This window comes from Lepisma saccharinum, chromosome 6 (assembly GCF_977018435.1).
Source record: "Lepisma saccharinum chromosome 6, izLepSacc3.1, whole genome shotgun sequence".
Taxonomy (NCBI): domain Eukaryota; kingdom Metazoa; phylum Arthropoda; class Insecta; order Zygentoma; family Lepismatidae; genus Lepisma; species Lepisma saccharinum.
Window position 1 is genome coordinate 63,899,191 of NC_139234.1, and position 72,089 is coordinate 63,971,279.

General features: G+C 37.8%; 1 long non-coding RNA gene across 1 annotated transcript; it reads left to right on the top strand.

The window, feature by feature from the left end:
• The first annotated feature begins 20,442 nt into the window (after nt 1-20,442).
• LOC145989430 (uncharacterized) lies at nt 20,443-43,728 on the top strand. The gene is made up of 2 exons (XR_014441844.1): nt 20,443-20,755; nt 43,357-43,728. It is a non-coding gene; the product is annotated as an uncharacterized LOC145989430 (long non-coding RNA).
• Nucleotides 43,729-72,089: the final 28,361 nt, after the last annotated feature.

Here is a 72,089-nt window from a genome sequence, read left to right on the forward strand (position 1 = left end):
AGCGGAGCCAAGCAGTACACGCTGCTGCAAAGACTATGTATGCGCTTGTACGTCATAAAGATCAATTCCTCGAGGAATAAAACAACAGCTTTCATTTCCCAGGAATAAAGACAGAGGGCCTCTTGGTAGCATAGGAGGAGAGTGATGACCTGAACAGCTAGGTACGTGCATCCGTACCTGCAAGTCCCGTGACGTCACTCCTCCACTCCACTCAAATCCTCTACTACCAGGACGTATTCTCTCTTTACTCCTGGGAAACGAAAAATTTTGTTTTGTTTCTCGAGGAATTGATCTTTGTGACGTACAAGCGACTACAACTAATAGCTGCAGTCGCTACTCCCCTTCACGCAATCCCGTTCCCTCGCACATGTTGATTGGTGAAGCCTTCTCGAGTGACTACCTGCGCAGAGACTCGCTCCAGAGATATAGTGGCAACTGTAAACCTGTCCAGCGTGGTTGCATACATTCGATGGTACATTATGAGTGTGCGTTTGTGGAGCAACAGTGAATTGCGGGTATTCCTTGAACTCGAGTTTATATTACGCTGCGTTAGTTGTAACTTCCTCGGTTGAGCTTAAGTAACCTGCGATCTCGGAACCACTTTTATTACTTTTTTTTTTGCGGTCCGCCACTCCCCACTACTTTCCCCCCCGATCTCTTTCCGGCAACTGCTCCGGTTCGCATCGTCTATTAAGAGAGCGTCCGGAAACCTCCGGGAACAGAAGTCCTCCAGACAAGTCGCCATTAAATCCTCGCCGTGGATTGGCAGCCGAGCCGGGGTCACGTGAATCACCGGCCTCCCGCTGTCGATGAGAAGGACCCAAATTGCCCGACATAAATCCGCGAGGCTCGTTCTAAATCTTCGGGAGGGCGAAGGGTCGACTGACGAAGATCGCGACGGAGTTTCCGAAACGGAGAAACTTTCACCCCTTTCTACATTTCTCTTCATCAGAGGGAGCCGATAGCCACGGCATTCGCGAGGATCGAACGGTGAAAAGGAAACCTGAACGCTTTGACAGGAGCGTGCCGCCGCGGGTGTCAATGCTTTTTCTTGTTGCTTTTTTTTTGTACCTATCTTACCATAAATACTGTCACAAAGTTTTAAGTAAATTGACAGAAAATGCTGAGAGATATTGTAATATCCTAATAACATTACTGAAATGGATGCATGACAAATCAAAATCACAAATCATTATTCAAAATGGCCACCATTAGCACGCACACATTCCATAAGTCTTTGTGGCCACGCATCAATTGAATTACGCAACACATCGACTGGAAAATGAGCAACTGCCTTCAGAAGAGACCACTTTAAACTTTCAATATTGGGATGTCTCTTCTTGCAAGCCATCTCCTGAAGCTTGGACCACAATTTGTAGTCAAAAGGGTATAGGTCCGGACTTGCAGAAGGCCAATCTGAAGTGGAAATTAAGCCTGGTACATTTGCCTCCAGCCACTGCTGTGTTCTTCGGGCCCCATATGTTGGGGCTGAATCCTGCTAGAAGATCCAGTTCTGACCATGGAAGAGAGTGTTGTTGACATTCTTGACTAGTCTCTCAAGCACTGTCTGCTGGTACACTTTGGCTGATGTTTTTACCCCCTTTTCACAGAAATGGAGCGTGCCCTCATAGCAAATGTTCCAGACTTAATTTCCACTTCAGATTGGCCTTCTGCAAGTCCGGACCTATACCCTTTGGACTACAAATTGTGGTCCAAGCTTCAGGAGATGGCTCGCAAGAAGAGACATCCCAATATTGAAAGTTTAAAGCGGTCGGTCTCTTCTGAAGGCAGTTGCTCATTTTCCAGTCGATGTGTTTCGTAATTCAATTGATGCGTGGCCACAAAGACTTACGGAATGTGTGCATGCTAAGGGCGGCCATTATGAATATTGATTTGTGATTTTGATTTGTCATGCATCCATTTCAGTAATGTTATTAGGATATTAAAATATCTCTCAGCATTTTGTGTCAATTTACTTAAAACTTTGTGACAGTATTTATGGTAAGACTAGGTACTCTCATGTAAAAAATGCAAATTTTCAGTCACGGTACTGTGTTCTAGAATCCCGAATAATTGCTCGGGTCGGATGAACTTCCCGGTTTTCACAGGCAAAGGAGAAATACTACGACACAGTGCTCTTTGAAGAAAGTCTTGAAGCTTTCCTGGCGATGAATGATGAAAAGATTCTCTCGGGCTATCGACCAGGTTACCCTGTGACGTTAGCTCTCGAAAGTTCGCAATCCCTTCCACAACTCACCTGGTCGATAGCCCAAGAGAATCTTTTCAACTGTGCTCTTTGATTGTTTAATTTTGAAGTTAAAGCCACTCCATGTAAAACGATCAAAGTTGCTCAGTTTATGAGAACACCAGGGTTGTACCTTCGTTGTTGAATAATATATTTTCTCTATCAAGACAATGATATATCGACGACTTCATCGACTTAAGCTTAGTATACTCTTTCTATCTATCTCTCTCTCTCTCTCTCGCTTGCTCTTTCTGTTCTCCTACATATATATCAGGAGCGTATATTCTAGGCTAGCTAGGCTATCTGCGAAGCCTGAAATCTAGCTAATAAATTACAGGAGGAAAATCGAGTTGGCAACCTGATTTGTTGTAAGTTGGCAACCTGATTTTCTATGAGTTGGCAACATGATTTCCCATGAGTTGGCAACCTGATTTCCTATGAGTTGGCAACCTGATTTCTTAGGAGATAGTGAGATAGCCCAGATCTTGGACTCAGTATACGCCACTGATATATATATATATATATATATATATATATATATATATATATATATATATATATATAATCTCCCTCTCTACCCTCTTTCTGTGTTTCTCTTCTACTGTCTTGTTTTCTTTCTCCCCGTCTCTCTCACCCTCTTTGATTTTCTCTCCATTTCTCTTCCTCTCGGTTCTTTCCAGTTCTTTGTCTTTATCTGCCCCTTTCTTATCCTCTCTTTCCCTCTCTCTCCCCCTCTCCCCCATTCTCCACATTTCTCTCTATCTATCTCCCTCTGTTCCTCTAAAAAGAAATGAAAAAAGAAACGGCAGACAGAAATATGTAACAAAGAAAGGGAAGAAGAAGCAAGGGCTGTGTAGAGAAGGAAAAATGTAGAGGCTCTACATATTTCCTTCCCTCCACACCCCCTGCTTCTTCTTCCCTTTGTTACATATTTCTCTCTGCCGTTTCTTTATTCATTTCTTTTTCTCCCTCTTTCTCCGTCTCTCTCTTTTCTTCATATTTCTCCCTCTCTCTCACTTTCGTATCTCCTGGGAAGAAGGCCTCAGTCAATGTGGACGAATGGAAGGAACAGATTGAACATGTATTTCAGACATGTGTCCAGTTGTTAACAATGAAAAAGAGAAAAGCTGGTTCGTTAAATTAGTTGTTCTCGTTCTTTTCTTTTTATGAGGCCAAATGTTTTAGTAGCATACTTTTTTTTTTACGAATAAGTAATGAAATCCTCAATTTTCAACTGAAGGATTACTAATTTTCATATTTAAAGGCAATGTCGTAAATTATTGCCTTCTCATTGTAGTAATCCTTTTCTATTTATAACAGGAATTAATTACAGCTTTTTATATTTTTCATTGACAATACAGGGTGCTCCAAAAAAGATGTTACCACTTATATGGGAGGTTGAGTTATTATGTTTATTTTGTTGTCATTATGTTGGACATTATGTTTGATTTGTGAAATACATTTTTGATGTTTTTTTATGTTTTGGCTCAGCTCCATCATTCAATCAGTGAACACCATCAACATAGGCGCCACCATTCTTGATGCACACATGCATCCATTCAATCGTACTCTCGATTATTCTGTGACACACTGCGACAGGTACAAACTGTATCACATTGGTGATTCGCTGACGAAGGTCTTGCAGGTCCCTTACCAAAAATAAGTGGTAACATCAATAAATATCAATAACTCAACTCCCATATAAGTGGTAACATCTTTTTGAACCACCCAATGCAGATTTTGGATTTAAACTTTACAGTGTATGAAATTACGGTGTCCTCTTTTAACTGATGGTAGGATAGAAATTTTTTTAAAAAATACAAAAGTAAAATTTTGAACAGATTCTCCCGGCCTATCGACCAGGTGAGTTCTGGAACGTTTTCCGAGCTTCTCGAGAGCTAACGTCACCCGTTTTTTCCCCCTGAAGATGAGAGTGGGGTTAGATCTCAAAAGCTCGGAAAACTTTCCACAACTAACCTGGCCGATGGTCAGAGAGAATGTGTTCATTTGTGGCCAGGAAAGCTTCAAAACCTACTCCGAGTAAACATCGTCGTCTCGCCTTATACAGTAATCAAGGGGTCCAGGGCTTGATACCCGGTGGAGGCACATTGCACAGAGGTTTGCATCCTTCTTTAGGATGCAATGTAGGTCCAGTTCCGATTAGCCTATCCGTGCATAAAGTCGACTTAAAAACAACGATTCAAACAAACTTCGAGTAAAATTTTATTTCTGAATACAAATTTCCCTAATTTATCTCCAGCGAGGCACCAAACGAATTATTTTGCGTATAACAATTGAAAAGGTCAAGTTAGTTGCGATATAATATAAATAAATAAAAATGCGTCCCTCGTAGAAAATGTTACTAAGCCACCGGGAAAATATAAAGGCTGAACAGGGTAGCCAGTGCCTACAAGTTAATTTTTGGACACGGTACTAAATCTCGCGGCCGTACAATGTACTATACTACTGTACGTGATCCAATGAATGAAAAATAAATTCGCCACGAGTTACGTTCCAAGCGAGTGGATAAACATTCTCCTCCCTTTAAAGGGAGCCCTTTACTTTACTACCTTACTGAGTAGCGACGGGGAAGGGGGAGGATTTACTGCTATATTTCGAGGCGAACCTTGATCAATGAAGCACCCTGCAACGGACATGCCAGCCAGAAGAAGGAAAAGGGGGCGCGTTTCGATAGATAACTGAAATGGGGTTACCTAAGTCAGTCGCAGACAGGCAGCGCGGAACGATGCGATATCGCGCCCCGATCGCTACATCCCTATTACACAGCGATTCCAGATAAAGTTCCGAACTTCATTTCGGATTGCCAACTAGCCATTTTTTGATGGTTGGTCCAAGTAGAAGTTGTGTTGGGGGGGGGGGGGAGGGGAGAGAGATGCCGAAGGACGTCTGAGAAGAAGAAGGACGCGACGTGGAAGACGCTGAGGGACGACAGGGCGGGAGGGCAAAATGGCACACATAAAACGTGAAAAGTTTTCTGGCTTTCCGGAAATCAGTGTTGCCATAAGTGCAAGAATATGCCCAGATATTTCTTGAGAAAAGATTTTTTTTATGACACAGCTCAATGCTGCTGGAAGAAAATAGGTTGGTTGCTTGCAATTAAAAGCGGTGATATATCAACACACCCCCAACACCCCACAAAAGTTTTCACAAACGCCCAATTTATGGTCATTTCTGCTCTAACTTTACACTTACGAACTTACACCCTCAGATGCAAATTTCTGGATAAACCTCTGATTAAAAGTCTAGATTTGTCAACACTGAGGCTATCTGCACCTGTGACTCAATTCGGGGACAAGCCCATTATCAACAACAAATCTATCACAGGTTGCAAGTTCAAGTCCTGGCCTGGCATCAATTTCATCTTATCATCATTCACCCTCATCAACGTGATCAGCTAAAAGGCAGAAAATCAATATAAAAATACAATATACAATATATATATATATACATATATATGTACATACGTACACAGGGATTTGTAACAAACTGAAAATGCTACTGACTCTAAACTTTCATAACTACCAAAACGAAAAATATGCATCATATATACGTAATACTTTATGTTGTTACATAAGACTTTGGCTCTGTTGCAAATAGCAATATTCTAAAATTTGAGGCATCAAAATTTCACTAGTTTTTTTTTTTTAAAAAAAAAAAAGAAAACAGCAACATATTACCTGCCTTAATTTCACAATAAAATGTGTAGTTCTACCATTTCCTCAATAGATGGCGTTGTTTAGGTGGTAGTAAAATACAGAATATTGGTTTTCTACAATAGAATTCCTACAATTGTGAACTGTAAATGCACAGAGAATTGTAAGCCTTTAATCCACCTTCTGTCTTCACAAAACACATTGGTATGAAAATTTAAAAACTTTGATTACGTAAGTTCCATTTTTGAAATCCCTCATAAAAATGTCCAAAACACAATGTTATAATATAGTGGGTTGATTGAACTTATTGACGTGGAGAAAAATTCTGATCTAGGGAAAAAATCCTGACGTGATAGGAAGGAATTGATGTCATTTCCGTGATCAGCATTCAAAATACTTCCAGAATCACCTACTGATTTGTAAACAACCGAAATTTCCCTTGCTTAAATTTATTTTGTTGCATTCTATAACAGGTGTAATGTAATGGCGAATATGAGAATTTTGATTGTGAAATTGTGAAACATTCTGACGTGATGGGAAAATAAAGGATACCATTTCCGTGATCAGCATTCAAAATACTTCCAGAATCACCTATTGCTTTAAAATCATCCGATCCCCCCCCCCCAAATGCAGGGCTGTGTATCTACCTTAATGGATGAAAAATTATTAAATTTTAATAAAACGGTTGTATCCCATTTTGCTAAATTAACAGGCAGACTGGTAAATTATTACGGTAGATTATTGTAAATTTTGCTGTGACTTTCAAACAGTACAGGGGAGTATGTTTAATGCATTAGGATTAAATGCATTAAACCTAGATTAATGCAAGAGGTGCCTAGTTGTCAAGATATAGATTGGAACACTGCGAACCAAGAGATGCTACTTGTCCCGTTCTCAGTGTGAATCCTGGATATCATTGGAGGGTATTACCCTTATCTAGTGTTTCCTCTGCCATTAATATTTTAGATGACATTTAATGAATAGGATTACATGCAAAATATTTATAATGACGGGAGTCTCCTGAAATGTTTCTAAGGGTGTCAGCCCGTTTTTATAAATTTGAATAGCGGAAATAACAATACAATAATAGTTATATACTAATAGTAATGAAAATAAATTACTCTTATTGCTAATTATTATTGTTATTATTATATCCTGCAATCTCAAACTTCTTTCTTTTACGTACAATTGGAGATATTTTTGTATACAGGTGATGGCAACACTGCATGAAAGAGTAAGTTCCGCCAACAAAGTATCAACACGCTGATTCGGCTTTCTGCTGGGGGTCTGAGAGGTTCAGGTGAAATGCCGTATCGGAAGATATATAGAAATGGAGGAACTAGAAAATTGTTTTTTGCAGTTTGTCTATCTGGGAAGAAGCAAATCCTTTTCATAACAGTTACCATACCTCGCCTACCACACGTGTGATCCCCTTTAAGAGAAAGACCAATTGACGATATGCTTACAAAGAACAAAGTAATACAAGTTAAATTGATTGGGACGCTGCATGACCGATGACACATGCTGCATGACACAATAATTTAGAATTATTATTTGATTGTGTAAGTTTTCAGTTTGCTAATTTTACACAAAAAATTAAACACATACAATTAGATATTAATTCATGGCTTGAAAGTGTGAACGAATATCCAGTTCAAGATATATGGAAGTTTTAATGTTTCACAAGAAATCGAAATATAAAATACTAGCCACCACCCAACAGCTTCACCTGCGTTGAATTATATGTATTTTATACATAGGCGTGTTCATTAGTCCGTTTACATAGGTATCCGTAAAACAAAACCATATCGAAATGTATAATAAACAAAACGCCATGTGTTACAGGACTCTTGTTTATAATATAAAAAGGTAAAAAAGGTAAAGTGCTCCCCTGTGCATAGCACCACGCCATGAAGGCGTATAAGGGGTGAGGGAGTAACGCCCCACACTTTCTTGATCCGGTCGTGAGTGGGGGTGATGTGATCAGCATCACGTCCCTGACCGCCTTTACACCCCAGGTACCCATGTTATTCGACGCTGGGTGGGCGCTGGAGCCGCTTCCAACGTTAGAAAAGTTCCCGGATTTGAACCGGCCGGGGATCGAACCCGGGACCTTTAGCATAGTAGTCAGACGCGTTACCGACTTTTTTTTTTTTTTAATAAGGAAAGCCCCTAAGTGGAAGCTTCCCCCAATTTCAGGACTTTTCAGGACAGACAAACATCCATGTCCGACTCGGGATTTGAACCCGGGACCGCTGGCGTCGTAGCGCGATGTGCTAACCACTCCGCCACGGGAGCAGACGACTGAGCCACCTATGAGTTGAGTTTCAAGTCCACTTTTATGCGCAAATAGGCTAATTGGAACTGGACCTACAGTTTAAAGTGGGATCCGAACCAATGTGTAATATGCCTCTACTGAGTATCGAACGCTGAAACCCTTGATATAAACATTTTCATGTTTCTAAGTACAGTACAAGGGTTTAGGTTGTATACGTATCAAAGTAAAAAAAAAAATTAATACACCGTTTTCACCCTTTAGGGGTTACATTTTGGATAATTGCTTCTTAGTGAGTGCTTACGTCATTGGACGAAGACACTCTACCTTTCAGATTTCTAGGTCCAAGAGTTTGAGCTGTAAATGTATCGAGATGTTAAAGAAGGTTTACCCTTTTTTTAAGGGCTGAATTTAAGAAAATCTCTTCTTAGTGACTGCTTACGTCAACTTTATTTCTGCGAGTGGACGGTAAACGGCTAGTAGATCCAGCCGCATTTTCCCCTCCACGCACTCATTTCCCCTCTTACGCGTTCGTTGTTCGAGCCCTCTCGAGTCACTACTTGCGCAGATACTTGTTCTCGTTCGCTCACTCCAGAGATTCCCTGGACAGAGTGTAGGTTGTTACGCGCCAAGCAAGTTTACTGGGACTTCAAAAAGTGTACGTCCATATCTGGCAGTGTTCCACTTCAGGAGAAGAATTATATCACTTGATCCTTAGCAGGGGTGCCCACAGGGGGCGCACCTGCGTCATGGGAAATTTTATTGAGGGGGGATTTTATAGTTTAGCTACCAATTTGTTTGATTGACTCGTTATTGATTTTTAGTTATGGTCATTATGTACAGTTCTAACCTGTGGGTGATCGCGGCGATGGGGTTGAAATGAGACACCACGTCTTATGCCTTTAGAATCAGTTTCGAAGTGTAGGGACGTACTGCTAACATTATTCATCTTGAGTGCGATATTTTAAAAGTGGTGCAAAATGAAGAAATTAACAATACGTTTGCTGCAACAACTTTACAATGCCTAAGTTATCATCATTTACGTAAAGTGTTATTTCAATCAATGTCAAATATGCACGTGAATGTCCATATTGTAAACAAATCCTAAAGTAACCATGTATTGTCTAAACATACGTATCTGTATTATCTGACCAAAATAACTGAAGTATATAATTCGGCATTAAGGGGGCGGGGGGAATGTTTTACCTTTGTGGGGGGAGGGATGGGCACCCCTGATCCTTAGTGTAATATAGTGCATTAGTATTACTATTTCCAATAGCCTTGGCCAGATTTACTTTCAAGTGCTTCACCTTGAAGCTTTTGAAGTCTGGTGCTGCCATCTCTCTTCATTTATTTAAGTTCGCTGTTCTTGTGGCTTAAAACATGTTATTACATTTATTTTTATAACATTTGGATCTCATAGGTCCCCATTGGGCTTTTAAGGGTTAACGAAACAAATATTATTATCATTTGCACGTCCGTGTGTGGACATAAAACAATGGAAAGTCAACATCGACACATTTTAAATGTTTCGGTATCTCCAAAACCATTCGTACTATAAATGTGAAATCTGGTGGGATGAAAGAATTGCGAACGTTTCTACATGAAACTGTAAATTTACATCTATCCATTTCACAGAAACTACACCCTCCGCCACCTAACCCAAATTCAATATTTGGTATTTTTGTCCAGAATCTACACGTGCAATAGAGAATACTAGTGATCTATTAGCTATTGGGCCTGATGGAAGACTTATTGCCAAGTGGAAAATAGGGCGAATGTGCCTATAAGAAATACCACAGAAATGTTTTCTGCAAGTAATGGTCTTTACACAATACATAACTTTCTCAAGGAAAAGATAATTCATATACATGAACCAAAGCCATAGCATCAACCAGGCGAGAATGTACTAATATTTGACATTTCTGGTCATAGGTGTTCTTTGTGAGTGCCCTTTCTATTAATGTTATTCATCATCAGCCTCATCGTTGCGATTAGCGAATGTGACAGAAAAGCGACATAAAATAATAAAAATACAAAATATTTGACGTCATTTTGGTCATCATGACGTCATCGAGCTTTTCCACTTTGGTGAAGTAAGCAGTGAATTTCAGCAGCAATGGTGTTGTTTGATATTAGAAGCATTTTAATTCAAAAGGATAATCATATTAATAACTGCAGAACTTTATACTTCATCTTCAATATATTCTATTTTGTTACATTACTTGCAAAGCATCTTCTTCTTGCAAACACGTCACAAAAAGAAAAGTTACTTTTACTTCGCAAAGCAGTTTGTTGGAGGAAGTTTCTTCAACAGTGCGCGACAGATTAATTTTGTACCATTGGAGCCATCTATTGGCCGTTGGTCGTACTACAACCGCATGTGTTTTATTTATCGTCACTAGATGGCGTAAAATGTTCGTTGTAATAGGTATTCCGTACGCATAAATTTTTTAAAAAAAACCACAACCAGTAGAGTACCGAGGGTTTTATTTTGGGGACCGCTGAGGCTCAAGATTAATATATTGTAGGAAAGTTTCGTAAGATTTTCGAGCACAAATGAATTCGCTCTTTACAAAGCACCACGAGTGAGTGTGCCGAAAAGGAGGCATCACGCAGAGGACAAGTCAGATCCTCCTAAAACTCTGTTAAAACGCAAAGAACTAGATAAACAAATACTCTTTTATCTCCAATATGCATTCTTGTGTGATGGCATTTGTGGCGCAGTCCTTCTGTTCCCATCTCCGATTCCCAATTAATTTCTTCTGGCACCGTCGAACCACTGAAAAACGCGAACACAACCAACCATGCGATAACGATTAACAAAACACAAACACGCACACACATTGTTAATGGGGCATAAGGGGTGGCTCTTTCTTAAGATATCCAAATATCAACCTCATTTCCACGTAGTACACACTAGACTGCATTTTGCAGACTAACGATGCTCTGGCGTCTGGGCCCATAGCCAGTACACTCCTTCATGGGACTAGTGTTGTGTACTGTCCACATGTGTTTTGAATTGTTCCTTCATCTCTTTTATCTTATCACCATTCTTTGCAATTAGCCAAAGTGACAGAAACGTGAAGTAAAATAAAGCATTCATTCATATTGTTAATCCTCGTATGTATGCAGGAAGACACATGGCAGAGAACTTAAATGAATGAATAGAGATAACAGCTCAAGACCTTTAGAAACTTCTAAGCGAAGGAATTGAATTGAAATCGGGCAAGAATATATCAAAAATATTTAAAAAATAGTGCACCATATTACATTAACGTAAATGCAAATATAGCATGTAAGATAAGTAGGAAATAAGGGACTGATAATTATTCGCTTATGAAAATAAGCGTTGGGTGCAATTAAATAATGCTACATTCTCCCAGCACTCCGAAGGCATGCGTCATGTAGAGTATGTACGTTCTTCTTCTAGTCTGTCAATGATAACTTCGATATTTTTTATTCACTCATTGGTCTCTGAGGAACATACGAGGGGTTCAGAGCACAAGTGGCGTAACTCCACTTTTCATGGAAATGAATTTACATGTATAACTTAGAACTGTGTTAGAAGTAGATCAATGGTTCTGCGGTAAGTATGAAAATAGGTGATTCAAATAGACATCAATGACCTAAATCCGAAAATAACAACAGTTTTTGTGAATCGCGTCTAATTGTTGCACAATGTAAGTTTTCCCTTTTATATAGCTACATTATATGTGCAGCGTAGTAATACAACCGCATGTCTCCACATTACGCTGAATATGAACAAAGATCTTGAATGAAACAAAAATGAAATGAGAAATACAGAAGTTCCTTACCTCCCCTTGTAAAATCCGCAGTGATGTATTTTCATGGAATTTGATATGGACGATACAATATAGATACATATATTACATAATAAATGTAATTACATTTTATTTTATGTACTATGTTACTGTATTATTATAATTTATTGCATTTTCATTGTATTTGCAATTTCTATACTATTTCAAAATGGTTGCTGTTATCGATAAATTGATATAATAATGAAATAACATATTGTGAAATACGCTGACGTGATACAACAAAACAGAATACATTTTCAAAATCAGCGTATCGCGATTAGTAAAAGTCGCCTATTGAGGTTCATACCGCAGAAAAAAAGTTTCATTTGCAGGATAGTGATATCTCCTAAGTTTCAAATTCTTGCTCATATAGGCACCGCTATGTTTGTGTTCTAACACCTAAACATAGAACTAAGTTATCGAAATGTACCATTTTTTTCTCAAAACTTTCTGGAATGGAGTTACGCCATTTGTGCTCTGAACCCCTAACAACTCTGCATATGGGCAATTCCATTGTGACGTGTGTGACATTCAGAACAATTTACATTCATTTTTTAAATTATTTTCTTAGCACCTTCAAATATCAATTCATGTAATTTCATTTTCCTTGATGACACTTCCTTGTGACACTTCTGAGACTTGACTTTAGGACCTTTCTCAGTCTTTCAAAAAAGTCTGTGAAATATACTGGTTTGCTGAAACAACTTTATTTTATTTTCACAAAACAAACTTTACTCGATATTTAAATGCTTTTTTTTATTTCTACATACTTTGTTATAAAAATGTTTGCCTGTGACTGGCGTGACACATTTTGTGACGGGTGTAGTTACTTTGTAAGATTGTGAAACAATGCAAACACTATGAAAATTATGAAAAATTGATTCTTCAAACTAAGATTTGTTTCGGAAATGAAGTATGATACTTCAGACCTTAAGATATAGAAACAACTAATGAGACAATTAGAGCGAAATTTAAATTAATTTAATTTTCTTATGGTAATGAAACTAAATCAAGTAGAGATACCACACATAAGAACCCGCTTGTACTATAAAAAGCAATAGGTTTCACAATATGTTATTTACGAGTAAAAATCATGAAACTGGTGTTTATATTAATAATTCCAAATTCTGCATAGTTTTCCCTTCAATGTCATAATATAATAAGTGATACTTTGAATAAAAATAAAATTAAAACTTGCTTGTCCATTCACATGGAATGTCTCATATGCCGATGTAGACACTGCTCAATAGCTCTGGAGATATATATTTGTTTTTATCACATTTCTAGGGTACTTTTAAGCCATTCTAGCATATTGGACTCTGAAACTGATAGCTTAGAATAGGGGTTTTCAAACTTTTAGCTGTCGCGGCTCTCCTGCGCTGCCAAAATCTGCACGCGTCTCCCCTCAATAATAATATAAAATACATGTGACGTGATCATGAATGACCAACATAAAATCTCTCCGTGTTTATTTACTGTGGTACATATACAAGTAATGAAATTATAATGTGTGTGCACAATTTTTTAATGTTTATAAGAGGTGATGTCACTTTATTCAGCGATACGATATTCATGAGATAAAAAGGATAAATACAGAGAGTAAGAAAACCTGGTTAATATATGCTAAAAGCAGGCATAGGCTACAACAATGTTTGGATTTCTTTATTAAAGCCCGAATCACACGGAACTGAATTTCCAGTAGGAATGCCCTAGTTGGAACTGGACTGGCTACCCATTTGCTAGTTTTCGCCTCACACGGTACTTCTTACCATACTTGTCGGTATACTTTTGTTCCCATAAGACATTGCGCAGAGCAGACAATCTGTAAAGATGGACGAGCAATTTCAAGAATGTTGTAGGAGAATTACTGCTTTGTGCTTTTATTTAAGCCCCTATCACACGGAACTAGATTTCTAGTAGGAATGCCCTAGTTGGCCCTGAACTAACTTTCTAGGTAGCAATCATGGCCGCCTGGCTGACTGCTTGACTGGTTTGGAGGAATAGGACATGTTCTAATTGCTACTTGCTTTCCTCGACTGGATTCTGTGGAACAGCCAATCAGAGCAAAGTTTCGCCATGTGAAGATAATCTGTGAGTGTGCAAAGGAGCGCTTTTGTCTGTGCTTTCTGAGTGTTACTCCAGCAATGTATAACGTATACAGCATGAAAGGCGCGTTGACTATGCTGAGTGCACGGTGTTTACATTTGAAACAACTAAAATATTATTCCATACTTGTACAGTAAACGTTGTAAAGTATGTATTTAAGCAGCGCCATTGTTTTGTACTTAATAACGTTTTATACGAAACGTTTTTCCTCTCGGTTGAACAGTTATCGGCTTTTAAAAATGTGAAGTGATACATTGTTTACATCTCCCGCGGCCGCCATTACAACTTCCCTCGTATGGGAACAAAAGTCTATCGACAAGTACGCTGATAAGTATCGTGTGAGGAGAAAACTAGCAAATTGGTAGCCAGTCCAGCGCCAACTAGGGCATACCTACTGGAAATCCAGTTCCGTGTGATGCGGGCTTAAAACTCGGGTATGTATATTCATAACGAGATCCGCAGGATTCATTCATTTTCATTTTCAGCTAATCATATTTGCCACGTACACATCTCATCGATTTGCATAAATACCTAAATTTTAATGAGCTGAACACGAATGCACTTCACGACATCTCTTTACTTTTTTTTTTATCGAGAAACTAAGAAAAACAGCCAACACACGGAAACCACAGACAAAAACCTCTCCTTTGCAAACTCACAGATATCTTCACATGGCCAAACTTTGCTCTGATTGGCTGTTCCACAGATTCCAGTCTAGGAAAGCCAGTAGCAATTAGAATATGTCATATTCCTCCAAACCAGTCAAGCAGCCAGCCAGGCAGCCATCACATCCGGGCAGGTAGCCAGTTCAACGCCAACTAACTGGGTATCCAGTTCCGTGTGATTCGGCCTTTAATTGTAGTCCTCTTTCTTCAATGTACTAGAGCAATCAGCAATGCTTTAATGCTTTAATCTTTCTTTTACAAAGCAGAAACTTCCTTTTGAAGGCTGACACCTTGTCTGATAGTTGTTGCAGATACCCTTGTACCTTGTAGAAATACATTCAGTTTGTGGAAAATATCAGAAATTGATGCCAATTTCTGTACAAAGACACTATCAATTAGGTTTCCAGCATTGGCGTGGATTTCTTCTGCACGGTACAGTACGAGTGCAGTTTCTGTATCGGTTCAAAGACACAGGAGATGACATTGCCTATGGACAACCAACGTGAATTGCAAAATAGAGGGGAAAAAAATTATTAGCACATTTTAAAATTTCCGAAAAAAAAATATTTCCCAGGAAGGCGCGCCTCACAGTTTGAATACCACTGGTTTAGAACCTCCTAGTATTGGAATTCTGGAACTCTGAATGCTGAAACTCTGGAGCACTGAACTCCTGAGAGTTGCAGTTCCAGAGTATGTGTTCCAGTACCAGAGTGATCCAAAGTACCCGATTTCCAATGTTCCAAATTCTAGAATGGCGTTTAAATGCCTGTTCTAGTAATAAAACAATCATACCTCAAGAAGTATTGAGCAACGTCTTCTGTGAATATATACATGGTATGTGTATATTCTACGTCTAAATATTATCTAGATGTATAAAGTCCTCCCCCGTGGCCGTGCGATCTAAGGCGCAGTGTTTTGGACTCCGACTGCGAAACGACATGGGTTCGAGTCCACCTGGGTTGTCTCGGGGTTCTCGGCCTGTGTATGGGACCGGTGGCAACTCACCATCGTGAGGAAATTGGGAAGCTACGATTGAGTAGCGTAATCCGGTCTCGGAAATATCCTATAACGACTGAGGGTTCGACGTGCTGATCCCACGTCACCCCATTACCGGTTGAAGATCTCCACACCTCTAGATAGGACTGTGGGAGGGAGACTGGCAGTCGGGAGATAGGGCAAGGCCCTTCCAGGGTTGTCGAGCCACGGATAAAAGAAAAAAAAAAGTTATGTCTTTCAGTGAGAAATGATCTAATAAAATATATAATTTAGTCTCTTCTCTGTCATTGGCTGACTAAGAAAAGAACCCGTACACCTTAGATAATGCATCCCTACTGGCATCTGATGAAATTGGAAATAATTAAGATAGTACACTCCAATGTAGGGGAGGATGAAATGATTTAAGGGGAAAGACTTGACACTGGTAGCGCCTCTACCGGCATAAAACTGTTTCATCAGGGTACTAACGTTTTTTGGCCGAGATTGAGAATGTGTGGGACCCTACCCCAACACCCCCTAAATGTGTCTTCATGGCAAGGGGGGGCCTCCCCCATGGCGCAGTGGTAGCGTCATTGCCTTGTAATCAAGGGGTCTAGGGTTCGATACCCGGTGGAGGCACAAGTGGTTCGGATCCCACTTTAAACTGTAGGTCCAGTCCCAGTTAGCCTTACTGTGCATAAAGTGGACTTAAAACATCAACTCAATCAATCAATCAATCAATCGTGGCAAGGGGAACTTTACCTTTACTAACGCTTTTACAGAAATAGAGGCAGTGACGCTGCCGCGTGGTGCCATACATACAGAATAGAAACTTTTTTTTCGAGGGTTCGTAGTCTTAATGAGCAAAACGTTTGTAAAAAAGTTGTCGTTCTTGATATTCTCTATATGCTGTGAAAGATCGTGAGAAACGGGACAAACACATTGATATACCCAACGTTTTCTTAAATAAGTAATCAAATAATGAAGATTAAGTTTATGGATTGACTACCTGGCACAGAGGGCAAAGATGCTAAGTGTATAAATTAATGGAAGCAGTTGTCAGTGAAAACTAATAAACAAAATTGTGATAATTGGGTAAGCGATGATGATATCGAGATTAGAAAAAGCCAGGGTTGGCAAAATTTGTGTTTTTTTAAAAAAGAACAAAACAAACTGTTTTTTTTGTTTAAAACATGTTTTTTTTTGTTTTAAACATAGTTTTAAACAGGAGTTTAAAAAAACATGTTTTAAACACGTTTTAAACAAAAGAAAGTCAACCTTTTCCCAGTAAATTATAGTTAAAGTCGTTAAAGATAAAATACTCATTTTTATGAGTACAGTGGCGGCAAGGACAGTTTATTTCCCTTTGGAGATAAGGTTTACCATACTGCGAGGCAGAATTTTTTGGGTCGGGGCGGGAAATTCTTTAAATCCCGACATTCGGGACGGGGAAAATTCTCAATTTCACGACAAAGTCGGGAAATTCTCGGAACGGGATATGTTCGAAATTTCCCAACGCTCTTGAAATCTCGAATTCTACACGTAATTTCCATCTTAAGTGCTTGTTTTTGCACTTCTGGTACAAATACTAACAATTTCCGATAAGTTCCAGACATTTACAATCCAGAAAACATCGAGAATTGACGACTTTTTAAAATGACCATTCGTATTTCTCCGACTGCTTGGGATCCCGAAAAATTGGGAAGTCATTTTTTTTTCCGATCCCGACTTTTCGAGATCCCGCACACCTCTACTGCAGGGACAAAAGTTATGGGTAATAGCCCCCCTTTTTTCCGCCACTGCTGAAGTAGGTTAGGATTCATATTCATCTAAATTTCAAGAAACTAAATATTATAGAATTACTATCCTCGTCCTGGAAAAATCAGAGTGAAATATTTCTCTCTGCCTGAACAGTTTATATAGCAGAAAACAACCTGCAATGTGATAATAGATTCTCCAGATCAATTTATCTTTCCAAGTACAAAATTATGTTACCAAAAGTAAGCATCTACGGTTCATTCAGTTATACAAACCAATGAATCGTATCCCAAGAGAAAAAAATTCACGTCATGATCAAAATCACGCATTGTGTATTCAGATATTAGTTTCCAGCTTCCACCAGTCTCAAATTTATAGGACGGTACGAAACAAAGAACTGAGAAGTTTCGAATTCTACAGTAAAGCACGGGTCTTTCTTGTCGCGCAACAGTTTTGCTACCTTGTGCATACATGGCTAGCCTGCCTAACCTAGGGTTACCAGACTTCGGGTTTTTCCCGGACATGTCCTACATTGTAGCCTTATGTCCGGTGTCCGGGAGGAATTTGAAAAATATCATAAATGTCCTACATTTTGAGCATCATATAATATTAATTAAATTAGGGAAATACATAACAAAAAAAAAATCATGCAAGTTACAAGTCTATGGACTGCGCTTCCAAACTCATTAGTGAAATTTATTTTGATTCAGTCATTGCCCAAAAAGAAAATAAAAGTTTGTCCTGCTAGAAAACAAACGATAAAATGGAAGCAATTAATGAACAAAGTTTTCGGACCACTTTCTGATGATGTTACTATTCAATGCCTAAGCGGAATTTCTTGTCTTTGGGTATATACTGATGAAATAAGGTGCTTCCCATTCTTATTCAATATTTTGATTGTAAAGCAGGGGTATAGAGAACAAAGTTATTCAGGGTGCCTGCCAGTCAAGAGAGTAATGGAAGTCAAGAAAAAGTAAAGATATCAATAAAACGGCAATAAATTATTCTTGTGGTGAAGAATTTTATCACAATGACTGATTTAGTTTATTTTACTTCACTTTTTCTACCCCTTTGGTTAATCGCGAAGATGAGGATGAACGGTGTTAAGATAAGATGGATGAAGGGACAGTCACAAACATATAGGGACAACAGACACAAACCCCACATAAGATTATACCCGGTGGAGAATCATAATGGTTCGGATCCCACTTGAAACTGTAGGTCCAGTCCCGATTAGCCTTACTGTGCACAAAGTGGACTTAGAACACCAACTCGATCAATCAATCCAGATGCCAAAGCATCGCTAGTCTGCCAAAAACAGTCCAGGATGCATTTATAGATAAAGCAGATCTAATTCTCTTCTTAAATAGTTACAGCTTCAGTTTTCATCTAGGGGGTTTCATTAAATAAATATTTATTTTCTTAATTACGAATTTCCAACTTTACCTAAGTAGGGGTCGAATAAATAAATGTTAAGAAAAACGGGAAAATCTAGAAAAGTCCAGAAAATGTCAAGAATTCTGGATGTGTTATTTTGGTAGACACCCTGTTATTGAACTAAAAACTATCCAAGATGAAACTTTTGGAACCATTTCAAATTACGGTAATTGGATGAATATTTTTTTGCCATTACAGGTCATAGTGCAAATGTTGAGAGTGTGCTTTCATTACCATCAGCACAACAGACTCACAAGAGAAATGCTTTCTTTCATAAAGTCTGTAAAATGTTTGGTACTGGTCTCTATAATTTCAAGAGTTTGACTGTCCACTCTAACCTAAATATATTTTGACCATGATTTTGACTAAACCTGAAATTTTGAGAAAAATTGGCTCCTCTGAGAAGTATTATTTAAATCTTGTAGTAAGAGGTGCATTGTTTAGTATGATTGCAAGTTTTGAAAATTTGCTTTTAAGAATTCATTTTTTAAAACTGAAGTGTAATTTTTCAATTATTTTCTAACATGTTCTATAGACATATGTATTATTTATTGAAAATATTTTGTGTCCTACATTTTGGGACAGCATGTCCTACATTTCCCTTATAGCGATCTCCTGCGACGTGAGAACATAAGGTTGCTCAAGTGTTGTGCGATAAGTGAAACCCGTAAAGCACGGTTTAATTGACACAGATTCAATGAAAATACAGGGTTGCCAAACAAAAAAATTAACACAGACTATGAAATATCAAGTACCAAAATGTGTTTTAAACACTTTTAAAAAAAACATGTTTAAAACACATTGTTTTAAACGTTTAAAACAATTGTAAAAAAACAAAGCCCTGTGTTTTAAACGTTTAAAACAAAGTGTTTTAAACACTTTTGTTTTAAACATGCCAACCCTGGAAAAAGCCAAACTTGGCAGTCTCGGTCTCGTCTCAAAGTGTACAGTCACCGGTAATAAAAACGGGACACCCTTATCCTGAAATACTGGTTTCCCTGCATTGTGTTTGTGTGTTTGCCTAACTCTGCGGTGTTGGCAGAACTTCCTATTGAAGTTGGCTCATCGCCGTAGAGTTAGGCAACACACACAACGTATTGCACGGAAATCAGTATTTCAGGATCTGGGTGGCCCGTTTTTATTACCGGTGACTCTACATACCCGTTTCTTTCCCAGTTCGGTCTCTGTGTCTGATTGGATGATCTCCCACCTCGGCAGGTGGGAGTGAGGCCGGCATTCGGTAGATAGGCCCTGGCTCTCACGGGCTGTTGCGCCACGTGTTTATCTGCAGATATAAAGGCTTGTGCCGGAAAGAAATGCAACATGTCCCACTTGTAAAGTATTCTGTAAACGCTTATTTTAAACCAACGTATGTCTGGGGCATCGTCCCCTCAAACCAGTCTCGCTGCTACTACCTTGAAGACCGTAGCGCCGAGTGCGGGAGAAGCAGGAACTACCGCCGGAGTTGCTTCACAACAGATTTCACCTTGGAAACAGAATCTTCCGCAATCTCACACGGCAGAAGAATGAAGCAGGGAGATTGTTAGACTCGCGCACGACGCCGTCACGAAAGGACTTCGGCCCGAAGGAAAGAGACAGCTTCGCGCGTGTGGGCGAGTGTGTGAAGTCATCGCAGACGATCATTGCCGGCGGCGTAACGTATAAGCTGACGGATCCAAGTCCACATCATGTTGAAGTTGCTGAACACCGGCGCGAACTACTTGTTCGCACATTTAGTGGAAACCGACGTGGAGGGAGAGACTTTCAAAGCGAACGAGAGGGAGACATATGTGCTGGTAAGTACAGACATTAATTTCACTCCAAGCTTTCTTATGGTTCCTGTGTTATAACGTGCCGAATGACCCAGGGTGTCAATTTTTATTTTCGCATACTCATCGTGTTCTTAGCAGGCATAGGCGGAGTTCTGGAGGGGCCAAGGGGGGGGGGGCTGGCCCCACAATTTAAAAAATACAAAATTAGAAATAACACATGATTAAATTCAGTTCAGTTATTACATTTTTGTTATGAAGCCATACCACAAATTTTGACGTTTGGCATGATGGCATGTGCGGTAATTGCGGCGCAATAGCAGGTCTTAGACGATTTGATTGATATGTGCTGTTTGAAAAAAGAAAAACGTAAAATGACTTTGTTTTGAGACAACAGTTACTGCTGAGACATCAAAAGAACTTTTAATTTTAATTTTTCTAAAATTTCTGAAGCTTACTATTGTACCGTAACTTTTTAAAAGTAATGCGAGTATTATATCAATAAAAAATTAATGAAATGCAATAATCGTACTGTTTCGCTTCTTCTTTTTAAACTTAGAACAAATATACAAATTAATATTTGTTTACTTAAGCGAGGAAATTTAACATTTTCAAATCTAAAACACCTACAACTCAGTGCTTTTAAGTAGTTGTTTTTATAAATTTCCGGGGGAAGGCCTCCGGACCCGTTATAAACTAGGGGATATTCAATACCTGAGGGTGTCCCGGGTTCGATACCCGGTGGAGGCACCTGGCACGGTGGTTCGGATCCCACTTTAAACCGTAGGTCAAGTCCCGATTAGCCTTACTGTGCATAAAGTGGACTTAAAACACCAACTCAAACTCAATACCTGAGGGTTATTGAATATCCCCTAGTTTATATTATCATATGCTTATCCCAGAGCCTGCCCCCCCCAAAGCAAAAGCTCGAACTCCGCCCATGTCAGCAGGGCTGTAGTGCCAACATATTCAAAGGGTATACACTTACACTAAGTTTTATGAATCGTTAAGTGAAGTCCACATTTCCATTAACTTTGGATTGATTATGTTCCCATTAAATACATGGATGAAATCAATAAACTTCTAGAAAACATGTCATTTGTTGTACAATACTGATGATGCTATATTTTACCCATAATTGACATACAAGAGTAATTACAATAGAAAACACATTGTTAAAATTTAAAAACATGAATCTTGTATTTTTAAGATTGCATTTAAACATACACGATATAGTACAGAATGTTCTATTTTATTTTCTTGCTGATATTGCTTTTGTGAATTATTAGGTTTTTATATTGCTAATAACTTTAATAATAATAATACTGTTAATTACAGTAAAGATTTAAAACTTTGAAAAAATGCATATATGAAAAAGCGAAACAATGCAGTGGTGCCCACAAGAGGGAATTACGGCGCAGGCTGCGCCATCGAGATTTGGGGGGGGGGGGGTTCCCTTCAAATAATATAAAATTCAACATTTATATATTTTTCCAAAATATAGGTGTGTAAAAATTTTACACCTTAAATGCACCATTTTTAATCCATTAGATGAAGAAAAGAAAGTGTTTGAGGGTATTATCGAAGGTGGGGGGGGGGGGAAGAAATATCCAACTTTTACATAGCTATTAGGCCTTAATTGACACGTGGGTTCTGGGGGGGACTCTGAATTAAACGTTTTGGGGGGACAATATCCAACTCTAGGTCTTAGATTATGGCCTATATTTTGATTCGAGGGGGATTGAGCATTAAATTGAGGGGTATCTAATCCTTGTGTATTCCTATTGTCTTAGACTTGTGGAAATTCTGATGTGGAGACTGAAATTAATTTGTTGGAGGAAAACATAAGTCTAAAATTGGCATGGAAATGTTGGTGGTAGGATTGAGTATTACATTTAAAGGGGGAGATAGGAAGCTCTTGATAAAGTGTTAAATCTTAGATTGTCAAGGGATTTCTGCAGTGGAGAGAGATTGTTCGAGCATTAAATTTTGGAGACTGTATTTAGCCATATGGTACCCACACGTTCCAAACGAGAAGCTGGAAAAGACTAAATATCTTGGGATTCTAAGAAAATATTGACCCAATTAAATTAATATACTTGAAAGCCTTCAAAGAAATGGGTGTAAAAATTTTCTTCCTCGCTTCGCTCGCAAGAATATGTTCCGAGAATGCGTGTTTCGCGCTCTTCCGAGGTGAATGTGAAGATTTATACTATAGCTGCATTACAAGACAAGCAATATTCTCGATATTCATTAATAACATCACATCTTAAAATATAATGCTTAGTATTGGTATACTGTTTAATTTAAAGCAGGTGCATCATTTGGAACAAAAATAGGAATTCGCATTTATACTTTTCTTGTCACAGAAAATTTTTACTTTAACAAGTTAAATTTGCACTGAAGATAAAATCCACGTAATTATTGTTATGTTGGGTTACTAAAATAATTATATTTACCCCAAGGGGTGAGTTCTTTGAAAGAGGAACCGTATTATATTATCGCCCTGAGCTTAAGAATTTCTAGCTAGGGTTCTGTAATGTCTCGTGAAACAATAATTTAATCGGTCATACGGTTGGAGCATGTTATTTGGTCAAGGTTGAATTTTTATCTTTATGTTAAGTCATGTAACAACCTGTGTTAAATACTCAAATTGTGAGTTTTATAAACCCACTCACAAACACTATTTACATGCATTATTTACATAACTTAATTTACTACATTTAACCCATCAATGTGCTAGCTTTACGTTTTTTCAAAAATTGGACAATTAAAAAATATGGATTATTTAATTTAACATGGTATTTCATTCAAATGGACATCAATTATTACATACGCGTATGCATCCAAACTATTTTGGGGGGAATTATGATAAACTATTTTAGGGGCGGTCTTGAGTGATGGGAACCCCTCTTTATGGACGAGGGACAGATCAAGTATAGTGTTCAGTAAAGCTAATAAAAAGTTACTTTCGGTAGACACGCTGTCGTAATTATATACTACGTGGGGATTACGATATGGTTTGAAGGCGCGAATGATATGATTTGGGGGAATGCGCCATTGGCCTTGGGGGCGAGGGGGGGGGGGATGGACACTCCTGAAACAATGAACAGGAAAAGCAACATTTATTTTGTTCTATGCTTAAAACTGAAATGAAACGTATCTCAATTGTCACGTTTAACAATAGCCCTCCTCTAATTGTTGCGGAAAAGATAAACAAGAACATTATTGCTTACTCGATACTTCGAAATCTCAAGTCATGTTGAGTCAAAGTTTGACAACAATAAGCTCACTGGACTTAGCCTAAGGCCAAATACGAAAACGAAACAAGAGTAGGAGAAGGCATACGCGAATGAGTATAGTTAACTACAGGGTGTACGACTCAGCAAGCAGAAGCTTCAGTATAGATACTGGCAGTGTGGCATTTGAAAAATTTCTATTGCGGGAGGGGATGACAGCAACTTCTGCAGCTATCATATGCAGAGTACCCCCCAAGAGCTAAATATGTGCAACTACAAGGAGAACTGAGAGCAGGGGCTTAATTTCCTTCCGCACCCCCTTTTAAAAACCTATTGTAAATCTAAAACGGTATTAACTCTTCCGGTGTCACCTCACGTTATGACTTATTAAAACCATGTCGTCGTGTGGAACGTAGGATATTAGATAGGATATTATTGTATACAAGAAGCAATCCGTTCATCGCAGTATGTACATGTGCTTCTTGTGGACAAAACAAACAAAAATGAAGCAACAAGCTATCAGTTTCTTTGGCATATTTTCAGAAAGGCCTCAAAAGCCGACTGGTACTTGATGTCTAATGTTTCCATTATTATTTGTAAAGAACCTTTTACTGCCAAGAAAAAAGCAATATTTTGAAAGTGGTTTTATCAGGTTTTTTTTTTTTTTTTTTTTAAAATGAGCAATTCCGGAACGGATAAGCTCTACCCTCCAATCAATCATTTTACATTAATTGTAAACAGTTTTTACTTCCTTGTAAAGTTTTCAGAGAGGACAGAAAATATTATAGGCTCACAGTGATTTGAATTATTTTGGATAGGTAGATAATGTCTGCAAAGGAAACCTCTTTTGCGTTTAGCTGCTAAAAACAAGATTCTTGCGTCTGGCAAATTATTTACAGGGAGTAGAAGGGATATTGGGGGTACAAAGCAGGGTTGGGCCCACTTGAAAAAAACCATTTTCAAACCCAGTGGGTTTTTTCATTAACTTTGGTATTTCAATGATTTCTGAAATGAAGGAATGTCATAGAGAGAAGATTGCATTTTAGATTCTTAGAATGCGATCACGACTGTCATTATAACTCGAGATTAATTTTGCTATCTAAAATGCACAACACTTGTAATATTGATATGAAGTAAAACGAAATATCAGAGCTCAGTACACCAATACAAACGTTTAATCTTTATTAAGAAATTGCATAGGCCTATATTAAGCTGTAGATGTAAGCTGTAAGTAAAGCTGTAAATAAAAGTCACTGAACTCAGATCTGAAGTCAGTTTCTCTGTAACTACTATCGTTGAGGCGCTAGCGTGAATTGTTAAATGAAGAAAGCTACGCAAATTAAAATATGTTGCTTTCAGTCGCCATATGAAATATATTCTAATAAATAAAAGTCACTGAACTGAGATCTGAAGTCAGTTTCTTTCGATCTACTATCGGGGAATACTATGTATACTATCTATACTATCGCTATTTTATTATGCTTGTGACTGAAGATAATAGTACATACCTGCAATTGATCTCTTGATGCTTCTGACAAAAGTCGTAATGTATCTTATATCGTAATGTATCCATTATTGATACAACATCTGCTAATATCAATTCAAACATACAAACTTGCTATCCACAAAGGCACAGAGGTAACCAGGAAATCATAAGAGAATAAAGGATAAAAAATAAACATTACTATTGTTTAGCAGTTTGTTGTGGTCTGCTAGCAAGGTATATAGAAATTGTCTGCTAGTTGGTGTGCCGGGCGGAGAAGTGCAGTGGGTAGGTTGAGCAGACCAGGTGTTTTTTTTTTTTTTTTTTTAACGGAATTTTTCAAACTCTGGTACAAAGTACCCTTGTAACCTAACCGTTCCTACAGCACTGCATGCAATGTTAATTGGATATTACCCATTGCCTGATGCTTCTACTACTTGTAGAATATTCTGTGTTTCGGGAGAGCACCTCTTCGATCGTCTTCATGTGAAGAGTAGTTGCAGCAGTTGCTTAGCGCACCGAGTGTGCAGTAGGTTACATCTTACGACTGGCTAAAAATAATTTGTTCACCTGTGTTAGAATAAGTATAGTCAAATGCACTACACAATGGCTAATATCCAATTAACACTGCATGCTAATAATGAACCATTGTCACTAACATTCAGAATATTATCAGATGTGTATCTGCCTCCCACTGGTGGATTAATGACCTCTCGTTGCGGGCGGATGATTTGGTTCTAGCTACCAAGTTCATTGAAGGTTCATTTATTGAAAAAAAAAAAAAATAGATTCGTCAATAAATATATGGGTCATTTTACACCATAGATCATCTATCTATCATACATACATAAATAGAACTAAGACGAAAATGAAAATTAACCATTAAAATTCAAAACGGGGTGTCAAACCACACGACTACTGCTGTAAGTTAGAGCACGTCCACGAAACACATTGAATCATAATTTTACTGCTTACTTGAGGCTGAAATATTGCTAATCATTTTGACCATGAAAAGTCATCCACTGAATTGACGGTGAACGAATTTATCTAACATTTTACAATCTGCAGAGGTAAAACACATACATATGCGGTGGAATTGAAATGGTCTTTATATTCTGACAACTGAGGAAATGATGGCGGGAAAGAGGGGCACTTTCCCCCCTCCCAAAATCAGGTTTATTAAAATTTACGGTAACTGTTTGGTATAGTGAAAACACATTTCTTCAAATTTACAGGAGAAACTACTTGCGGAACTGAGTTTCTGTAGACTTTTGGAAGCTCGTGGAAGTGTTTTCTCCCTTCGTTCAACTTATTCGGCCGGTAAATTATGTATTTTTCGACATAAATGTATCTCCAATGCACGATAGCTCTTGCCACCATTACCGTCGACTACGTGAATCAAATGTTCCGTGCGTTCGATTATGTAACCCCTCTGTTAGTGTAGCAACCACGCGGTAGTTTTACAAGATGACGTGTGAAGGTTGCATTGTGATTTTTTTTCCAATTTAATTTTCTGTTTGCCTAACCTAACAGAACCTAACCTAACCTTTCGTGAATGGTTTGTGGATCAATTTTCGCTCAAAAACCTTCTGTGAATAGTTTGTGCGGCATTTTTCGGTTAATAAGTTTGGAAACACTGCATATCAGCTGACGATAGACAACGTGAGTCAAGATTTGCCCGCCATATTGTGTGTAACGAAAGCGAATTAGGAACGAACAATAAATACTTGTAATGTAATACTGAAAAAAGCAAAATCCCACGTTAAAAAATGTTCCGCTATGCATAACAGGTAAGTACAAATGTAAATAATTAGGAAATAAACGAGTGAAATGTGTTTTCACTATACCATACTGTTACCAAATATACAAACTAAAAGAGTAACATTTGTGATTTCGCAAACGTCATTATTTAACAAATAATCCCGGACGCTATTTGTATGGGATGGAAAACTTTTCGAATCTCTTCCTTCCCAAAGTTAAGACCCAGGTTTGACTCTGCCCCCTCAAAATTAGGCCCCAAGTTACCACTTGCTGCTTGCTTCACCCTTTCTACGTCACTATATTGTCAAAATATAAATAACATATAGGGCTTATCTATATATGTTATTTTTACTGGGGTTTTTGCCATTTTTGGCTAATCATGACGACAATTTAAATTTAAATTAAAGAGACACTCACAATAAGCACTCATGCCGAGTTTGGGACTCGAACCCAGGAAATTGTGTGGCGAGATCGAAAGTAGTTTGCGTTTGTGTGTGCTAATATTTTGTAGAGTAATGACACGCAGATTACGTAATTTGTTATGAAGGGACCGGCAGAAAAAGCTGACGGTTTTGAAGTGTGTTTATCTAGAAAACAATTAATGTAATGCAAGGTTTAATAATCAAAATTGTTACAAAAATAATTGCCATTTTCAGTGCTTACATTAATTTTTCTTTGTCTTGAAAATTGTGTCCGATAAATGATGATACCATTCCTTACACATTCATGTAGCCTTGCCTTTAAGGACTCCCCGATGGCGCAGTGGTAGTGTCGTCGCCTTGTAATCAAGGAGTCCCGGGTTCGATTCCCGGTGGAGGCACATAGTGGTTCGGATCCCACTTTAAACTGTAGGTCCAGTCCCGATTAGCCTTACTGTGCATAAAGTGGACTTTAAACAACAAATCAATCAATCAACCTTGCCTTTAAGTTAAACGTCGCCCTCACGAGCATTTCATTCGGAATTGCCGCTATTTCGTTGCGAATAGCTAACTTGAGATCACCAATTGTTGTTCAAATGGTTCAGATGTTTAAAAATGGTGTTTTCCTTTGACACAATTGGATTGTTGTGTGAGGTCTTTCAACTGCGGAGTGCGGGGAGTGCTCATTGGCTTCGTCACTCAACGCCATTTCAGTTAAGATGGACCAGTTCCCTGGCCTCCTCGCTCCTCTGGGGCTAATTCAAATCAAAAGTGTATGTTGAAAGACCTCACACAATTGGTGATCTCAAGTTAGCTATTCGCAACGAAATAGCGGCAATTCCGAATGAAATGCTCGTGAGCGCGACGTCCAACTTAAAGGCAAGGCTACAGGAATGTGTAAGGAATGGAGTTCATCATTTATCGGACACAATTTTCAAAACAAAGAAAAATTAATGTAAGCACTGAAAATGGCAAAATGACCTGAAATATCGACCTTGAGATGTCAAACTGTGAGAAACTGTAGATCATGGCCAAGAAAAACTTATAAATTTTCCCACGGGGAATTTAAAGAAACACGAACTAAAATTAACGAGACTAGAAAAAAGAAAAATGAAGTTAACAGCTATATAGTTATTTTTTCGATATGGCCTCATGCCTCCGTGACGTGACGGTTATGCGTATATTGCGCCCTAATGACGTCATGCTCAGAAGAAAGTGATATCGTTCCTTTATTGTTTGTGCGCACGCGCATACAATGAATGTGTGGACTTTACAAGAATGTTGCAATATGCAGATGTCAAATGCCCGAATACAGGATAAACCATCATGTCAAAATACTCACATATTGCAGAACGCAGAAAATAAAAATGAGACACATTGTAAATGAGTTCCGTCTATGGGTTGGACAGGTCCAAACCAAGCATCGATTTATTAAACATTTTACATTGATTATAATAAACACACAGTGTGCTACAACGCTATTGTTCCGATGTTCCAATCCCGGCCCGGGCATGGGCGTTCATTGTGAGTGCCCCTTCATCAATTTCATCATATCATCACTTATCCTCATATTTGAGATTAGCCAAAAAGTGGCAGAAAAACGACGTAAAATAACAATTCAATCAATCAAACATTCAATCATAATAAGCAATAATAATAAATAAACAAGCAACAATTTGGACGGTACTTTAAAAAGGTATTACTAATTTAGAACTTGAAAATACGTTCTTCAATCTGAGCATACTAATATTTTAGGAGGAAAAACTTCATATGAAATGAATTTAATTTAACGGACAATTAGATTAACACACTTGAAAGTAATATTTACATTCGAAGGTTTCATTTTTACCGTAACCTGCTTAGTAGTAGTTATAATAGAATAGAAATGAGAGCAATAATAACAATAATAAATATTACAATTTTAATTTTCTTGTGCCATATACAGGGCGATTCAGAAGTGTTAGTACAAACTGTAGAGGCGAAAAGTACACACCAGGAGAAGCAAAAAAGTCTCGGTCATCATGGGTCGGCAAATCAATCGTTTTGGAGAAAATGGCGAATGTGTGAGTGTATTTTTGAGATCCACTGATGTGTTTACTTATACCCCTGCTCATCTTGCGCTGTTCACCTTGATCATCTGTCCATTAGGTGCTGCGGTGCTAGTACTAGTGAAGAAACAAATAAAAAAACAGAATGGTGGTTATTAAAGAGACGGTATGTCAGGTGTGCCCGGCAAACAAAGATCCAAACTCGTATGCCACCTGGTGGACAAGTGTGCAAGGAGAACAGCGCACGACGAGCGTGGATATAAAAGAAAACACATCAGTGGCGGATCATAGTAATAGTCATAAAAAAAAGTCGCCACTTTCTGGCAAACGGTTCATTTCGGTGAGACATTTTCAGCTTCTCGTAGTGTTTCCTTTCGCCATCACCGTCTGTACCGTCACTTATGAATCACCCTGTATACGGCCATGGCTCCATTACACTGACAAGCAACCGACAGGCAATCATTTTCGTATGGAATATCGTTGCATTTCTAATATTCCCATAGTGCACCTTGTACATTTTTAGTGGATAGTTCTGCTTTTGCGCAAATTACATTGACTGATTGATTTGCTTTATTTTACTTCGCATTTCTGCCACTTTTGGCTAATCGCGTAGATGATGATAAGTGATGACATGATGCCCAGACCGGGATTCGAATCCGGGATCCCCCGGAGTCGTAGCGCGCTGTGCTAACCACTCCGTCTTACCCAAATTACATCATTACACAACACGCCAATCCCTCCTTCCTTTGTGTTAAATTATGATGCTGAGCTTCATTCGATAATAAATGGCATGGGTGTTATGTCCTAATATGAATGACATTAAATTCAAACTTGTAACAAGGTGGATTACATGATTAAAACTTAAATCATCCATAAGACATATAAACAAGATGCATAATCGTTGCTATGCACAGACTATGTACATTGGCCATAACTGCTAGTTCACCACATACAATAATGTATTTTATAATATATATCAATCTTCTCCCCTTCTAGAGAAAACAAACTTATGAGGGGTAAAACACTCTTGGCCTTTTTACTCTTTCAGATTTCCTTCTTACAAAATCACTTCCTCCCTTCGAAGACAAACTTGTTCCTGGACCAAGTCTGCTCGCTTCCTTCGAATATGATCTACTTTCTTGCTTCGGAGACGAACTGTGAGCATTGTGTTCTTCACTGTCGCTTAGTACCTGTCGATGCATTTCATTTTTAATCGGAGGATATAAATATGCATGATATGCACTATCGTCATATTCCTTGGGTATTTCTGATTGATTTGAATCTCCTCCTGATTCATGAAGAATCTTTAAAAATGAATAGTGTACATTTCTGTATCTGCCACTTTCTACATCTCTAACTTTATACACAGCAAAACTGCTTCTTTCAATAATCTGTCCTTTCCGATATATCTTTCTTTCAGGGCAGTAATAATATACTTTACTTCCAATTGAAAATTTCTCACATTCATAATGAACATTCTTAGTGTCATCTTTAATGATTATATTACTTGCAGTGTTGTAAGAAAACATTAATGAACTTGGAGATGTTCCAGTTGATGGCAATGGAGTGTTGTTATGCCAGTGTATTACTGTACGCAGTAGTGATTCTACTTCAGTATTTAATTTTCTAACATCCCCTTTTGGAAAATCTCCTATGGGGGTTAGATACCTTTTCACGGTATTGACTGTTCTCTCAGCCAACCCGTTTCCCGAAGGTGTATATGGGCAGGAATGCTTTAGTTCAATGCCCAACCTTTGGCAGAACATCTTAAATTGTTCACTTGCAAATGGTTGTCCATTATCTGAGACTAACTCTTTTGGAGAACCAAGTATGTAAAATTGACCTTTTAAATGTCTAATTGCTTCCTGAGCCGTTAAATTAGAACATTGCCAAACATTCAAAAATTTCGTGTGAGCATCAACACACAACAGGAATAAATAACCTTTGAAATAGAAATGATTGACATGTACACGTTCCATAGGTTGTGATGAAGGTGTCCATGATATAAATTGTCCCTTTGCTGGAGCTCTTGCATTCGTCTGACAAGCATCACATTTTGCAACAAAACTTTCAATGTCAGAAGTCATTTTAGGCCACCAAACTAAATCTCTGCAAATTTGTTTTAATCTCACTACGCCACTGTGCAGACCATGAATTTGAGTGAGAAACTTGCATCGCAGTGTCCCTGGCAATACAATTCTATTTCCCCACATCAACAATCCATCTTCTGTTGACAGTTCCAGACGTTTCTTCCATAAAGCTACTGCTTCCTCATTGATTTGTGGATCAATTCCTCTTGGCCAACCATTCTTAACGTAAATTGTTATTTTAAACAACAAACTATCGCTTTTTGTATGCTCCTTGATCTCAGATATGCGTAATGGTTGTAACTTTTGTTCTAGATCTGCATACGCTGTCAAAACCAAATCCGATTGCAATTCTTCAGGTAGTGGTAATCTTGACAAAGCGTCTGCTATTGGAACCTTCTTAGAATACACTATTTCGTAATTCAGAGATGCCATGAATATTTTCCATCTCTGCCAACGTGCATTGTGTTGCATTGGCACTGGTGTATTCGAATCAAGCAATGCTTTCGCAGTCGTTGAATCCGTGTATATTGTAAATTTTTGACCTACCAGATATAAGTAAAAATGTTTCACAGACGAAACAATGGCTAATGCCTCTCTTTCTCCCTGACAGTAATTCCTCTGAGCAGGTGAAAGTGTAGCTGAAAAACACGCCACTGTTCGATGTTCGCCATCTATCTTGTGCCCTAATCGACCTCCAACACCGTAGCAAGAACTGTCTGTTTCTAGGATTATTTCTTTTGAAGGATCGAAAGGAATTATAGCAGGTGTCTGAACAATCTTATCTTTAACAGCCTTAAATTCCGATACACATTGATTAGACCACAACCATTTTTCACCTTTCCTCAGAAGTCGATATAGGTGTGGTATTGTAGATGACAAGTTGTGTAGAAAACGGCTTTGGAATGCAACCATCCCTAAAAAACTTTGTAGTTGAACCTTATCGTTTGGCTCTGGACTTTCTAAAATAGCATGCACATGCTTTTCAGTTGGTGTGATTCCATTTGCCGTGAAACGTCTTTCTAAGTAAATAACTTCTTGCACTAGGAATTCAGATTTACTTAAGTTGACTTTAACATTATAATCTTTAAAGCGTTCCAGAACTTGTTTTGTTCTTAGGAAACATTCTTGTAGACTATCTCCAGAAATGATAGCATCATCAATAAATGCTGCAACTTTTTCCAATCCTGTTAAAATTGAATCAATTACCTGTTGGAAAAGCTGAGACGAAACATTTGTACCAAATGGTAAACGTTGCATTCTGTACAAGTGAGAATCATAATTTAAACATAATATGTTTTGTGAGTCTGGATGCAAACTAACTTGTAAAAATGCTGAACGTAAATCAAGCCTGGTGTAGTACTTTCCTATTTTAACTTTTTGTAAAATGTCAGGAAAATCTGGTAGAGGATACACTAAACCATCGGTTTGAAAATTGACCGTCTTCGAGTAGTCTACACAGATACGTATAGAATTATTTGATTTCTTAACTGGCACAATAGGACTAGCCCATTCTGAATGTTCTATAGGAGCTATAATATTCTGCTTACACATATTATCTATTTCTTGTTTTATTTGATCTCGTAATGAATACGCTATTCTGTACGCTTTCCTGAACACAGGCCTAGCATTCTTCTGTAAAGGTATTGATACCTTGAAATCTTTAATGGGTGTACTAATATCCTCATTAAACAATTCTGCAAAAGATGTCAGTAATTGTGAACGACAGTCTTCAATGTTCATTTGTTTTATATTTCTTGAATTATGTACGTCGGCTTTACGTTTGTTCATAATCATGGCTTTCCTATTTTGCCCTTGCACATTTGATGTTCGTGAACATTCACCTATATCATCAATCCTTTGCTGATGTACCTTTGGAGTATCCATTATGCTTGAACGCTGATTTTTCGAACAAGCATCTGGTAGCGAATCTTTTGATTCAAGACCTAAGCATGCATGTGTAGAATCTTCCTTTTGAACATAATCAGTTTCAGGAAACTCATTTAGAAGTTTGCTGCGCCAATCACCAAATAATATGTTCATTCCAACTCTACCAATTAATATATTTGTATTGATATTATCGCCAACAACAAAAGGCATCATGTACATTTTTCCATGATAGTAAAATTTTAAGCTTAATTGGCCTGATAAACACAATCTTTCACCTGATATCGAAGTATATGAATTTAATAACGGACTCAGTGTGAAGTTGCCCATAATATTAGTTAACAAATCTTTGGAAATGAAATTAGCAAAACTACCAGAATCGACAATAGCTTCTAACGATTGGTCTTGTATTATAATATTAATGTACAAAGGTAAACGTTCATTTCTCAATGAAATCTGATCAGCTGCGTGTTGCAAATTAGAAATAGATTCGTTTGCTTTTTTATTGTACATTTGTTGCGTGTTTGTAGTTAAAAAAGTAGGGGAGACCGGGTAATTAGAACAGGAAACAGCCTGTAGAAGTTCCACTGTAAATTACTCAGAAAGTTACTGATGGATTTTTTAAAAATTTCTACCATTTAAAAGGACATCTTTTGCATATTTTTGAAAAAAATAATGACCATACCTGCATTGCAAATACTCGTCCAAAAAAAAAAAAAAATTGTCATGACACCATAAAATTGTTCCAATTACCCCATTTGGGTTTAATGGAACATAAGTTAGAAATTTCAACTGAATAGCTTTAGATTGCTGTTGGGGTAATACGAACATCATATATAAATGTTCCATTTACCCTGCAAATTTGAACACAATAGCTCTACTTCTTCTGGAGTTATCAATGCTTGTTTAAATAAAATCCCAAGTTAACGTCTTTTTTTCATAAAGTTCAATTTCCCAGCTGTGAAGCAAATATGTGTGAATGAAAATCAGTGTTCTATGATTTATTTGAAAGGTTACAGGCCATTCTACAATGTAGTAAAGAAAAAACTTCTAATAGTTACATATACAATCTAGTATACCCAAGCGAAATCAAGCAAATTACGCAATGTTCTAATAACCCATTTGCAGAAATTTTTGGGGTAATAAGAACTTTGCTTATAAAAACCAGGCAAATTGCCCATAGACAACCAAACTCACATGAAATGATGTGTGCCCTTATGTTTTATTATAGGGGTGAAGAAAATTTTGAAAGGGTTCTTTCATTCACATCCAGTATATGCAGAAGCAGAGAAACACCAAGCATGCGTCACATCATTTTTGCAGGTGTATAATAAAAGTCAAATAAAACTTACTTTTGTGTAGTTATTCCAATAACAAATTTTCTGCATGTAGGTTTAGTGTAGGTACATAGGTATGAAATGTTATTACACCAGTCTTTTCGTTTTAAATTATTCTACATTAACATGTTCCAATAACCCCATGTTCTAATTACCCCGGTCTCCCCTATAGGCACTATCTTCTTGCACAGAGAATAAGCTAAGTTGAGAATTGCGTCCTCCATAACCATTACCTTTGGTATCCAAATTAATGTTTCTCATTTCACAATTTCCTTTATAAATACTAGATAAATTGACTGCAGGTTCCTTCCATTGTTTATTTCTTTCGAAACATGCAGCCAAGAAATGCCCTTTCATCTTACAGAAACTGCAAATAGCATTGAATGCAGGACAGTTCTCTTTGAATGTAGAACCTAACCTTGCACAACGCTTACATTTTATATCATTTGCCTGATTTTGCCGTGATATAAATTTTTGGCTAAATTCAGTATGTGGTTTAGATTGTGGCACGCCTTTGTATGCATTATTTGTTCCGAATCTTGATTCTCTTGTATCTTGTTGATTCTTTGAAAAATGAGCTTTAGCAAACGAATTGTTTGTACCGAATCTACGTGAGCCTTGTATTTGTTTATTTTCATCTACCATAAATGCATTTTGATTGACTTTATTTTTATTTGTGCGTATTATCTCATGTTGGAGTACTACATCACAAACCTTTTCGAATGTGTGGGGCATGTCTGACAGTAATCTATCTTTTAGTATACTATCTGGTAGTCCAAACACGAGTTTTTCTCTAAGACGAGTGTCTAATTCATCTGTTGTAAACTCACAAGTTATTGCAGCAACTTTTAAACGATTTAGCTGTCTCACCTTGCTCTTGCTTTATTTGCATAAAAGCGAATCGTTGAATCCATTTATTTACCTGCTGTGCATATATTTTTCGCAATGTATCAAAGAGTTCCTCCAAGGTGCAATCTTGTGGATCCTTTGGACTTAATCTGTGTTCCAGCTCTTGATATGGTAAACTACCGATTACAGAAATAAGAGTAAACACTCGTTTCCTTTCTTGTATATCGTTAGCCTCAACAAAAGCATTGAATCTTTTAATATACGAATTTATATCCTGGCTTGGGTCATAAGCCTCAAATGCAGGTATAAAACTTATGTGTTTTTCCACACTGGCTCACTTGGACTTAATTACTATAATTCTACTTACAGTAGTAACTATTTATCTTCTTTAATCCTCGTCGCCATTTTGTTATGTCCTAATATGAATGACATAAACAGAAATAAACATCTCAAGATTGGAACTTCATAATAAATATATTCAAACTTGTAACAAGGTGGATTACATGATTAAAACTTAAATCATCCATAAGACATATAAACAAGATGCATAATCGTTGCTATGCACAGACTATGTACATTGGCCATAACTGCTAGTTCACCACATACAATAATGTATTTTATAATATATATCAATGGGCCTCCCGATGGCGTTATGGTAACGCAGTCGCCTTGTAACCAATGGGTTCCAGGTTCCATTCTCGGTGGAGACACTTGGCACAGAGGATGGAATCCTACTTTAAACTGAAGGTCCGGTCCCGATTAGCCTATCTGATCAAAACGTGAACTTAAACAATTGGCTTTAACATTGAAACCATACAATTACCTCTGGTTTTCCACAAGTCAATAAGGCAAATCTACGATTTTACCTCCCCCCAGTTTCTCTTAGGTACACATTAATTAGAGGCTGGGTGAGCCCTAGAGTAACTTTTTTTCAGGGATACTGTCGACAATATTCCCTACTGAGATCAGCCACCTTGGGAATCGAACCCGCATCATCCGCTCGGCAGTCAGACACTTCTGAATCGCCCTGTATACGGCCGACACGATGGCTCCTAGATTTTATGAGGGAAATGGTCAGAAAGAACGCACTTAATTTGCACTGAGGACAGGAAAGTAATGCACTGTGGGAAAATTCTTTCGCGGAGTCATAAAATACGTACGTCATAGAGAAAGGTGATCGCTTGGAAAAAAATAGTAAGCTGGCCTTGCTTCGAGTTCTCGTTTCTCCCCCCCCCCCCCGAGATCGTTATCTCAAAAGTTGCATTACCTGAGAATATGAGATAATTGTAACCCATGACATTAACAGTCAGATATCAACAAAAAATAGCTACAACGTATACAACTTGAAAAAAGTCAGTGTTCAAGTGGTCTTTTGTTGGGTAATTACTCGTAGATATTGTCTGCCTCCTCCCTCTTCCTCTCTTGTGTCTTTCCTCTCTCACTTATTTCTATTTCTTCCTTTGCTTACTCTCCCCTCTTTCTTTCTTTTCTTTATCTTTCTCTTCTTTCTCTCTAGCTTCCCTTTTATTTGTCATTCCTTTCCCCTCTTCTCCGTTTCTTTTTCTCGCTTTTCCTTTCTCGTCTCTCATTTGCTCCACTTTTTAGTTTCCCTTTTCTCTCTTTTTCGTTCTTTTTCCTTTCTCTTTGTATCTGTAATTTCATTTCGCTCTCTCGTTTTCTTCTTCCCTTCTCTTTGTATCTGTAATTTCATTTCGCTCTCTTGCTTTCTTTGACTTTCGAAAAAGTATCTGTAACTTGTAATTGCACTACAAGTAGCTCTTTACTTCCAGACGTTTAAACCCCCCCTTGAGCTTGTGAAATATTATGAAAAATGCTGTGGAAAAAAAATAAATGGCCAATTTTTCACAGTCAAAGATCTGGGACAATAATATTACTATTACTACTTCTACTACTACTACTAATAATACTAATTTGAATTATTATTTCCATGCAGCATGGAGAAAAGCACAGCATTCCAAACACACGCGTCTTTCAGAGTGATACCTTGAAAATAAACACGAGTTTATGAGGTTAGGTTAGGGTAACTATGATTTAAAAGAGAAAAAAAGTTGTTTTGTATCTCAGTTCCAACAATGTTCAATACACTGCCGTACGCAGGATTTTTTTTTTCGGGAGGGGCTGGAATAGTAAATGTGGATAGCACATGGCTTCGTTTTGGAGGGCAGGATACATAATAAAATATTTCGTATTTTTGGAGCTTTTCAGTCTATTAAAATTGTATTCAAAGACAAAAATGGTAATCGGGATTCACTTTAAAAGAGGTTTCGCATTTCACATTTTGATTTTTTAAAATTCTTAACAGATATTTATTTGAAAATTCACCAATTCGCCTTCCCATTGTATTGTTTACCGCAGCACGTTTGAATGTCTCTCTTTAAAATGTGTCACCTTGTTGACTAGACAATTATTCAAACGACAATAAGCTTAACTATTGTAAAATGTTTTGTTGGTAAGAACAGAGAGATAATCCAGATGTGAATTATCAGGGACATTTGTGCGGGGAAGAAGCCGGAAAAATTCCAACCAATTTCGGGAATCGAATCCGGATCTCCCGCGTGATTGTCACTTGTCAGACGCTCTACCGACCAGATCACCGCAGCTCCTTGGATGAGTTCCATACTTAGATTATTTCAATTTATTTTAATATATTTTCTTGTATTTATGGATCTGCTTTACCCTTGAAATGTCTCACCTCGTTGACCAGACAATTATTTCGTAACAAAGAAACAAAAAAATGCTCCCAGGATTTGATAAAAATCGGATGACTAGAAAGTAATTTCGTTCTATTGTTTTCATAAATACTATATTTATGTAGATCTCTACTACTTAATAGTAGTAGTAGTGGTATTAGTAGTATTATTAGTATTAATTTAGCTAATTAATTAATTATAAGTATTATTAATTAATTGTGATTATTATTTTTTAATTAAAGTATAATAAAATAATGGTAATGTGAATTTGGAAAAAAAGTTTTAGAAATAACACCCCCCTTGATGAAATCCTGGGTACGCTACTGCCAGACAGAGTGCCTACTTGAGATTTTTCCTTAAACTTAAAACAATAATAATAATAATAAAATAATACATATTTTTCTAATATATATGTGAAAAGTTTACATCTTGGCACCGTGCTGAAGTATGTGCCAATAGGAGGGAAAGGGGGAATCAAAATATATATGTCCTTAATAATTAATTTAGTTTAGCTGGTTCCAAGTCACTTTTGCTACTATGAAGAAAAGGAAGAATTTGAGGGGGGTGTGAGTTGAAGGCAGTTAAAGTAAAGTGTGCTAGAGCCCACCCAATGGGCGTGTTATTATTATCATCATATATTTCTATCGGGTGTTCGGGAAAAAGCACTTAAGTCAAAAAATGAAATTTTACAACCGGCAGTTATTTATCTTAAGTCTTTTAATAGGAAACGTTACAGGCATGATATACATACACGTTGGATCATCGGTTAAGAATCTTTACACATGTCCAACACAAATTTATAATTATAATATTTTCTTTAATTGATTCAGTGTGACTTAAGTGAAGGCAACAGAAAATGGCAGTTTGTGACTTAAGTGCTTTTTCCCGAACACCCTAGATTTGTTATCGTGATTTGTAGTGGATTGCTTAATTAAATAAATCGTTGGTGTGAATTAATATCATAATACATGTAAAGGAATATTTATGAGATATTTCTGTGAACTTATGAAAGTGTTTGAGCCCAAGCAAAGTTTTTCAAAAGTTTGCGCCCCTGCCTATTAACTAACTAACTCTCTAGCCTTGTTAAACCCGAAGGTTTATCGCTGCAGCAACACAATCCTTCGATCTGTCCCTATCCTGGGCAAGATCAATCCAATCTTTTCCATCGTTATCGATTTCCTTTAGGCCCATCTCAACATTATCCCCCCATCTTTGTCTTGGCCTTTCTACAGGTCTCTTACCATCAGGTTTCCAAACAAGAATCCTGTAAACTCTTCTTTCCTCTCCCATTCCTGCCACATGGCCTGCCCACCTAAGTATTATTGATTTAATTATTCTAATAATATCTGGACATTATGCAGTTCTAAATTATGTTACCTTCCCCACTCACCGGTCTCCTTCTCCTTTTTAGGTCCAAATATGTTTCTAAGGATTTTATTTTCAAATACTCTTAATTTATGTTCCTCTTTTAATTTTCCCCCTTGCCTATTACAGAACATACCGGGTGTCCCAGAAGTCTTTCCCTGATTACAAACTTTATTCATATCCACTATATGTAAGGTAGAGATGTGAAAGTGGTACCAAAATGTTGGAAAACTAATTAAGTTTTGTTGTTCCAGGTTTCAGTAACGTGGCTGTAGTGTAGCAGTGTCAGTGCCCAGGAAACCGGAAATGTTCACAAATCTGGAAAAAGCTCACTGTGTCCCCTGGTATCATTGTATGCACGAAAAAATAAACGTTTGTGTAAGATATCATAAAGATAACTTTTTGGCTGATGTTTTACGTTGTTTGAAACCGCTGAGGTTGATGGTTCGGCTACTTCTCGATAAGTCAGCAACAGATTCTGTGGTCTTGAACTTGTCATACCACGACTAAATGCTCTCGACATCGGGCGGCATCTTTCCATAAGTTGTTTGAAAGTTCCTCTGCACTGTTATTGGTGACCGAGTCTCGTGACACACTGAGATTTTTCCTGATTTGTGAACATTTCCGGTTTCTTGGGCACTGACACTGCTAAAGTCCGCGCGTTCATTATATCCCCATCGGCAATCCTTTGATAAAACTTAACACTGGAAACAATAGCCAACAATAGCCAGACCGCTTCCGATAAGCGCGTGCACTCAGACGTTGTTGCCACATTTTCTTTACATTTCTTGTAGTTGCAAGGCGGAGCAGGCGGGTGCGTGAGTCTTTTCTCTTTACATATTGTTTAATTTGTTTGTTTCTCTTTCTTTTTTTTTACCCTTTCCTTCAATTTGGCAACATCGCTTTCCTACTCCAGTTTCTTCAAAAGAAAACCGCCCGCTTGGGTGTTTCTTTTAACAAAGAGCACCGCTCCCTTTGTTAACCGCTGGGGATATAATGAACGCGCGGACTATACACTACAGCCACTTTACTGAAACGTGGAACAAAAAAACTTGGTTAGTTTTCTAACATTTTGGCACCACTTTCACATCTCTACATTGAATATAGCGGATATGAATAAAGTTTGTAATCAGGGAAAGACTTCTGGGACACCCCAAATAATTTCTTACGGGCCCCACTGTCGGCCTCCCATACCTGCCACCGACCTTTGATACCCGACAATGACTAAACATTGTTGATGGTCGTTCCCCATTGTTCTCGCCTCTCTCACAACACTCCCTCCCCCCCCCCCCCCCGGGTGCACTTGCATTCACGTGCTTATCGAAAGCGATAAGAACAAGCCAAGAGCAGGGCGAATAACAAGCTGCGACCTACATCGGTAAGAATCCTGTATGTCATGCATAACATATCCTCCCCTTGCCATGCGTGCAAGAAGATAAATAAAACATGATACGTTGAGAACGACCTGGATCAAGTTTCACTGCCACCGCTATTGTCTCCGAAGCCGGAGGGACAGGGGTCACTGCATTTGATGAGCCTGCTTGTTGGAAAACTTTCCTCGTCTTCGGGGATTAGTCCGTGCGTTAATTAATATTGCATTAGTACAGCCTTTCACCTACTTAGGTGTAGGGAATACACATTGTACATGGTGAAGTCTAGTTCGAAACGGAAAATAAAGTGTTTTTCTGCTTAATCACACTCCGACATTCTTTAAAACGCATTTGCCCTGCTCGATGACAGAACCGAGTTGGAATTCTATTCTTGACTCTTGCACATGAGAGTATGGGGGAGCACGTGGACCCTTGAACCAATCATTGATCGATTGATTTGGTTTATTTAGTTCGCTTTTCTGCCAGTTGTAGCTAATCGCGAAGATGAGGATGCGTGATGATATGATGAAATTGATGAAGGGACACTCACAAAGAACATCCAAGCCTGGGCCGGGATTCGAACCTGGGACCAGGTAGTTACTAGCGCGGTGTGCTAACAACTCCGCCACGGACGTCGGCCTTGATTGGTTATTCGGTTTACTTCGCTTTCCTGCCACTTATTGGCTAAGTCGAAGATCAGGATGAGAGATGATATGATGAAACTGATGGGCAATCACATATTGGATTTGTTAGTTGGCATATTTTCTTTTATTATATTATAATATGTACATAATATAATATATTACATTGCCGGTGCACAGATCTCTCATTCTCTGCCTCTCCTGAACTGCGAGCGAAGGGTACATGTTGACAGCAGAAATTGTCATTTACGGCGGGGCAAAAATTAAGACCGTGGCAACACTGCTTTTTGCACTTAGAAACTCTCACATCTGGAGACGAAAAGTCTGTCTCGGTTCTTTCATCGCGGGGGGTTTAGCAGCTTTGGGATCCCTTGCAGAACTGAAGAAAGGGGCCCTATGTCAATTGAGTTTCATACATTTTGTTATGAGTAGAGTAGGTACTCAAAGCCTAACAGAAATTGGGCATGTCATGAAGCATGATGTTCACCCTGCTCCTCATCAAATGGTATCTTGAGGATGGTACCGAGACCGAGAACGAGGAGAGGCCGAGACTTACTCTAGGTTCCATTTGAGACTTTGGTGTGATAAGAAAATATACCTAAATCAAATATACTCTACTATGTGACTTCTTCAGATACACCTCATTATTTATAAATAAGTCATATTTTTGTTTTGCGAGCATGTGCTCTGTGGTTGCATATATTCAGGATAAAGATGCAATCCAGTTTTTGGAGTCCTCGTACTGTCGAGACGAGGCGTCAAACAGGAAATCTCTATCAACAAAAGTTGCTTGCCGTAATGACCTCTACGTATATACCGTGAAAGTATGTTCGGCGACAGGTTGTGTAATTATGTTGTTTATACTAATTTCAAGACGAGACAAGCATTTACAACTCAAGACGACACTGAGACGCCTTGCCTCGATACCATGTCAGGGAAGTGAGGATAAATCCGACAGGAGCATAATTGCTGATGTCACCAAAGCTAACCTTTATTCTGATATCCTGTTCTAACACAGTAGTAGTATTATGGTCAAATTCAATTATTGTTACTGTTTTTATATGTATGTGCGGCTACACGGATAGTGTCAAACAGTGGCGTGCCCAAGGGGAAGTGGTGGGGGTTATACATACTCCCACCCTGGCCCATAATCCATTAAAAAAAAGTCAATGACAGGAGAATGTGACAGAATTAGGGCTGTGACAATTCCTTGGCACGCCACTGGTGTCCAACTATGCAGATTTTGTCCTCAGAGACAGTGTAGCTTTAGATGTTGTTAGTAGTCTACGGCAGTATTAGTTTTAGATATTGATTTAGGAAGTTTTTAACAGACATATTTTATTTTATTGTTAAGATCATGTCCTCAGTTTTGTTTTAGTTAAGTGGCTTATCCCCGTATTGTCAATAAAATCGTTGTTCTTTTGTTTTCAGATCCTCTTCCTGGCTCTGCTGGCAATAGTCTGTGCTCAAATCGTCGCTCTTCGTAGCGCTATGGACTACCACATCTTCTCACACGGACAGAGACTCAATCCAATATGGCTGCGACTCTACCACGGAAGACTTATCCTCATTGGAATCTATCGATGACAGACGCTCGGTGAAACGAACAAATTATTTAAATCTTCGGCAGCTTTGAACAGTGCGCGAAAGTATTCATTGGGACGTGTGACTCTACTCTATGCAACGAAGTGCATTTTGCCAGTATGTTGCGAAATCGCTGGCTCAAGAACGGACCAAATAAACGCAAATTTTTTATACACTGATTCGCATTTGTTTCACTGTATTAAAGTCATTTTTCTACGACATTATGAAATACTTTGTTGTAACCTTAAAGCTGTGAGTAATGTTTAGTGTTGTGGTTTATTTTACTTCGCTTTTTCTGCCACTTTTAACTCATCGCGACGATGATGATGATGTAATTGATGAAGGGATACTCGCAACGGACACCCATGCACAGCCCGGGATTCAAACGCGGGACTTCTGGCGTCGTAGAACGCTGTGCTACCACTAAGCCACGGAGGTCGGTAGGCCAGTTTTTGGATGCTCAGGAATCCTTAAGAGGGGGTTTAAACTGGATATATGACTGTAAAAGGGGATTTATGTTTTTTAAGTATGTTTTCATGTATCTAGCTTAAAAATAAGAAGACGACTTGGGCCAAAAGGGGTCAAAACCGCCACTAATCCCAGGGGTGCGCCACCGAAGACCTGCTTCCGCGTCATCAAGTGCAAGAGTACACAACGTGATGATTTCCAGAACCAGAGGCGTGCTTGGAACAAAATCTGGGGCAGCCTTCAAATTTAATTATTGCTAATCTTTCATCCATTATAAACGGGGAGGTGCCAGATGTTAAGAGAAACATATTTGCTTCCATAATATTAAGTACGTTATCAAGTACATGATGAGACCATTAAAAAAAATCAAATATACATGATATTACACATAAAGAGCTCCAAATATGCATCAATTCTAAAATGCGATGGTAATGTTTAATCATATTCAAAATTTACTAAACATTACCTTCATGGACGTCCGCAGGAATTTTTCCAGGGAGAAGCAAAGAAGGTATTTTTTTCCAGTGGGGGCAAACAAGGCACATTTTCCCCAAAAATAGTGTTGTTCCCTAAAAAAACAGTGCTTAAATTTGAATTTATGGTGTTCATGCAATAATTAACACATATTATTGTGGCTAAAATGAAATTATAAGTGTGAAATACATAATTTTTGGTTGACTTTCATTTTCCAGGGGGGGGGGGGGCACGGCCCCCCCTTGCCCCCCCTTCCGGACGCCCATGATTACCTTCGTAAATAAGGACATGCATATTTAGACCTATTTATTTAACTCGTATTTAAAGTTTTCTACTCACATAAGATAATTGGATTTCATGCAAGTGTAAATTATGCAATCCGAGGCAAACGTGTTTTGCACACGTCACTGACAGTTGTTGATTGTAACTATCTCATTGGAACTCAATGAGATCACTCACAAAGAACGTTCACGCTAGGTCGGAATTGAAACCCGGGATCCCTGTCGTCGTAGCGCGCTGTGCTAACCACTCTGCTACGCAGATGGGCGGGAAGGAATGCGTTTACCCCTGACGCACCACGGGGTTCTCATCCGCTCCTTCCCTTTTTTATTATGTCGCTGCTACAAAACGTAATAAGTAAAGAGGTGGAACATGAAAAACCCTCGGCGAGTTACACACACGCGAACACAAATAATTTTGTCAGAAGGTCAGATAATAAAGTCTACCCTGTTGAGTAATAACAGCTTGCTTGCTGGCTGATAATGATTAATAATTTTGGGTGAAGTCCGATTCACATTGCCTGACCTTGAAATTCGTATTACAGTTTAGCAAATCTCGATTTCCCCCTTGTTGATGCTCTTTTATTTTCATTATTTTCATGTCTCTTTCCTTCCTCCCTAGGTTGATCGCAAAGATGTGGATGATTAACGAAATGATACGATAGATGACAAATACGCAGCCATATCTCAAGAAGGATTCCATTCTTTAATTCGTGACGTCTTAGCGCGCTTAACCGATGCGTCAGAGAGGTCAACCTGTTATCTTATTCAAAATTTTGATAAATGTTGCATGAGCATATCACATGAATCTTGATTTGCTTTATTTTACTTCGCTTTTGTGCCACTTCTGGCTAATTCACGAAGATGGGAATGAGTGATGATATCATTAAATTGATGAATGGACACTCACAAACAGGCCCGTAGCTACAGGGGGGCAGGGGGGCATGCTTTGCCCCCCAGTGAAAAATATAGAACACATTCCTTTCTGGAATTCTCACTATTGTTTACAATTATATCCTATATTGCTCTAGGAACTTAACAAAATACACTTATGGATTTGGCGATTTATTAAGGAAGGTGTGCTGAATATGTTGTTTTTTTAAATGTAATTTTATGGAGTTTGGATGCTCAATTTTTTGTTTCCCACGTCTACCTGTTGGTAATAGTGATGCATGTGGAAGAGAGAGAGAGAGAGTGAATATTTGATTTTTATTACTTAACATTGCTTTTCTGCAACTTCTAGTTAATTGCGACAATGAGATATGAAATTGATGAAGGGACTTTCACAAGCAACACCCCTGCCCAGGCTGGGGTTCGCACAGGAACTCCTGTCGTCGTAGTGCGTTGTGTAACTACCCCACTACCAGGTCGGCTAGTCAAAGATTTAGGGCAGCTTACTGGGTCAATTATCAAACATGACAAAATGTGATAGTGTTTCACATTTAATATTTCTGTTAGAAAGCAATAAAAATTGTGATGTGATACGAGTTACACTAGGCATCTTTTGTAGTGTAAATAGAAATGGCACTAAGAAAGTTTTGCAATACACTTTTAGCAGGACTATCAGGAATCAGTATCATCATAAAAAAAGACCCTGACATTTGGGGTTAGTAGATGGTATCCCAGCCAAGGACAATTAGTGCACGGGTGTTAATTAATTTGCATATAATTAAGAACTAATTTGCATAATATGAATAAATTTGCATATCGTTAGAATACTTTACATTTATGTATTTGCATGTTTATAACTTTTTATGAATATATAATTATTTATTTTATGAAAAATATGTATATAGAAGGTAATTAGAGGTACTAAACGGTATGCATATGGTTTTATATTCATTACTGCAAAGTATGTAATGTATCAATCGATAATAATTAATGTTTATAATATTGAAAATAAGTTTTCTATGGTTTATGTACCGCTATGAACGGTGGTAATGGCTGTAGGTACAGGTCCAATTACGATTGGGGACGGTCCCGGTACTCGAACCCGCGATATGTAATATTATTAATTAGTACTATGTAATAATTGCATTATATTATAAAACACGATGATCTCAGACGCTAGACAGAATACTATCTCCGAATCTCGACTCCGCTCTGATGCCAGACAGAGAGAATGAATTAATATTCAGCGCAGGTATCAAGAATGAAGCCTCTGTTAATGTAGGTCAAGGCGAAAGGGTTTGCTGACGAGACGGGTTGTTGTTGTGATGGGAGAAATATACAACAAGTCATTTTGGGTAAAATAAATTGGTTAGAGAAACGAACCGCTTCGATTTCAGGTGGAAAAAGAAAATGTATCACGGGGTGATTGTGTCCCTTGAAAAAGACAAAATATTGTAAAATGCTAATTTTAAAAGTCTCCCGCTAAGCGGAAACTCCCTCTCTGTGTGGGTGTGGAGGGGCGATACGGACTTTAAAATAGTAATCGCCAAACCAGGTAGAGAATTTGGACGAAAAAGGATTTTAAGTTAAAAGGACATGAGGTGAAGGTGATATAATTCAAGGCGGGTGGACGTAAGGAATTTATCTAATGGAAAGAGAGGCTGTGGGTTTTAAATTTGGACTCGTAGAGTTAACGAGGCAGCGAGAATTTAAAGGGAATGTTAGTTTCCAGTATGGAAAATAGGGGCGGCCCGAATTTTGGGGTATTTAAACTTGGGAATCCGAATTTGTCCTCAGATTTCTACTTTTTTTTCTATTGAGTTTGTTGGTGTGTTTGTCTTCTGAGTTTTTCTTCACCATGATGATCCATATTGTAAGTATTGCATTTTTTATCTAAGTACAAGTGTTATACGAGAATGGAATTTGACTAGTGTTTTATTGTAAATACAAACTAACTTGTCAAGTTCTATCTCGGTTGTGTTTTTTTTGTTTAGCGGCAAAGTGTTTAGCGTGGCGAGACGGAATAAAAGTGAATTGTAGTAACACTCGCGATTAATGTATTTGAGATTTGTGCAAGATCCCTAACAAGGATCGAACCTAGGACCGTTTGCACCAACAATATTAGCTTTTTTTACTCTACATATAACTATAAACCTTTTATTTTTAAAAAGAAATAAAACGCACAAGTCTACTACATACAAGTTTATTGTTCTAAAACTAATCTACTACAAAATAAATACAGAGTCAAATTAATTTTACAAATTATTTATACATAGCGTTTACACAACGCTTTACAGTTTTTTATAAGTCAGGTTACACATAATGTTAACACAATGCTTTACAGTTTTTTATAAGTCATTTTGTACACATGTTGTAATACATAGCGTTCACACAACGCTTTTATTTTCTCATTCATTTTGTTATGTACCCGCACATGTAAACCATATTCAAATGACAGTGTTACTTTTATAGAAAGTTTTTTCTATGGCGTGTCAACCTTGACACGCCAGAAGTTTTTCATTTTTCTCACACCAAGTTCACATTCAGAACATGTAGGCTTGGGATAATTTTCTACTATTGCTTGTGCAATAGAGAAAATAAGACACTGGTCTTCGATGCACTATTCACTGCAGGCACACTGTAAATTAATTAAAGGCACTTGAGAATTTTGTCCATACAATTCTGTCATTTCTTTTTAAGTTTGTTCCAAACAATGACAGAAAATAGGTTAGGGGTAACTCACGGCACATATAATGTAAAAACATAATACAATAAATTCCACACATTGATGAGTTTGGGTTTTGAACCACCGTTTCACTGATGCACCATGATATACAGTTCTTTTTTATAAATTTTAGTACATTTGCACTAGGAGGCTGACCAAAACTATCAAAGTACATGGCCTCCTTATCACTGTTTATAAACAAACTTGTCCAGTGTATCCCTGGTCCAGATTCATTGTCGGTGTTAATAATCAATGCAGCAGGCAATTGCACATTTTTTGGCAATGTGTTATTAGCAAAAACACCTCGAAAAATAAAAGACAGACATTTGTCTGATTGAACAGTTTTTTCAATTTCAATGTTATTCATTGTTCACTATCCGAAAATGCACTATTTTCGGAAGAGCAACCTTGCTCGGATAAGTAATACACACTTGAAACGTCGTTGTAAAACGAAGCTAAAGAGGAATATCCACTGTCTGATGTTGAGGTGTTCTGTTTAGGTGCAGTCCTTGTGGCTTCTCCTATAATATGCTGTTGAAGCATGAAGCTACGGAGATAAGATGCGTATAAATGTGCGTCTCTAAGAGCACATTTGATTGTTCTTAATCTGTGATAATTGCGACAGCAATTTTGTGCAGGGAAGGCTAACAGTGACGCTTTAGGGCATCCTAGGTCCTCGAGGTTAACCACAGTGCGGTGAAGTATTGTAATCAGAAACTTGCATTTATCAGCTCCAAAAGAATAAATAACTGATGCGTTTTTGGTGTACTGGGAAAGTACGGAAACCAATTTTGAATAGCAAAGTTCACCGATAGGCCATTCGAGAGAATGCTTGTTTTGTGTTTGCCACATATTTTCGTTTTTTGCTCCAATATCTAAAGTATCCCATTCGTAAGGTGGTAGAAATATCCATGATTGCATACTATCTGAGTCTGCATCGACTATAGCTAGTTCTTTAGGAATAAAATTGCCAGAATTGTCTCGGAATCCTTGAAAATCAACGACAGCCCTCATATTGTGATCCGTACTCCTTCCTGGCTGGTACTCAACTGATTATTATTTTGTATTATCTGGGAAAATACCTCTATGCTTGTCTATTTGGAGCAGAGAATCGAACTCTCCATAAATAATGCACGTGACCGCCGTAGGCAACGGCGCAGAGAATGACAGTTTAGCACTTACACTCCCATCGCGTAATATGTCCCAAGTAGAGTCAATTTCCATTGTGGGTGAAAGAATAAAGGGATACAAAGCAAATCCATTATCAAAATCTTCTCGGGAGAGACTATTTCCTGTATCCTGGTAATGTATTCCCGTTCCAGAGAATAAATTGTAATATGCTTGGATAATATTTTTGTCTGTGAAGCTGGGGCAGAGAGGTTGGTTTGGAATGGTTCTAGTTCCAACTTGGAGTTGAATTTTATTCAATCCGAAATGATGGAAATTAAAGGGGTTTTTATGTATTTGACCATTGAAAGCTGAATTTTCAACAAAACCTAATATTACACGTTTAGGAACAGTACCTAAAAATATATTATCTAGATTATAAGAAGTAATATTTTGAGGGATAGTTATTGATTTTACTTCCACGCGTGTAATTGGGTATTTAGCTGTAGTAGTTTCAAGAGCATTTGCATGAGCAAGACCTATATCTGGAGATACAGTAACTCTTTTTACATAAAGAGAAATGTCCTGTATTTCTACACGATAAGAAGAATTCTCGGCGGCCATCAATGAAAATGCATCGTTTGATCTATGTAATTTAATTCTCATGGACACATTGTTCAAGAGAAGACGAGGTTGGCACATAAAATCAGAATACAGTCGCCCATACATGTCGAATGACCGACTTTGCGCAGCAAGACTCATTCGTTTTTCAATTCCTTTATTTTCAGTTAGATTTTCTAATTTCCCAGGCGTATCGCGATACCAGAGAGCAGCAGTGAGATGAGATTTTTTAGCCTCATTAGAATAGTTGAGTAATGTTTCAATGTATGCCCTGTAAGCGTAACACCCTGCAGAGGACGAAATCAATTTGTCATTTAACGAAACGTCGACCTGACTGAATGCTGTATGTAGAAAATTGTTTCCGGGGGCAACCAGGTTATCGGCAGCTAAGGCCGTACCATCTGGTTTAGTTATTTTACATTTTAGGTACAGATAAATGTGTGCTGGATCAATGTATTCCCCACTGTCTCCAGTAATGGCAAACTCGACTGGACTTTTACTAGTTAAAGATGAAATGGGACGATACTCCACTAAACAAGAATTTTCAATGCTAGTTTGAGTTAATGGCAGAGAAAACAAATCCAATTCTGTATTTGTGCATTCCGATGAGTTACAGTTTACTAACGACATGGTAGTTAATTAGCGAATATATCTCTGTGTACCCTTCGCCTCTTTTTGCGTGACTGGCAGGTAATAAAGGGTGGTTCGAATTTTATAGTTTTACCCTTTCTTTTTTGTCTCCCCTTTCCTGAAAGAATCTGAGAAATTTTTCTCTCGCCTTTTTCACGAAGAGCTTCTCCCGCCTGATTTACACGATCTCTGAAAGATTGTTTGAGAGGCCTGTTTTGTAGAACATCTCCAACAAATTCCATTCCCGATTGTAATGCTTGATGGCCAATTGCTTTAGCACCCTGTTTTAATAAAGGGGCCGCAAAACGAAACAAGCTTTTAAATATTGAACCGAGGGCTCCGTGGCCTTTTTGATAGGGAGGACCAGAAAAATAAGGTAAACCTGTTCCCGCCTGGTTGAGATAATAATCTCGATACAACTGACGTCTATCGTATCTCATTGTCGCTTGAAATGTAGTTTAACACTCAGATCTCCGAAGGCAAATGAGAGTTTACGACCTGTGTTGTCTCTTAAAACTATTTCTATTGTATCAAATAAATATTTCGATACAGGCATATAATGAACGGGGTTAAATATTATAGATTGTGACCGACCATAAGGGACCGAAGAAAATGTAAACATTCTTAAAAGAGGTGCCTTTGTATCTCCTACAAACTGGTAACTGAGTACATTAGTGTATACTAAAACCTGCTGGGGATAACCAATATTTAGGTTGGTCTGTTTCGAACTATGCTGTTGTTTAACAAGATTTCTATTTGGTTCGAATCCTAACTGCAGAGCCAAAATATCAGAGAGGTTCAGTGTAGATAATTGTGCATTGTATTTTCCCTCAACAATATTGCTGGACGGGTTATAACCGAATCGAAATAGCCCTTCTCCAATATGATCTTGATTTAAAACTTGTAAAACAGACTCCACATTTGAATAATATCCAGGGGGAACGATTGTTTTACCGCTCTGTTTACTTGACTGATCCGACTCTTGGTTATAATAAGTCCACATAATTTCATTTTGTCCTTTTTGAATATTAAACAGACTGTTTGTGAAATGAATTTCAGACAGACCCACTAACCAGCCTCCAGACTCGAGCTTAACAGCATTAGAAAGTTTAGTTAAAAAATGAGAAGGTGTATTAGTCGGAAAAATATTTTTGGATGCATTTGAAACCAAAGTTACATAGTAATCATTATCACTGCCTTCAGAAATCATTATTCCACTTTTTTAAAATGTAATGTAACGCTTGACGCTCCAAACTCAAATGGAAGCAAAGTTCCATGCTCTGTTTTTAATATAATTTCAATTGTTTCAAAGTAACGCTTCTCTACTTTTAGATACTGTCTGGGCTCAAATATATAACTTTTTATTGCTCCATATTCATAATCAACCACACTAACCGTTCGTATTACGGGACCTATATTTGCTTGATATTTGACAATATCTGTGCATATGTTGATTTCACGGGGGATATGATAATCTAAATTACAAGGATAAATAGAACTTGATCTTGCCGTACCTGGACCAATAACCGAATGTATAGATATTTCTGACTTGGGAGTATCCAACGAAAAACCAAACACTGGAGCTAATTGTGGAGATATATACAATTTCATAATTTCATCTTCCTCTAGCGTTGTTTGTGTATACATACTATGCGTGGACAAAGTATAGCCAAATCGGACATGTTGAGCAAGCAGTTTTCTTTTTGAAGGGGGAATATTGTTTAATAATAATTGAATATTGGAGTAGTAACCTTTAGGAACTATACTTTCACTATAAAAAATCTGGTCCTTCTTTTTCGGTTTAAATTGATATGAAATGCTATTTGTATCGGAAACAATATTATAAAAACTCCAAGTTAAATGAAGCTCTGTGGCCGCCACCACCCATTGTTCATTTAATTCTATTGGTTCGCTCAGCTTAGTACGGTAATGTGCTATTTTATTATCAGGAAACAAGTTCAAGTTTACATTGGAAGGTAATGTAACGTAGAATTCGTCCACCGGCATAATGGCAACTAACCTAAACACGCGTAATATCTGATTTATGTACATAACTTGCACATGCGAGGGGGTAGTTTTTCCATTTTACTAGGACAAAGTCTCCCTTTCGTTTTAGAATTTTCTCGATAGTAAATGGCTTGTCTGGATCAAGAGTATTTTTTTGTAATTCTGGTTCATAGAAAATGCCTTTGACAGGATCGTTACTCCAGTCTTTTATACGATATGTAGGGGGATCAGTACTCATACGATCACTAATTATAAAAATTTCCTCTGTCCAACTAGGTAGATATCCTTTCTCGAATTTCATTTTGGCTTTACTTATCCTTACGTAGTTACCGATATTAAATTTAAATTTGATATTATTGGTTTTTTGACTTGTATTGTTTCTAGACTGAGACCAAACCTGCAGCGCATTATTTTCGCTCACTTCAACAGGAGCCATTTTTATAGAACGGTGATACGAGTGATTATATGATTTTACTACAAGGGGGAGAATATCTACATAACGATATGTATTATTGGCTGAGAAGTGTTTATACAATTTTGATTTTAAAGTACGAATAAACCGTTCCACTACTGCTGCCTTTAGTTCTGAATAAACGCTATAATGAATAATATTGTACTTGTCAAACACTTTTTTCACTTGAGCGTTATAAAACTCTTTTCCTTGATCTGTCTGGGAGTAAACAGGAGGATATTCTAACATGTTTATAATTTTAGTGATTGCTTTTGCCATAATTTCACCCGTTTTGCTTTTCACTGGTATACAGAACGCTTGCTTTGAAAACACGTCAATTGCACAAAGTATATAGCGCATACCGTCATTGTACTTGGCGATATTCTGCATATCTGCCAAATCCATTTGCATAAGTTCCAGGGGAAAAGTGGTTTCGTAACGTTTACGTGGGAATTTTTTTCTAACTGGAACATGTAAAGTATATGCATCTTGTTTTGATAGCCACTCAGAAATATTCTTTCGTGATTGCGTAGAATGTTTGGATAATTTTTCAGTATTGGAAAATGAAGTCGGTAGTTCATGTGTATAATACAATGTTTTAAGATCCATACTTTATATATCTTCCCATATAAACTCAGCTTTCCTATTTCTTGAAGGGGGTGGGGGCGTGCGTGTAACTATATATTCTTTGGGTATGTTTAGAGAATGAAGGATAGATTGGAACTGATCTCTCCCGACAGGATCTCTACTTTTCTTACGGGGGCGAACAGAATCATTAATCAGATCTATGATATTTGAACCCTGAATTCTTTTTCCATTTATGTACACTGTTCCATATGCATCCCAATTTATATATTGAGAAGAGAATAGTCTTTTAAGTAAAAGTTCTGTTTTCTTCTGAACAGTTTTCGGTACTGAAGCAAGAATTTCTTCCCTGAGAGTAACACTAGGAGGGGGGTCGTCTTGTTGCACTGGTTCACTTATTTGTGGCAGCTTATTTTCTTCTTCGATCAATGGTAGGTGTGTGGGAATAGGCTTAGTAAAATTAACAAATTGTCGAAGTGCCTGTTGGTAAAGTTTCCATTTTTCACTTTCCCCTATATCTTCACGTGCTAATATTGTACGAATATTAGAATCTAATCTTGATTCGTGTCTCTGAGCTTTCTCAACGGAGGCATGCATATTAGTGGCAAAGTCCTCGGGAACAAGAATCATTTTTCTCACGCTCATTGTGAAAACAATGCACTACCTAACGCTGATATAATAGGACCGATTAAAAATGGCAAAAAGCCGGCGCCTTTTTGAATTAATATTTTCTTTTTATTTTTGAGCGAAGTGCCCTTCGCCGCTAGTTTACGCAAACTGGCCTTATACTTTTGAAGCTTAGTTTTTTGTACCCCTGAAAGTGGAATATTACCGCGTACTGTGTTGGCTGCACATTGTCCTAGTACACGAACTAGTCCTGGTGTTGCTCGTTGCAAAAGGCGTTTCCGTTGAATAGGTATTAATTTACACAATAATTTAAGTGCCGGAGCATGTTCTTTTAGTTGTGATGTCATTCTGACGTTCGCACAAGAAATGGTTTGTTGACATGCTTTCCAGTGGCATAAATAGCCATTTGTTCATCGGGGAAAATATGTGCCCTCATACGTAAAATTTCAGGTGTATTTTGTGTTAAATCGAACATTAAATAACTGTGTGGTGTTTCAGTTGCATCTTGAAAAGCTTCCAAAACACTTTTACTATTGTCGGGTTTGAATTGCCGTGCTAAATGGTATATTTGGTGTTTGTCACGTGGATTTTTGAATATCACAAGATAGTGTGAGTTGAGGCTTATGTCTCTCATTTTAGCACCTTTGTGAAATAAATTTTGTACTATAAAAATAACACTTATATTTTTGTGATGAGAATATTTCGTAAATATATCTGCGACTGCGGAATCTTTGCTGCTTTCATTCATTAGATCATCAATGACTATTAATCCAGGAGTTTCAATATCCATATTTGCTACATCAGGGATTCCTTCAATAAAGTGAATATTTGTATTTTGGCTTAATTTTAATCTGGGAGGAACCGCACCATACGCCCATATTACTGTTTTTGGAACTTGTGTAAACATTTTATGTTTATAAAATAGAAGCTTATCCACAAAAGTGGTTTTTCCACTTTGTGAGGGCCCGCAAACCATCATTGCAAACGGGTGTGTAAAACGCAATTCCATGTTGAACAACACACGTTCTCTGTTTGAAGCGCAGACACACAATGGCCCAAATATATACCACAAATTAATTTTATCTTTTCTTTTCAGGATGAAATCAAAAGAGAATGCGATATCTGCTGGGAGGTGGGATTTAGGGGCAAAAAGGCCCTTATGGACCATATAAGGGCAGAACACCGCCTGCGCCTGGTGTCCCCTCCCACGTCGCGCCAGAGGCGGCGAAGAACATCTGACAGATGCGGTTTCTGTGGAAGACAAAGAATTGAGGGGGAGTGCCCATGGATACAGACCCAAATTGAGATTTTACAGATGGCCCTTGGACTGTAAAAAAAAAAAAAAACAATAAAAAAATAAAAAAACACTCGTTTTTTATTTAGATTCCATATGGAACCGTTTCAAAATTTTCAATTTTTCTTCGTTTCGTGTGGACTGCTTGGTGAGTTTTCTGCTCAGATTCAGAAACAATTTCAAAATTGGCTTTTCGTTTAATTTTACGGGGGTTCTCAACAACTCGCTTTTCAATTTCCCCTTTGACCAGTTGCTTAAAATAATCAAAATTAATCTGGAGTCGAGTTCTGTAATTCATGGTAATGCCCCTTACTTTAATAACATGTTTCTCATCCTGAGGATCATGTTTGTTCACCATTTTATATGCATAGTTTTTGGGACCACCACCCAAAAAGCATGTAATTTGATAGGGCTCTTTAATCTCATCCGTCATTTCACCAAGAAATGAGCCTGTAGGAATAAGTTTTTCATGTTCTCTTTCTACATAGAACACAGAGTCCGTATCCACGTAGTGAATACTTTCTTTGACTTTGTCCATAAAAGAATATAAGTGCATTCTTCCATAAGCAGTAATAAACGCAGAGACAAGTACATTTGAAAGTACTAACGGTTCATTTTTGCTTTCCAGATCAATATAATTCACTAATAAACAAAATTCGGAAATAGGGACAACATTACTGATTTCATACTGCGGATTAAACACTATATCATGGAATTTCTGTTCAGTATTTACAAAAATAGACTTAGTTTTTAAAGGATTTTGGGCAAATTTCCCGTAGATTGAATTCAGCAGAATTTTGGAAATAAAACGAAGTCCCGGGTTAAATGCAATTTCATCTTTTACAAGTTGAATTCCCTCACGATCGAAATAATCTTGAATATACTTGTCTTTGTCATTTTCTGAACTGCAGCCGGAAGGATATCCTGAAGACTGTTGTTTCAGTCTAAGAAATGTGTCTACATAGTCTTTGAACACATTATCATTCTGATCAGCCAAAGGAAAATCCCAAATTTCATATATTTTGAGTATTTTGTACCCTTTTTTTACAGCCAGTTTCAGTTCTTCTGATACCCAGGTGCCATGTAAGTATCTTTCTTTATCTGCGTGTGAACATTGTTCTTGATTCTCGCTTTGTGCACAAGTTCTGCATAAAGCAAACATTAATTTGTTGTTGCATGACATGCCCAGTACTGGTAAATATAAATCTTTAGGGGGGAGAATATCACATTTTACAACCCCAAACACATTATCCAAGGTAGGAAACTCTGACGTGTAAATCACTGGTTTCCCTGTAGGCATTTTTCTTTGCTTCATCATTGCAGGGTAAAGGGAAACTACATCTAGCAATTTCATGCTCGTATTTTCATTCTCTTGTTTTTCATAAACTGCCCTGAAAAGTTCAGTGCGTCCCCCATTAAAAGCTTCTTTTGGGATAAGTGGGTTATTCAGTGAATAACAATTCTCAGCAATAAATTTGCGTAATTCTGGATCTTTTTTAATTTCCTCATTGAATTCACATTCCCATTTTTCTACAACTTTGTACCCCATTTGCTCTAACATTTCTTTACGGGTAACAGTACGTTCGTACCTATGGTCTAGGGTCTCGCCAGTCTCGTTAAGAGGCTTATCTCTGTTGTCAGGAAGACAAATCCGGCAAGCATGGTAGTAGCACCCTTGGAAACTATAAACAGTTTTGCTTTCTTCATGGAGCCCGTCCAACTTATAACGTCCTATTTTAGCCTCCCCCAGATTCCCTGCGTGTCTTAGAGTGATCTTTTCAGTATTTTCTACCCACTTTAACCACTTTAAGGCAATTAGAGACTGTTGGTCTTGTTCCCGAAATCCAAATGGCGGAACTTTAATAAGCGTGTTTTCTTTAAGATATTTACTTCTAAATATCAAAGACGCTAACGACGCAAGAGTCGGGCAGCGAACAAAGCACTGTATTCCAGTCAGATCTTCGATCAGATTAGAAAATTTAATACATGCAGCAGCAAGAATTTCCACATCTTTAATACAGTATTCGCGCAACTCTTTTTGAAAATCAAAAATTTTCCCTGCTTGGACCGTTTCCTCGTGCCATTTTAGCATCTCTTCTCTTTCTTTGGGGGACTTGGAATCTATATCATAATATTGAATATCAGGGAATGGACCTACATAATTCTGATTTGCAGGGGTTGAAAACAAATACGGAAAATCGCCTTTCTGCAAATCTTCCGCTAGTCCCAGACTTGCTGGCAAATCCTTCAATTTCATGAGCATGAAATTCAAGGAGTCCCTGAACACTATTTTCTTGGTAATAGACATCTCTATTATTTTCCTACCCTGCATAATTACGGAGGGGGTAATATTCTCTTTAGTAATCAGATAATTTAAAACAAAATGTGAATCGTATCGCCCTGCATTATGTGCAATACACACAATTTTATCAAACCCTTCCCTCGGAGTTTGTATATATTGCATAAATTCTTGAATATTAGGGAAAATATGGACACGGGGACCGCACGTCTCGCAGAAATCAGCATCAGTGTCTTTACAGACATGACAGGCTTGCTTAGCAACAGCCAGATTGACTTCGTGTTTCTGGTCATTTTCTCTTTCTACCAGCATACACTCAAAATCATAAAAAATATAAAGAAACTTTGCACTTGGTTCGGGTTTTACAGGGTGAATATAGCATTTGTGTGCTGGGTCAACAAAAGCATTACAGCTTTTACAAAAAAATTCATCGCATTTGTGTGGTGTTTTGCGCAATCTCTTGTTCACTATTTTGTAACAAACGTTACATTGGTGTATAGTTTGGCAAACACTGGATTTCCGCCCTTCTGTACGCAAATGATTTTCATAACATTTCGGGGACAGAAATTTCCTATTACATGCAGTGCATTTTCTGGGGATAGTGTTACTGGATTGATCACTATGACTGTATTCGCACAATGAACAATACCTAGTGCATTCAGTATGTTGAGGTTTATTATTAAATCCGACTTGGCATTTGGGGCAGTAGTACTTCTTCACAATAAGTGTGGGGACAGAATTAACTATATCAAAATGTTGATCGTGATACAGTAAATTAATCTGTTTGGGGGCGAACGGTGTTGACCTAATAACTTCATACTCCCTTTCCCCCTCTTTCATTGAAAACACTACAATTTGGTACTCTGGTCCCAATTGGTTTTGAAATTTAACAATGTCCTCTACAGTGCACCCATTGGTTGGATCAACGCGTGCTTCATGGCATAACCGCATAGCCGCTTCTTTCAGTTTGTTATCAGATCTTTGAAAGGATTTGATTTTGTTTGTGTTCTTGTCGACTTTGGCTTGGGCAAATGCAATAGCGCGTGGCAAGCATAAATTGTCATCATTAGTCATAATAGTAAAAGCACTCTGTCTCTGGTTAGGATTGTTTATTGATAGTAAAGGGGCGTACTTCCTGTAAAGTGGATATTTTCTCTTCCCTCTACCGCGCTTGGGTTCAACAATATGCGCCATGCATTTCAAAGAGTTATCTACAAAAAAGGATTCATTGCTGTTCAGCACTTTGGTCACATAGTGTTGAATAATTTTAGGATTTAATGCCGAAAGGCGGCGCCAAGGGATATAAATATCCTTATTGGTTTCATTGCCGAAAATAATCAAACCAACCTGACTGTCCGGTGCCACATCAAAGAAAATCTTTTTCATTAGAAATTGAAACATGGACCCAACCAAATATTCAGGGTCCCCCACAACTTGATTAGGTATTTCAATGGATACCTCCCGCCCTAGCATTCCAAATCGTCTAAAATATCTTTCTCTTTCATCCACAATAGAAAACTGATTTGCCCCCACCCCTAATTGACACATTGCTGTTTGCACTGTCTCACAGAAAAAAGTCGGATCACAAGAAGGGATATCGTCGTGGAAAATAACTCTGTCACACATATCATAGTATGCATTAACGAGTTCTAGTGGGGAAGTATACTTTCCAGAATGAAAATTACATATAATTTCGTTCGAAGTACTCACCGCAGTGTGGTTAGCCTCGTTTGTGGAGCTTGAAGACGCCATCTTTCACTAACAGATCCTTCCACTCACAGATACACAAATAAAAGCACCTGTAAAAAAATAGAAAAAATAGTTGTAGTACTTGTTCACATTACGCATATTTGTTTCTTGCTTCGGTTCATTATTTGAATTACATATTATTTAAAAAACACACTACATAATAAAAATCACTTACTTTAATTATAGCTTCTTTTGAGTTCTTTGTCTTCAAATCTCAGACAAAAATCACAAGTTGATATCTTTTCTGTCACAATGGTTCAGAAATTCTTCTCAAACTAACATTTTCTCGCTTTTACGCGCTTTTTTATACTTCATAAACAAAACTGACGCTTTCTCTGATTTGTTGAAATAAAACCGACGCGTTTTCTAATTGGTTGAAATATAAACCGACGCTTTCTTTGTTCTTGCGTTCTAGTTCACCTTGAACTCCTTCCCATCATCCTTTGTTCTTGTGTTCTCGGTAACCTTGGCATACTTTGACAGAAACATGTTGTAGCCTGCAAGCGACGCTCAGTTTCAGAGATTTGACCCTTGCTGCTTATTTCCAGACATCCTTTGTTGTCTGGTTGAATCCCTCCCCTGCCCTACGGCATTGCATAGCTTTCCCCTGTTCTTGCGTACTGGTTAACCTTGAAAAAACCGGTTCTGATTGGTCAATCAGGATCTTCCTTTGTTCTGACGTTCTGACGTCATTTGACCTTGAACGCAGACTCCCCAAATTCCTTTCTCGTCTACCTGCGCGGAATATTAATTCATTCTCTCTGTCTGGCATCAGAGCGGAGTCGAGATTCGGAGACAGTATTCTGTCTAGCGTCTGAGATCATCGTGTTTTATAATATAATGCAATTATTACATAGTACTAATTAATAATATTACATATCGCGGGTTCGAGTACCGGGACCGTCCCCAATCGTAATTGGACCTGTACCTACAGCCATTACCACCGTTCATAGCGGTACATAAACCATAGAAAACTTATTTTCAATATTATAAACGTTAATTATTATCGATTGATACATTACATACTTTGCAGTAATGAATATAAAACCATATGCATACCGTTTAGTACCTCTAATTACCTTCTATATACATATTTTTCACAAAATAAATAATTATATATTCATAAAAAGTTATAAACATGCAAATACATAAATGTAAAGTATTCTAATGATATGCAAATTTATTCATATTATGCAAATTAGTTCTTAATTATATGCAAATTAATTAACACCCGTGCACTAATTGTCCTTGGCTGGGATACCATCTACTGGGGTTTGAACGTTTCTGCTCTGTGGTGGCGATAAGCGTCCGAGAGACCTCACGCTGCGAGGATGGAGTAAGGTGAATGAGGCCCCTCCTTATAGTTGGTTTCGTACCACAGTCATTAAGGAACATATTTCTCAAAATGTAAAGAGAATACAAAACTTCCCTCTGTGTAACTTAATATGAAATGATGACACCGTAATCCAAGAAGTCATTGATAAATCAAGGGGTTCTTATTTTTTGTAGGGTGCCAAAGAAATGTGTTTCAAAAATAAGACAATACAATTCACCCAATATCTTGCAAAATGGTTAGCATAACCAGTAAGTCAACATTGTCTGTAGTGATGTAAGAGACTCCCTTTTGAAGCAAATAGGATCCGTGACAGACTGAGAGACCCTTGTTTTAATGTACAAAAAAGGTAAAGGGTCTACGAATTTGAACGTCAGAACTTTGAAAGAGTGTTGTGGCAACACTGACTGGAATGACGAGATTGAACTGTGACATCTGTGTGCAGTAGTCTGTGGCAAGTTATCATAGAGAGTGTAATGATCTTCATTTAGGCAAAACGTTAACAGAAAAAACAACATTTATTTAACTTATAACTTCATGTTATAAAAACTAAATGAAAGACATTCAACAAAGACAAAACACAATCTTTCTCCAACTAGACTTGTTCACAGTATATCTTCTTAAATCATTTACCTTTTTCTTAACTTCTATCAATTCTCCCCCTCTAACAAAAAAAAATCATGCATAGGTCTTGTTACCGAAGGTAAGTTGTAATCTATCTGGTTCTATCTTGTATCTACAAGATCTTCGAAATTCTCTGTTCTCTATGTTTCTCGTTTGTGTATTTACAACTGCCTCTGGTTCCCCATGTCTTGGTGCTGCCTCTGTATACCTTGGAAACGTCCAAAAATCATCCAACTCCTCTTCTTTCTTCTCAACCTCCAATCTCTGACCTTTGTAGTTGTTCTTAAGCTTTCCCACTGTGCACTCTTTTTGTCAATCCATTTCTAAGTTTCACTTCTAAAAGCCTTGCTCCTACTCTCTTAATCACCTGAGGTTTTATAAATTTAGGCACTAAGGATGGAATTTTTTTTATCCAAACTATCTCTCCTGATCTTGGCATCCAAGATTCTGCCTCATATTTATTATTGTCTATCTTTTCATCTATTTGGCAATTTGGTAAGTTGAATATACTTCTCGGCTGATAACTCATAACTCTTTCTGCTGGAGACATTCCTAATCTTTGCCACTTTGAAAATCTTAGATAGTATAAGATACTATCTATCATTTTTTTCCAATCAATTTTACGTCCCTCATTTCTAGTTTGAATTTTTTTTTCTTAATAAGCCTTTAACAGTCTGCACCCACCTTTCCGCTAAACCGTTACTTTCCGGATTCCAAGGCGATGAATGTATCAATCTTATTCCATGATTTTAGCAAAATTTCTCAAATTGATTACTCCTAAAAGGCGGTCCATTGTCTTACACAATAACAGAAGGGTACCCAAAGATCTGGAAATTTCTATTTAAACATTCTATAGTTTCTTTTCAGGTTGTCGATCGCACCTGCCATATTTTTGTCCATCTAGAGCAACTGTCAATGAATAGCAAAAATTTCCTTCCTCCTCATTCAAAAAAAAATCAACATGTATTCTCTGAAAAGGAATCTCTGTTTGTTTCCATCCGACATATTTGTTTCTGGAGACTCCTCTTTGAAAATTATTGCATTCAAGACATTGTTTTCCCAATCTGTCAACATCTTCATCTATTAAAGGCCACCAGTAAAACTCTAGCCATCATTTTCATTTTAGGTGTAGCTACATGTTCTGCATGTAACAGCTTCAACACTGTTTCCCTGCATTATTTCGGAATTACTATACGTCTTCCCCACATAAGGCATCCTTTGTTCATGGTTATTTCATTCTTCCTTCTATAATAATGTAAGATCACGGTATTTTGAAACTCTTTTGGAAGTGAATTAGGCCACCCAACATCAACCCATTGTACAACTTTTTGTAAAATGTCATCTTCTTTTGTCTTCTCTACTATGTTATCTAACAATGGAGGTTCAATTTCAAAGGTGTCAATATAATTTAAAGATTCCTCAGCATCCCCTGTGTCTTCCTCTATTGGCAATCTCGATAAAAAATTGACTACATCTACACGTTTTGTGTAAACAATAGTGTATGAGTATTGTGATAATAACAAGGCCCATCTCTGTAAACGTGAACATGCTAACGATGGAATTGCTGCTGCCTCGCCAAAAATATATTTTACAGGTAAAGAATCACTATAGACTATGAAATGCTTTCCATAAAGATACTTATGAAATTTATTTATGCCCGTCACTAAAGCTAACGCTCCCCTTTCAAATTGGCTGTAATTTCTCTCTGAAGGCGCTAGTGTCGCCGAAGTGCAGGCAATTGTTTTCAGTTCACCATCAATATTATTACACAATTGAGCCTCAACTCCTACACCACTTCCGTCTACTATCAGTACAATATCGTGATCTGGATTTCAGCTTTTCGCAATGCTTCTTTGGATTCAAGAAATTCAGTTTTATGTAGATCTGTCCACGACCACACTGCTCCTTTCTTTAGCAATTCATAAAGACGCGTTATCTTCATAGTGAACTTTGGCATGCTTCTATGTTAAAATGAAATCATTCCTAAGTATGACTTCAACTCTAACGTTTGTAGGCTCTGGACAATTCAATATTGCTGTCTTATTCTTGATTAAAGGTTGAAAACCATTACTAGATATCCTGTACCCTAAATAGTCTATCTCTTTTTTTGAAGAACTGTTATATTGTAATATGTCAATCTATCCAAAACTAGTTTTGTGTTATTGAAACATTCTTCTTCTCCACGGCCTGTTATAATCAAATCATCCAGGTAGCATTTGGCAAATGTATAATCTAACAGTACTTGATCCATTGTTCTTTGGAAAATCTGTGCACTGCAGCTTAAACCCATTGATAACCTGTTATAAGTGAACAATCCCCATTTAGTGTTGAGAACCAATAACTTTTTAGCACTCTCGTCGAGTAATAGTTGAAGATATGCTTTAGTCCAAGGTAACTTAATATATAAGGTAGCGCCATCCGAAAATTGCCGATCATGCACGAGCGCGTGACGTCATGTGGGAGGATCGGTTATGCTCGGTGCCCCTTCGGTTATGTTCGTTCGGGGCTTGGCCGAAGCAAACGGCCGCTATCATTTCTTTGCGAGTTTCAGAGAGGAAAAGTGTTTCATTACTTTGAGGGGTAAATATTAATTATCATACTTCGGGATGGTATTGAGGTATTCCTTTAAAACATGCTACTTTTAAAAGAGGGAAAATTGCGCATGCAAAAGCATTGTAAAAATTCATGTTTCTGAAACCTGATCGATATATTACAAAGAAGGTTGTCCGTGTTCTCATTAGCATTTCAGATTTCATCATTTCATAAATCGTATTATGGTTTTAATAAAAAAACGTTGCATGCTAAAGAAGAATTGCATAGTGAAAGAGTTACAAAGAAAGAATTGATTGACAGATTTGGTTTATTTCTGCTTTTCTGTATTTTTTTTAAAATATGAAAGGAAAACCCATAAGAGATAGTCCCCCCCCCCGTCGTTCTCTTTCTTTGCCGGCCTCCTTGACGTAGTGGTTAGCACATCGCGCTTCAACGCCAGGGGTCCGGGTTCGAATCCTGGCCTGGGCATGGATATTTGTGAGTGATCATTCATCAATTGCATAATTTCATCACTCAACCCTATCTTCGTAAATTAGCCAGAAGTGGCACAAGAAGGGAAGTAAAGTAAAGCAAATCAATCAATCAATCTTTGTTTACACATATACTATCACATTTACTAAATTCTCAATTTTCTCATTAAGGACAAATCAATGTCTTACCCGATTGGATTCGAACCCGGGACCCCTGGCGTCGTAGTGCGCTGTTCTAACAACTCCCCCACGGAGATCGTCAGAGGCCTCCGAGGTAATACGGGCCTCACAGAACGTCACAGGAGTACTATCGGATTATAAATTATGGATATTAGAGTTTGAATAATAAATAAATAAATTATATAATATATAATCTATAAATAAAAAACCCGTTCTTTATTTATAGAATTTCAAAGAGAGCGATAGTTTGCCAAACTAGCAAAAAAATCCTATTTTGTTCTCACGACGATAAAAATAGAAGGCATAATAAAAAAAAATTGGTAACTATAGATTGACACAAAATTGAATAAGCTGAATTTTGATGTAACTCGTTTTTATGTGGTTCTACTGGTTAACTTTTAATTGAGTCCAAACTTGAATATCCCTAATTTTTAATCCGATAGTAGTCCGGTATAATCAATTTACAACATTTAACACAACGCAGTACAAAAGCCTAATATTTAGTTTTCTGACTGAATCGTTCCTTCTTATTCATTCAGAACGTTCCAATCATTTCCAAGAACATTTCAAATTTTACATAACATCAGAAAGTATTAACATTATACTGATATACTTAAAATCCAATCTTTACCGTTCTCCATAATGTAACTGTATTTTTCAAATTATCAAGTGAAAGATGCAATATACAATCTAGATAAAATTTTACTTACTCTGAATTCGAAAGAATCCCAACCTTCTTCATACATTTATTTACTGTACAATAATTTACGGATCAAAGTTCCACATGCAAATTTTTTTTGGAAAGTTTTATGTGGAGGAAGAATGACGAAATAGTTTGTAAGATAGTAGTTTCAGACTTTGAAAACGAAATTCCAGTTTGTAATTTGCAGATATTTTTAATTTCTCTGGTTCAAATTTGGCTGCAAGATATCGTTGTCATAGTTCTGAAAAGTATTGTCAGTGGTATTGTTTCGTATTAAGAACTTTACATACAAACACGTGCAGAAGACGAGCCAAAGTGTACAAGTACTAATTTAACTAACTTAACCTACTCTAAATACTTGATGAGTGCTAGGAACATCAAACTTAAATGTCTTAACCTACTAAATTGAAGCCTATAGAAATAGATTTATGATCACACGGTAAATGAAACGCTTTGAGAATATCGATGAAAATATCTTAGTTCTTAGTTTAATTAAACAATAAAGGAGAAAAGTTACATGAACTCACAATGATTGACCATGCAAATGTACGAATCATTATTCGTTAAAGGACTTTGTCCGCAGATTTTCCATTTCCATGTGTGTCTGAGTTGTATAACCGGAACATATACTCCAAGGCTGATATGCGACACACATTTGTACATTAACGAAGTAACTTGCATTACACTAATCTTAGATCTTTCTCTTTTTGACAGAAATGCACTACAAAGAAATAATGTAACATCCAATGGTTTATATTGAGTACAAGGGTACAAAATTATTTACAATGCATTTGTGAAATACCAAAATTGAACATAGTTGCAAAAATTTCAATGATGGGTGTAATATTCACTCATGCAATATTTACCATCGTGTAACTCGAATTGAAGATGTACTAAGTGAATTTAATTTCCAATAGCGTGGAAGTTAGTACGCGATCTTCGAAATGCACATTTTCGACAACGTTTTTCAAAATGTGAACATACAAATCACAATCAACATCGGTTTGTGTTAAATAAATGAATTTGTTAGTAATTATAAATCCGGCTTACATAAAATGTACATAACAAATCAGTTAGGCTCACTACGTACTTCGCACTAGTTGAACACATTTTCAAGATACTGATGACTTTTCTTGTGGTAATGTCGGTTAGGTTACGTTTTAGATTTTGAACTTCTTTATTTAGTTAAAGCAGGTTGATAGAGGTTGTTTGTAATCTTTAATTTATTTGCTTCTGAATGCAGACGTGTGTTTCTCCTTTGTAAACGATCGAATATGTTTTTCAACTACGAAATATTGCTTGCAGTTTGTGTATATATCTTCGTCTATATATTTTTCTTTTCTAACAGCATAAGTAATAGTAATTCCGAAAGAATGCAGGGAAACAGTGTTGAAGCTGTTACATGCAGAACATGTAGGTACACCTAAAATGAAAATGATAGCTAGAGAGTTTTACTGGTGGCCTTTAATAGATGAAGATGTTGACAGATTGGGAAAACAATGTCTTGAATGCAATAATTTTCAAAGAGGAGTCTCCAGAAACAAATATGTCGGATGGAAACAAACAGAGATTCCTTTTCAGAGAATACATGTTGATTTTTTTTTGAATGAGGAGGAAGGAAATTTTTGCTATTCATTGATAGTTGCTCTAGATGGACAAAAATATGGCAGGTGCGATCGACAACCTGAAAAGAAACTATAGAATGTTTAAATAGAAATTTCCAGATCTTTGGGTACCCTTCTGTTATTGTGTAAGACAATGGACCGCCTTTTAGGAGTAATCAATTTGAGAAATTTTGCTAAAATCATGGAATAAGATTGATACATTCATCGCCTTGGAATCCGGAAAGTAACGGTTTAGCGGAAAGGTGGGTGCAGACTGTTAAAGGCTTATTAAGAAAAAAAAATTCAAACTAGAAATGAGGGACGTACGAGGGGCAATCAGGTTGCTCCGACCCTAACATAGAAGGAATGACGTTATGATTGATTTTTTATTTTGCTATTGTTTAGTGATCCTTTATATGCTTTCATTCTGAATTGTAAGTCTGAGTAGCGTACAGTTTTCTTTTTACAGGGGTTTAACTGAGTGAAGTTGTGTCAATGTGCCAGAATGGAGAAAACTGAGGTGAGAGCGGTGATCAAATATTTTGTGAAGAATAAGTGGACGGTATCCAAAATTCATGAGGACTTGGTGGATACACTAGGGGACAGTACTCCTTCATACAGTATGGTGAAGAGATGGTGTCGTGAGTTTAATTGTGGGAGAGAGTCGTGTGAGGATGAATATGCAGGTGGAGCACCAAAAACTGTCATGTCGACAGAAAACATTAACAAAGTCCACGATATCGTGCTGAAGGATCGTCGAGTCACTATCCGTCATGTTGCTGAGATGTGTGGCCTGTCATATGGCACTGTGCAAGACATAATAACCCAGAAATTGCAAATGAAAAAAATTGCTGCAAGATGGGTCCCTCGAAACCTCACCCCACATCAGAAGCTCACCCGAGTGCTCATCAGTCAAGAACTTCTTGACAACTTTCGTGCTGATATAGACGATTTCCTTCCCCGATTTGTAACTATGGATGAAACATGGGTCTATCACTTCGACCCAGAAACAAAATCACAAAGCATGGAGTGGAAACACCCACATTCTCCACCAAGAAGAAGTTCAAGGTGCAAACGTCAGCAAAAAAGGTGATGGCCTCAATTTTCTGGGACTGCAAGCGTGTCCTACTTGTGGACTATCTACAAAGATGGCAAACCATCACTGGCACATACTACAGTGACCTAATCAAGAAATTACGTGATTCCATCAAGAAAAAGAGGCGTGGGATGTTGACCCGTGGTGTGCTCCTTCACCAGGACAATGCACCTGTCCACACCTCACGCATTGCGAGGGCCGCTATAGCAGATGCATCGTTCCAATTGTTGCCCCACCCACCCTATTCCCTAGATTTGGCCCCCAGTGATTTCCATTTGTTCAAACATTTGAAGAGTGACATTTGTGGGCAAAAATTTTCTGATGATTCTGAGGTGATAAGGGCTGTGGACTCATGGTTGGAGGACCAGTCGGAAGAATTTTTTTTGCAAGGTATCCAGGTGTTGGAGCACCGATGGGAAAAGTGCTTTGGAGTTGCAGGGGAGTATGTTGAAAAATAATAAAAAAATTGAAACCCTATTTCCGCTCTTTCTATGTTAGGGTCAGAGCAACCTGATCGCCCCTCGTAGAATTGATTGGAAAAAAATGATAGATAGTATCTTATACTATCTAAGATTTTCAAAGTGGCAAAGATTAGGAATGTCTCCAGCAGAAAGAGTTATGAGTTATCAGCCGAGAAGTATATTCAACTTACCAAATTGCCAAATAGATGAAAAGATAGACAATAATAAATATGAGGCAGAATCTTGGATGCCAAGATCAGGAGAGATAGTTTGGATAAAAAAAATTCCATCCTTAGTGCCTAAATTTATAAAACCTCAGGTGATTAAGAGAGTAGGAGCAAGGCTTTTAGAAGTGAAACTTAGAAATGGATTGACAAAAAGAGTGCACAGTGGGAAAGCTTAAGAACAACTACAAAGGTCAGAGATTGGAGGTTGAGAAGAAAGAAGAGGAGTTGGATGATTTTTGGACGTTTCCAAGGTATACAGAGGCAGCACCAAGACATGGGGAACCAGAGGCAGTTGTAAATACACAAACGAGAAACATAGAGAACAGAGAATTTCGAAGATCTTGTAGATACAAGATAGAACCAGATAGATTACAACTTACCTTCGGTAACAAGACCTATGCATGATTTTTTTTTGTTAGAGGGGGAGAATTGATAGAAGTTAAGAAAAAGGTAAATGATTTAAGAAGATATACTGTGAACAAGTCTAGTTGGAGAAAGATTGTGTTTTGTCTTTGTTGAATGTCTTTCATTTAGTTTTTATAACATGAAGTTATAAGTTAAATAAATGTTGTTTTTTCTGTTAACGTTTTGCCTAAATGAAGATCATTACACTCTCTATGATAACTTGCCACAGACTACTGCACACAGATGTCACAGTTCAATCTCGTCATTCCAGTCAGTGTTGCCACAACACTCTTTCAAAGTTCTGACGTTCAAATTCGTAGACCCTTTACCTTTTTTGTACATTAAAACATGGGTCTCTCAGTCTGTCACGGATCCTATTTGCTTCAAAAGGGAGTCTCTTACATCACTACAGACAATGTTGACTTACTGGTTATGCTAACCATTTTGCAAGATATTGGGTGAATTGTATTGTCTTATTTTTGAAACACATTTCATTGGCACCCTACAAAAAATAAGAACCCCTTGATTTATCAATGACTTCTTGGATTACGGTGTCATCATTTCATATTAAGTTACACAGAGGGAAGTTTTGTATTCTCTTTACATTTTGAGAAATATGTTCCTTAATGACTGTGGTACGAAACCAACTATAAGGAGGGGCCTCATTCACCTTACTCCATCCTCGCAGCGTGAGGTCTCTCGGACGCTTATCGCCACCACAGAGCAGAAACGTTCAAACCCCAAATGTCAGGGTCTTTTTTTATGATGATACTGATTCCTGCTAGTCCTGCTAAAAGTGTATTGCAAAACTTTCTTAGTGCCATTTCTATTTACACTACAAAAGATGCCTAGTGTAACTCGTATCACATCACAATTTTTATTGCTTTCTAACAGAAATATTAAATGTGAAACACTATCACATTTTGTCATGTTTGATAATTGACTCAGTAAGCTGCCCTAAATCTTTGACTAGCCGACCTGGTAGTGGGGTAGTTACACAACGCACTACGACGACAGGAGTTCCTGTGCGAACCCCAGCCTGGGCAGGGGTGTTGCTTGTGAAAGTCCCTTCATCAATTTCATATCTCATTGTCGCAATTAACTAGAAGTTGCAGAAAAGCAATGTTAAGTAATAAAAATCAAATATTCACTCTCTCTCTCTCTCTTCCACATGCATCACTATTACCAACAGGTAGACGTGGGAAACAAAAAATTGAGCATCCAAACTCCATAAAATTACATTTAAAAAAACAACATATTCAGCACACCTTCCTTAATAAATCGCCAAATCCATAAGTGTATTTTGTTAAGTTCCTAGAGCAATATAGGATATAATTGTAAACAATAGTGAGAATTCCAGAAAGGAATGTGTTCTATATTTTTCACTGGGGGGCAAAGCATGCCCCCCTGCCCCCCTGTAGCTACGGGACTGCAGGAGTTTATTTTTTAGAGGTTCAAGTCGATCAATTAGTATGTATACAATTAGTGACGCATATGTCAGTTGAGAAATTTCAAAATCTGTAAATTGAAAATTGCTACGTCAAGTGAGGGGAGGGGATCTCACCTCTCCTCGAGATTCGGCTGGGTACGCCTACGATTTAAGTTTGAATGACGACACAAGACAACTTGCAAAGTGAGTTAGTAGTCCAGTTTAGAGAGTTCTGAAACATCTTGTGGTGAGCTGAAGTGGTGAGCAGTGTTGCCAACTCCTCACTCGAAAAAATCACCAAGGTTTTTGTTTTTGGGTCTAACCTAACCTAAAGCAAGGAGGTGGCAACCTTGCTTGAGGTATTTTCTCGCAGTGTTGCCAACTCCTCACTCGAAAAAATCACCAAGGTTTTTTTTTTGGGTTTAACCTAGCCTAAAAGCAAGGAGCTGACAACCTTGCTTGAGGCTTGCCTTACAGTGCATAAAGCAAGGTTGCCAACCCACTGGTACTTTTGCCATAGCCTTTTACAAAAAAAAGAGAAAGGGAAGAGTTAAACAACCGACAGCTTACCCACAGCCTTTTTTGCTCTAACCTAACCTAAAGCAAGGAGCTGGCAACTTTGCTTGTGCAATCAACCCGGTTGGCCACCCTCAAGTAAAAAATCAGCGTTGCCAACTCCTCACTCGAAAAAAAAAATCACCAACATTTTTTTTGGTCTAACCTAAAGCAAGGAGCTGGCAATTTTGCTTGTGCAATCAAGCCGGTTGACCGCCCTCAAGTAAAAATCAGCGTTGGCAACTCCTCACTCGAAAAAAAATCACCAAGATTTTTTTTGGTCTAACCTAACCTAAAGCAAGGAGGTGGCAACTTTGCTTGAGGCTTGCCTTACAGCGCATAAAGCAATTTTTGCCAACCTACACACACTAAACAAGGAGAGCCGACAACAAATATGTACTGCCGTAAAAGAGAGAGAGATGGGTGGATGGTAATATAGTATGTGTGTGCGTGTGCGCGTATAATATGTAGCATTATTAACTAGAGTGTGTTGGCAATTTACTTACAACTAAAAAAAAATAGAGATGCCAACTTTGCTGTAAGATGAAAAAAGAGAGAGAGATTTATGGCTGGCAAGAGTAATGAGCGAATGCGCCATATCGTAATTTTCCAACTCCGTATATCGTGATTTTTGTAAACCTCTCTCGGGGGAACATTGTAACACAAACAAACAAACAAAATAATAATGGTTGTTTTTAGGATGCCCGGCCCCTATAACCTCGCCAGGGTGCGTG